Source organism: Barbus barbus, assembly GCF_936440315.1.
Source record: "Barbus barbus genome assembly, chromosome: 14".
Taxonomy (NCBI): domain Eukaryota; kingdom Metazoa; phylum Chordata; class Actinopteri; order Cypriniformes; family Cyprinidae; genus Barbus; species Barbus barbus.
Window position 1 is genome coordinate 29,646,929 of NC_136742.1, and position 72,089 is coordinate 29,719,017.

The 72,089-nt window shown below is 35.7% G+C and overlaps 2 protein-coding genes across 2 annotated transcripts; one reads left to right on the forward strand and one right to left on the reverse strand.

The window, feature by feature from the left end:
* Positions 1-254: 254 nt before the first annotated feature.
* LOC306880532 (sodium/potassium/calcium exchanger 4-like) lies at positions 255-44,043 on the forward strand (the record flags this gene model as incomplete). Its single annotated transcript, XM_079434095.1, has 17 exons — positions 255-850; positions 5,951-6,064; positions 28,524-28,600; positions 31,751-31,825; positions 32,026-32,110; positions 32,179-32,282; positions 33,856-33,930; positions 34,246-34,271; positions 34,353-34,406; positions 34,814-34,962; positions 37,825-37,994; positions 38,680-38,821; positions 40,615-40,781; positions 40,849-40,963; positions 42,213-42,325; positions 42,486-42,551; positions 43,900-44,043. The coding sequence occupies exons 1-17, from the start codon at positions 664-666 to the stop codon at positions 44,041-44,043; spliced, it is 1,863 nt and encodes a 620-aa protein (XP_079290221.1). The 5' UTR covers positions 255-663.
* A 16,985-nt stretch (positions 44,044-61,028) lies between these two features.
* LOC306880522 (transmembrane protein 121-like) lies at positions 61,029-61,979 on the reverse strand (the record flags this gene model as incomplete). The annotated part of the gene is made up of 1 exon (XM_079434083.1): positions 61,029-61,979. One exon carries the CDS (start codon positions 61,977-61,979, stop codon positions 61,029-61,031), a length of 951 nt encoding a protein of 316 aa, XP_079290209.1.
* Between the last annotated feature and the right edge of the window lie 10,110 nt (positions 61,980-72,089).

Genomic DNA, 72,089 nt, shown 5'->3' on the forward strand with positions numbered 1-72,089 from the left:
ACAACAACTAAATATTAAAATAACCAAACTTTTGAACGGTAGTGTTTGTAAATTTTCATACATATATTTTTAGGATTTATTTCACCTTCAAAGCTATTATATGTTTGGGTTTACGTTTATTTTCAAATCAGATTTGTATAATAATAATTTACTATATGCATATTCCTGCAGGTTTCCAGATGTGGAAAGTCAGCATTAGTGAAAGTGTGCATGCACATGATAACATGTCATCATCACTCATATGAGACGCTTTCACTCTCGCGGTAGGTGCGGGTGACGCGTCGCTTCATCCTGATCGCCGTGAAAGCACCGGATCGCGGATCGTCACGTGTCTCCGGTGGACATCAGAGGAGCGCAAAGTTCCCGACGTTCCAGATGGGAAGAGCGGGAACGCTTTCACAAGCAGAGGGACCGAAGGACATCACCTGAGACCGATGTTATTCACACGCGCGCGCTTCACGGCGCCGCAGGATGCGTGCATGCGGGAATTTAACCTTTCCAGCGTTGTTGCAATGCGGCGGGGAGGAATCTGATGAGAGCAGAGATCTGGGACGGTGAAGGCTGGGATTCTGCGCTTGCTGTATCTGGATCTAGACCTCTGATCGTGCTCTCTCTCTCTCCGGCTGCGCATCGCGCGTTTCGGCGCTTATTGAAGCCGCGACGATGACCACCGCGGGTCAGGAGCAGCATCAGCATCAGGACCGCGCCATGACTACGGTCTCCAAGAAATCCATCATCGCCAAGATGTTCAAAGTGCGCAAGAGGAGGGAGATGCTGTTGGCTCAGGTGTGTTTGGTCTGCAGCGTTCTGCTCGTGGCGTGGGGCATGTCGAGCATCCTGACCAGGACAGGTGAGTCCGCTTCTGGCTGTCAGTCAAAGCCCTCAGATGTCCCAGACACAGAGCGATCACTATCACGATGGGCAGGTAGCCTACAGGAGGAGGAGGAGGAGGGAATTTGACTTTGCAGCTGCCACAGACGTTAAAAGCAAGCAGAAATGGACAGCTGTCCAATAGTTCATGCAAATAAGACGCACGGAAACGCATCTGTATGGATACGGATCAATAATTTACCCTTGTCAATTCAGTGAGATTCATAAATGGGAATGATAGTATATTAGAAGTGTTAAGTGTCAAAAATAGCTTTTGATTGACAGTTTAGCCACCAAAACATTTTAGGAATTAGGAATTTCTATCCTAATAATGAAACTTTTAAATTCTATTTCAAATTGAGCTGTCAATGCAATTCTATATTTATTTGAAGAATGTTACTCTATATACATATTCCTTTTCCCCATTTTATTTGTCTCTCTTATATGCGTATTTTTCAGCATTGCTGACTGAATTTCTACCCTGGGATTCTTAAATTCACTTTTTAATATTAATTTTAAATTGAACGATTACAGCAATTCTATAGTTATCTTAAGAGTTTTAGTCAATAAACATATTCCTATTTTTTTGTTTATCCTTTACAGCATTACTAATTGAATTTCTGTCATAAATTAGTGCTATAAGATCAGTAACCTATAAGAATTAACTTTAAAAAACAGGGTTCTTCACAGATTATTTATTATTACTTAATCAAAAATATGAAAATATTTTATTATATTAATTATAAATATTATTGGTTACAATTAATAAATTAATAAAGATGGATATAATATTATTGTTAATATATTTTATTTTATTTAGAAATATTAATGCATTTCAGACTTTACTGACATTTTCTAAAATGATTCGATCCCATTATTTCCAAATTATGTTAGAAATCCACACGTACATAATTATGTAAGCATGTTTTTGGCATGACATTATACACAAATTATGAAAAATATGAAATGGACAGCTGTCCTTAAATAGAAGAATGAAATATAAAGATGTGCATCATTGTGTAAACAAGCAGACATTTGTGTATGTTTCGAGGTCAATGATCTACAGAAAATCAATTCTATGAGATTCATTATTGGCATTGTCTTGTTTGTGGTTTATATGAAATGAATCACAATTATAAATGTTTGCCCTGCACATTTCTGGATGTGTATGGATGTGTTATGAGTGATAGAGGCTGAGACACATATAGATACAGGTCGCTTCACGAGGGCTGTGTCTTCAAACCTAGTGAGCTGCCCATCTAGACTGCATGTGTGCACAGCGTATGTGTAGGTAGTCAGCTCACGAGGTTGTGTGTGTGTGTTAATGGCGATGCTCTGCCGCAGTGTGAGACGGAGACGGTATGTTGGGTCCGTTATGCACACATGGTCAGATCTTTATGCACTATTCTCTGGTGATTTGTCTTTTATGGTCAGGCATGTGTGTAAAGTGTGCCGTCTGATTCCTCTGGGGCAAATGAAAGTCATATTCCTCTGGTATCTGAAACATTGAGCTCAGATCGCGATCTGAACCAAACAGCACATGTATGTCACTGAACTGATCAAAAGCTCATGATGCTTTATGGGTTTAACCATCATGTCATGTATTATACATGCACACACAGAATAGAGTAGAATATAGAATATTTCCCCTATGACTTTAAAGGTTATAGTAGCTTTATTTTATATAGCCTTATAGCTTTTATTACTTTAATACTCATTTTCCTTAGGTATTTTATGTCCATGTTGTTGTTTCTTTAGAACAAAGAGGAAACAGTAAGAATTTACCATCTTATATTTGTTTATGACAGGCATTATATTTATATATATATATATATATGCAGAACCCTAGGAATATGTTATAGGAATATGTTTATTGACTAAAACTCGTCAACCCACGAAAGAGAGGGGCAGGGGCAGCAGAGCTCATTAGCATTTAAAGGAACATGCAACAGAACAGGTTGCTCTGAAAAGAACTGATTTTGACACGGTAAAAATTGTGTTTTTTTAAACTACCATTGAGAAAGACCCTAAATAATCATATCAACTTGTGGAAAATGGGCATCCGATAACCCCTTTAATAATAAATGTTCATCTTTGATTATTGCTGTTGCCTCTAGTAATTCTGTGTATGTTTTTTATATTTCCAGTCCATTTTAAGCCAGCAATATAATAATTTTTAAATAATAGATCACTCAAATAAAACAAACCAGCATGTTTGGTAAAAACGTTTAACCCAACCAGCTGAGTCAAAATAACCCAGCATGTGTTCTATCCAATATTTACCCAGTGCTGGGTTGCCAAATAACCCAAGAAAAAGTAATTTATTTGGGCGAATACAGAATAGTTTACAATATTACATACATTTAAACTCATTTAACAAGCATTATAGTCATAAAAAATGTAACATTTAAACATAGCATTTTCATTTAAGTGTATTCAGCCGTTCTCTGTAATCACTTTTTACCGAAATAGTGCCAGTCTTGCAAATCTGAACCAGAGAAGGGATGCAAACTTCAGCCCACAGCCTCACGTATCACTCGTAGCTGAGAGATGGCGTTACTGACTCCAAAATCTGGCCAAAAACAAAAAGTACTGAGATTAGAGAACATATTTTAACATCAAAGTCAATTGAACTCAGTATTACAACGAATAAAATCCATTTATGTTACGAGGCAAAAGGCGTTTCCAGTGCAAAACAATGACCGCAGCTGACTGACATCTCGTCCTTATGTTGTATTATGTAAAATAATACAATTTACAGCACAGTAAAGACTTTATAAATGAAATCAAATGTATACAAAGCTTTATTTCGTTGAAGAAGTGCACCAAATCAGCGACGGTGCTGAGAACCGCCCTCTCCTGTAGAGAGGACACAAAAAGCCCGTGCTCTGACTGTAACTCAGCAGCTGGGTTGTTTCGTAGGAGACAGGCTCAACCCAGCGGTTGGGTAAAAAAAAAAATAACCCAGCTTTAAAAATGACCCATCAGCTTTGTTACAGAAAAACTACCCAGCACCTGGGTAAAAAATATTAAAAACAACCCAATAAAATGACCCAACAGGCTGAACCCAGCATTTGGGTAAAAAAAAAATAACAAAATAACCCATTTAAATGACTTGAAACTGACTTAAAAAACAAGTTGAAATTCATATGTCACAAAAGAGTTGAAATTATTCAAATTATTTTGATGAAAACATAAGTTGCCATGACTTACTGATAATATAATTTTTACTGCACTGCATCACACAGCATGTTCTGAGCTGGTTTTACTCATGTTATTTGTTCACAGATGCACAAGTGTTCAGATTTCATGCAATATTTATTCATCTGAGTCTTTTATAGCAGCCTTCCAAATCTGGTTAAAAATTCATAGAATTTGTCCGAATGTGCATGCAAAACTCCTCGAATCTCTCAAGTCTGTAGAAATGCATCTTTTCTGCATGTCTATCATCACCAAGTCAAAAGTCTGATCTTTTAGACGAGCAGAAACAAGCGGCTCCATTTGAGGTGTCATTCACACCCAGAGCTCATCGAACACAAAGACATTAATTACAATAAAAACAAGGAGCTTAAAAGATTTTTCTGCACTGATAGCGTGCAGACAATAGTAAATCTGTTATCTCTGTCAGAAATGTCTGCTCATGACAGTAACTTAAAAGCATGTGTTTGTGTCAGACTCATTGCTTTTCTCATAATGGTTGAGGAAAGAAAGATCAAAGACAAAGGGAATACATTCAACCCTCCCTTTCTAATCAGGCAAATCTTCCTCCTCTTCTTCTGTAGCTCCAGGAGGAAAGAAATGCAAACTGTCACTCTCCTCTCTCCCTGTTTTTACACATTTTAAATGTTAATTACATTATTTTCCCCAGTTTTTCTTAATTAGAGACTTCGGCTTGTGACTAAAAGTATTTTCAGTTTGATCTCAGTCTAATGTCCTTTTATTTCCATGTTTGTTGTGAAGCGTCTCTGTCCTGGAGCTGCTCAGGTGCTCGTCAGAGTTAGGCCATTGGCTTTAACTGACACGCTGTGATTGAGGCAAATACCTGCTGTGAAGCAAATGCTGCTGGCCTTCAGAAAAAAATAAAAATAATAATTTGTGTTAAAACTGAGCACATTAAAGAATCAAGTTGTCTGCTTTATTGCTTTACCTTTTTTTATGCTAATGAGATTGAACTGCTCTAGGCTTGTATAGATGTTTGTACAAGTAGTTTGAGCGCTGAATTAATTAGTGTTTAATTGTATGCTGATGGTAGTAGAAATAATATTTAATGTTTATATTTATTTATGGTTAATATTTAAATATGACTAATATTTAACGGTAATAATACATGTACAAATATTCATTTTAATATATCAATTTAATATTTTATTAATTTTAAACATATAATTGAATAATTTACTCTACAATCTATTTATTAATCTTTTTAATATTTATTATTTTACTATTTATTTATGGTTTATATTAGCTCCATATTTAATGTTAATACATGTACAAGTATTAATTTTAAGACATTAATGTAATAGTTTAGTTACAATAATTTAATTTAATAAAATGTATTAATGCTTTATATTTAAAATACTATTAATTATATTTAATGTTAATATATGTACAAGTGCTTAAGGTATTAATTTAATCATTTAGTTGCAATAATTTAATTTAGCAATATTTGTATTTAATATGGTTAATATTTAATGTAAAGTGAAGGCCAAGTATAATATAAACAACTTTAAATGTTAGTGCATATAAATATATTTCATTTATAATATTTTTTACCACATTAAAATATCCTCAAAAAATATTGCAGTAGTTCCTAGACCAGTATTCAATATCATAATCATACATATTGTTGCATAACTTTGCAACCCCAAAATACAAGATAAAAGCCATTGTGCTTTTGAAAAATGGTAACGTTTATAATAACTTATCCTTGAGAAATATAGCCTAAAATGAGCTATTTAAAGGGATAGTTTACTCACAAATGATAATTCTGTCATCATATACTCACCATCATGATGTTCCAAACCCTGCATGACTCTCTTTTTTATTGTGTGATGATTCGACGAGTGTTTTGTTTTTGCAGGTCATGGTATGATTGTGGAGGAGTCTGATATGGAATCACATGATCACTGGGGTCGACGGCTGATGTCCTCCACAGCTGATAATGTGACGGAGCAGAAGAACTGCACAGAGCCAGGTGAGATGAGCATTTCCACACATGCCTTCACAGAGCAGCTCATGCTCTGTTCTGTTCATCTCTTCCAAAAACACCTGCAGCAGACAAATGATCCAGCGTGAGGTTTCGGCCATAAAAACACTTCAGCACAATGAAACTAGCACGATCAGACCATGATGTTCTCTGAGGTACCTTATAAATACCACAGTATCTTACTATGACAGTATATACATTGGAAATGAAAAGAATTTATCAAATTGCAATGATCAAGGAACACTAATCTCCTAAACAATGTAGTTTTAGAAGTTGCTAAATTCTTTAAAATAATATATATTACAACCCGAATTCCGGAAATATTGGGACATTTTTAAAAGGCTTTCAAATCACATGAGCCAATATTTTATTCACAATATAATATAGATAACATAACAAATGTTTAAACTGAGAAATTTTACAATTTTATTCACAAAATGAGCTCATTTCAAATTTGATGCCTGCTACAGGTCTCAAAATAGTTGGGACGGAGGCATTTTTACCATGGTGTAGCTTCTCCTCTTCTTTTCAAAACAGTTTGAAGACGTCTGGGCATCGAGGTTGTGAGTTTCTGGAGTCTTGGTGTTGGAATTTGGTGTCCCATTCTTGCCTGATATAGGTTTCAAGCTGCTAAAGAGTTTGTGGTCGTCTTTGACGTATTTTTTGTATAATGACGCACCAAATGTTCTCTGTAGGTGAAAGATATGGACTGCAGGCAGGCCAATTCAGCACCCGGACTCTTCTACTATGAAGCCATGCTGTTGTAATAGCTGCAGTTTGTGATTTTGCATTGTCCTGCTGAAATACAGGTCGTCTGGAGGGGAGCATATGTTGCTCTAAAACCTTTCAGCATTTATAGTGTCTTCCAAAACGTGCAAGCTGCCCATACCGTATGCACTTATGCACCCCATACCATCAGAGATGCTGGCTTTTGAACTGAACGCTGATAACACGCTGGAAGATCTCCCTCCTCTTTAGCCCGGAGGACAAGGAGTCTGTGATTTCCAACAAGAATGTCAAATTTGGACTCGTCTGACCATAGAACACTTTTCCACTTTGAAACACTCCATTTTAAATGAGCCTTGGCCTACAGGACACGACGGCGCTTCTGGACCATGTTCACATATGGCTTCCTTTTTGCACGATAGAGCTTTAGCAGATGGCACGGAGGAATGTGTTTACCGACAGTGGTTTCTGGAAGTATTCCTGGGCCCATTTAGTAATGTCAATGACAGAATCATGCCGATGAGTGATGCAGTGTCGTCTGAGGGCCTGAAGACCACGGGCATCCAACAAAGGTCTTCGGCCTTGTCCCTTACGCACAGATATTTCTCCAGTTTCTCTGAATCTTTTGATGATGTTATACACTGTAGATGATGAGATTTGAAAAGCCTTTGCAATTTGACGTTGAGGAACGTTGTTTTTAAAGTATTCCACAATCTTTTTACTCACTCTTTCACAGATTGGAGAGCCTCTGCCCATCTTTACTTCTGAGAGACTCTGCATCTCTAAGCCATCCCTTTTATAGCTAATCATGTTACAGACCTGATGTCAGTTAACTCAATTAGTTGTTAATTATGTTCTCCCAGTTGAATCTTTTCCAAATTTCTTGCTTTTTCAGCCCTTTGTTGCCCCTGTGCCAACTTTTTGGAGACCCGTAGCAGGCATCAAATTTGAAATGAGCTCATTTAGTGGATAAAAGTGTAAAATGTATCCGTTTAAAACTTTTTTTTAATGTTATCTATGTTCTGTTGTGAATAAAATAATGGCTCATATGATTTGAAAGTCTTTTAGCTTTAATTTTATTCAAATGTAAAAAACGTCCCAACATTTGGGTTGTAATAATATATAATATAAGATAAAAATTTAGTAAAAATAAATCTAATTTTACAGTGGTAAATTACAAAAGACTCACAGAATCATTTAATTTATTTACATTTATATTTTATATAATATAAAAATATGTAATAATGTTTTATTTTATATTATATAAATTTCATAATTTACCCCCCCACACACACATATACAATTTTTTTTATTTTATGAGATTAGTGTTCCTCATTTTATTTTTTTTATACATTTTATGTACATTTATATTTTATACAACATAGATATATTTATATTTTTATGAGATTAGCATTCCTTGATCGTTATAATTTCATAAATTTATTTATAAATTTTATTTTCATTCATTTTATAAAATATAAAATATTTGTATACATTATTATATTATATATTGTATCATTTGCATACAACACACACAAACACACATACAGTATATCATTGTAAAGAATTTAGCAAAAAAAAGGATTAGCATTTTTTTGTTCTTCTTCCCCGTTTTTCAGTGGTTTATATGTGCATTTCAAGTGTGGTGTCATGTGCTGATGGTCTGATGCAGTGGTTCTCAACCCGCGGCCCGTCACGAATCCAAATGTGGCCCACCATGCTGAATGTTATAGTCTATGTGCTGAACACAATTAAAAAATGACTTTCAGTTTTACAGTTCATTTTAGTTTTTACATTAATTTAAAAATGTACCAAACAAATATAAGCTATAAGGTTTTTATGTAAAATAATTTTGTTTCTCATATATTATTTTCAGACATGAGCAGATCTATGTACTCACGTAATTAATGTTACGCATTTAACGAACACTTACAAGCGCGCACTTTGGCAGAATTCAATTAAAATAGGCTTATCAGCAGTCATTAGTTCTGTAAAATTGAGCATCAGAACGGACAAATTTGTTAAGGGAGAAAACGAAATGTGGAAAATGCCAGCGAAGGAACGCATTCAAACAAGAAGTCGCAGCATCAGCAGTGAAGAGAGTGCTGGACTTTCGGCATCAACTTTCAGTTTGCCCCACCACTCACTTCAAGATGTTCAGAAACACCCATAAACTACTACGCAGCAATCATCCTTAATTACAGAAATGTGGCAAACCACCTCTGGAGAGAACCTCAGATTATTAAATTCGAAAATGCTTTCCATATTTGGATCAACACAGGCTACATTTGTGAACGCACACTTTCTGCAATGTCGCATGTCAAGTCACGCTTCCGTACGCGTCTTAAGCCGGGCTCACACTGTGCCATTTTTTAAAAAGTGCTTTAGGATTATACTTGTCAGACTGTACGAACATGATGATCATGTCACACTATCGGATCTCAGTTGTCATTAATGTCAGACTATACGACATTATACGACATACTACATTATCAACCCATACATGCCCACTGACTGCAAACTGCATTGCACACGGGACCGAAATGTTGGCTATCATGAAAAGTATATGAACGTGGCGATATTAGCGTATTTAAGAAGAATAGTGTATGTAGCTCTACACACCCACATGAAAACAGTGGCGCAACCGGTGTTTATATAGAAAAGGCAACATATATCAGATGGCTGATAGAATAATTCTCTAGCATTAATTCTGCTCAGCTTGTCTTGAAAAACAGAAACAGTTGACATTCATCGTAGGGGTAGTCACACTGCAGGACTGTGCGCCAAATCTTCTGACACTGCCAGAATTTCATGAAATTTGATCGCAACAGCCATTAATCGGCTGTCGGTGAACATGTCAAACCAGCGATCAACGACTACAGATTTTAGCCTAGGATTATAGGAATCTTTTAGGATTTTCAAAATTTGTCTCAGAATACCAAATCGTGGCCAAAATCGCAGTGTGAGCCGGGCTTAACAGAATGCAACTTACAATCGCAACTTCATTGTGCTGTTACTCCTTTCGAGCAGAATTTCACAAAATTGTTTTTATTAAATTGTCATTTATTAACGGTGAGTAGAATTATTTATTTATTTCAATAAATGTAATCGTTTAGATATCATAATATTATAGGCTATAAATAATATTATAAATCTGGTTGGTTTGTATTGATGACGTAATATGAAAATGACATGCGTGCGGCCCGTGAGACTTGCACTTGGACCATAGTGTGGCCCGGTGGAAAAAAAGGTTGAGAACCACTGATGTGTCAGTGCTGTTGGATTGAGCGTTTGAGGATTATATTTAGGATCTTTGAGACGCCACTAATGACCCACTAGGAATTATCGTGTGTTTTTGGTTAATCAGCAGATGGAAAACCTCACAGAAGTGCATTAAAGTGTGACTAAGAGCTTTGAGGAGATTTGAACTCCATGTCAGGCTGTTTTTTTTGTAACTCCAGTGAGATTTAAGTGAAGGTTTAATGTGACTTTGCTGTTCACTTGTGGAAGTTTTAATCAGCTTTGGTCCGGAGAGAAAGGCCTGCGTTTAGCTGACACTCGTGTTCTCTCCAGTGCACTCCGTCCCGGACTTACGGGTGCTATTCTGACTGCAGTTGTTCTCATTAAATTCTCTCGAACCCAAATTAAAAGTCTAATTTTAGCTGTGGATGTTCTGTTTATTCAGCTTTATACATTTCCAGTCTCAGTCAGAAATAATTTAAGAGAAAGAATCTCCACCGAGGTGTTTGATGTGGAACTGAAACACATTCAAAGGATGTTTGAAGACATTTGACCTGTGTTAGTAGTTTAAATGTGACATATTCTTTCATTTAAACATTTAATTTAGCATTACAACATACCCAGCTTAAAAATATGTTCTAAAAGCATTTTGCTATTCCCATAAAGTTATGAAAATGTTTCTTCTAAATGTTCACTGAATATTCAAAACTTCTATTTATTTTATTTATTGCAAACATTCCATTTTATAATTTTGAAAGCATTATGGGAATGTTACTTTTGAATGTATGTTCTGAAACAAGTAGTAACATTTAAAAAACATTACATGATGTCCATTTAAAATGTTACAGAAATAAAAGTTCCATGAATGTAAAAGTTACTTTTTTGTGCTAATCCACAGCTAACAAAAAAGCTCTAAGAACATTTGCTAACGATTCCTCACTTTATGAAAGCGCTATTTTTGAATGTTTTCTTTCAAAATATCAGTTTAAAAAAAAATTTAAATTCCTGGTCATACAAACAATAAAGGGCAAACATTATGGAATGCTGTTCTCTGGACGTTTTGAAACAAGAAGTAACAATTAAAAAACGTTAGATAAATATCCAACTAAAATGTTTCAGAAATAGAATGTTAAATAGATTTTGAGAACATCAGTAAAGACCAGATAACTCAAACATTCTAATAACATTACTGGAAGAACGTTTCTTCATAACATTAACCTTGCCAGAACATTCTGAGAACATTCCTTGTTAGCTGGGTGACCGTATCAGTGAATGTTTCATGTGAGACAGCGATGTTTTAGTGTGATTAGCATGTTGCTAAGATAACAACACGATGCATTAATAATCATAAAAAAGCAGCTCACTTGGTTTTGGATTAGAGCAAAAGTCACATTTTCTTCAAGACATACAGTTCATGTATGTGAGCTCCAGGTCAGCTCTTTTTATTATTTCAATTTGTGACTTTTCTGAGCGTTTGATCATCCAGCGAAGAGAAACGGGAGAAGCTGATGTCAGGTGAATCCCCTACACCCAGGATTTTCCTTTCAGTCAACATGACTGTTAATGTAAAAACTCTTATCTGCGAAACAGTACACCTCCACATCTGCAGCTCTCAGTTTTTCAATCCGAGTTTCCGCGTGCCAGTCGACAAGATTACACTCTGGGAATCTGGCAATCTCTGAAGATTACGCTTTACTCCTTCCTTCTCTTCTTCTCCAACATGTTGTGCAAACAGTGATGACATCCTGTCTGTCCCTTCTTCACCTTCACCTTCTTCTTTTATGTCGGCTATGACAATACAGCTTTAATATTTATTGGGTTTCTGTGGGTGGTCTTTGCCCGTGCTAAAATGCTAGCGTGTTGTTCTGGTTGCTTGCAAGTTTCTAGGGTGTCGTGAGCAGTGACTTTCAGGGGTCTTGACTATCATTTATAATGTCTGCTAAAATGTAAATATAATGGTTGTTTTCATGGTGTAATAAGTATATATAAAGATAAACCTTTTTTTGTGGCTGTCGCCATATTTATCTCCTAGACTACAGTTCTGTTTGTTAGCACCTTTTCAGAGACGGGTGAAAATAACGTATTTAACTAGCAGTCAAGCATTTATTATTACTGAAACATTTGAAAAGCTTGTAAAAACCAGATATCCATATTAAAATGTCTAATTTTAAAATATGCGTGTATGTACACACACACACACACACATAATATAAAAAATAAATAGACATAAAAAATCTATTTATTACATAATGTATTATTGTTATTATATATAACAGTAAAATATGTAATATTTAATCAAATTAATATATGATTATATATACTGAACAGATTTTTTAAATGATGGGTTTGCCATGATACACATTGATACTGGTTGCATAGTGATGCAACATTTTAAAAGGGGGAAATTAAATATGAAAGTTTATTATGTAAGAAGAAAGTGTGTGTGAAGTAATACACAACATATGAGCTGCATAATAAGTCTTTATTTGTCCTGTTTGCAGAAAGTCTGTGTATATTGGGTGTTCTGAAATGATGTAATTTCTCTGTGGGGGATGTTCGCTCTGGGTTACGTAAGTCTGGGCTCAGGATACTCGACACATTTAACAAGCTGCTTTTTGGCTAAAAAAGTTAGTTTGATAGAAAAAGAAAAGGCTGTTTTGGCTGAGGTAAGCAGTTGTGACATTGAGGACACTGTTCTAGTGCAGGTTAGTTGTGTTCAGATCCAGGACGTTTGGCAGTGCCGAAGCGGGACAGAGGTGGGTCGTGCGTTTCTGTTTTGAGTCTTCATGCGAGAAGCCATGAGTCAGCGTCACAAAATCTCCAGTCATCAGTCTGAGCTCAGCATCCACCAGCCGTGTGTCCTTTAACCCCCACAGATCGGACGTCCTGCCACAGCCACTTCAGCCTGAGCACAGATTATGTGCATTTATGTCTTATTTCTACTAGGGAAGGATCTGGAAGAGTCCATTAGTGAGTTTAGCTGATAAATTTGGGGATTAATTTAGAGACAAAACTTCTTGGAAGAGGCTTTTAGTGAGCTGACAGTGTTATATGTTGGCAATATCTCTAATTTATATTTATTTATATTTTATACTAATGTGTTCTTTTATAAATTTTTCTTGATCAACTTTCAAGTGTTTGAGGCAGTGGGTTTGACCATTTTATCATCATTTTTTATATATATTATTATTTTTAAAATGTTATGTATATTAATGTGTATTTTTAAGATTAAGATATTATTTATGTATGAAATATTACTATTTATTAAAAATATTATATTAATTATATTGCATATATTGTTATTTTATTACATATCTTAATATTAAATACCATTTTAAATGCAACCAAAGGTAAAATTTATTATAAAATATGCAGATTCACATTCAGTTATTCACAAGATTGGTTGTTTATTTTGTGTTTTAATGCATTATACGTTTTATTAGGTGCAATAATTTATAATTAGGCTAGATACATTAATAATTAGATACATTTTGTAATGTATTATAACTGTGGTTACAATTATTAAGGAGATCATAAAATGATGCATTTTAAGATGCATTACAAGGCATAATTAATGCATTAAAAAAAAAATATTTTTATAATCTATGTATTTTACGCAAAAGTGCTACCAGGGTCATAGTTTTCCTGTTCCATGTTTCTCAGTTAGTTTATAATCCTGTGTTTGAAGATTTGTACATTTGTAAACCCTGGATTAATATCATATTTGCATGTTTACTTGGTTAATAACTTGGATTAGACAACTACAGCACACTAACTGCTTTTCACGCAATTCACTATTTGCTGAGAGTTTGATTGACGAATCACAACGCTGAATCCGCAATTTTGTCCAACAAACAAACCAGACAGGAGTTGATTAGCATTGGTGGATTTGAGCTTGAAAAAGACAACTTTCTGCAGTTGAAACAACACACCTTCTGATGTTATTCATGTTTATTTGGTGCTGTAACTAGTAGTAAAGAAGACGAGATGATCGGTTCACATGCCGCTTGAACTGAGTCGCTACAGTGATCTATCAAAATTGTATTTATTGTTTGAATTCCTTAAAAAATTTGAAAGCTGAGCCTTGTTTCATTCTAAAAGTTACTTGATGTTATGTAAATCCTCTAATAATGAGCTTTGATTTAGCAAAGGCTTCACTGTTTCTCTCACTAATGTGACACTAATGTGAGTTTCTGTGAGTGTACTAAGCTCATGAATATTTAATGAGGCAATGTTGTTTAATTTATGATTGGTTACAACTAACACTGCATGGTTTCATACTGTAGATCTGGAGCTGAGCTTCATAACTCTTCATAACTGGTTAAAAGCTAAGCACCTTTCAAAATAACAGTTGTCAAACATTCCCGCTTAATCCATGATTAAGCATAATGTAAAAGGATTTTTTTTAGCTTTAGATTTGTGTCGTTCTGACTTTGGGCTGTAATTCTTGTATTATATGAATAATTTCTAGATTATCTGTGAATTAAGCTGAGTCATTCTCGTATGATGCCAAATCTTTCTCTCTCTCATCTGCTCCATTACTTCATTATTCAGTTCATTACACTCTTGAGCCGTTTGATTTCTCTGCACTGGCCTCTTCTGCTGATGACACTCAAAGTTCACACACACACACACACACACACACACACACACACACACACACACACACACACACACACACACACACACACACACACACACACACACTGTATCATCACATTCTGCTCTGCAGACAGTTTTGTATTAAACCTGAGCTTTGTTCTTCCTAGTTACCTATACAGCATATGGATTGTAAATGTATTTAAAACCTTACTACTGCTCTTTAGACTATCTAAAAGGACATCTGTTAATTTGTAAAGAGGTCTAATATCATTCAAGAAAATTTAAATGATGGATTATAATTATGAATATTTATGATGGATTAGAATTATGAATATTTATTAATAACTTTAAATATTTAAAAAAATATATATGTAAAATAATTAAAACTGACTTATTTTTAGATTGTCTATTAGGTGTAAAATCATTCAGGAAATAAAAAGTATAATTATAATTATGAATATATAATAACAGCAACAAACATTTATATTATTATTACTTTTATTTCTTAAAAAAATAAAATAAATATGAAATTCAGCATAAAAAACCTTCGCTAGCCAGACTTGTAGAGCAACAAATTAGAAAGAAAAAGGTTAGACTATTGCCCCTTCTGTACACACGCAGAACGTTTATCCTCACATAGGTAAAAAGTGTGCTCTTGTGCTCCAGTTGTTTTATAAGCACATTTGTTAAACATCCACCATTGTGAAATCAGTCTATTATCTGTTCAGATGCAGTTCCGTTGTCCCCGTAAGCCTTTTGATTTTGTAAAGAGCTTGTATCTGTCCACACGTGCGTCGGTAACAGATGTCCCATCTACTGATCTCTCTTACGCAACACGCAAATACATTTGAAAGATTACAGTATTAAAGGTTAATTTCATTATATTGTAACGTGACAACGTGCAATATTCATCCAACTCAACTTCAGTGGTTAAACTTCAGTGTGTGACTCATCTGTCGTAAATGATGCTTCAAATGATGATGATTTTCTAAGCGATCTATGGAAGCTGGTTTTCAAAAATTAAATATGGTAAGTGCGATTTTTTATCTTATAATTCTGACTTTTTTCTATACAAAGTCAGAATTGTGATATAAACAATTCCCAATTCTGAGGTGAAAAGTCTGAATTGGCTATTGTTCAGCGTTTCGTGTATTACAATCTGTAGGACACTTATCTTGTAAACTTGCAATTGTAAGAAAAAAGTCGGTATTTTGAGATAAAATGTTGCAGTTACCTTTTTTATTTCTTGTTCTGTGATGGAAACACAAAAATATGTTAGCTATAAACTCAGAATTCAGTGGAAAAAAAAGTCAGAGTTGTGAGAAATAACACAGAATTGTGATTTATAAACTCAGAATTGTGACATTAACACATCATTTATATAAGAATTGCAAAATAAAAACATAAAAAAAGAAAAAAAAGAATTGCAATTAAATAGATGCAGAATGCGACAAATGTAGAATTGCAAGAGACAATCTCAGAGTTGCGAGAAATAAACACAGAATTGTGAGAAATAAACAGAATTGCGAGATATAAACTCAGACCTGCTAAATAAAACTTGGAATTGTGATATATAAATGCAGAATACGACAAATGTAGAATTGCTAGACAAACTCAGAGTTCTGAGTAATAAACTCAGAATTGCGAAATAAAAACCTTTGCAATGTATAAATGCAGAATTGCGAGAGACAAACTTAGAATTGAGAAATAAACTCAGAGTTGTGAGAAATAAACTCAAAATTGCGAGAAATAATGCAGAATTGTGATATAAAAAATGCAGAATTGCAGGAAATAAACAGAATTGTGAGGTATAAACGATAAAGCAGAATTGCAACAAATAAACAGAATATTAGCATAGAATTGTGACATATAAATGCAGAATTTGCGATATAGAAACTCACAATCGCAAAATAAAAACTTGCGATATATAAATGCAGAATGCAACATATAAATGCAGCATTGTGAGACGCAAACTTAGAACTGAGAGAAATAATGCAGAATTGCGAGATATAAATTTAGAATTGTGAGATATAAACTCAGAAGGTCTGAATTGTGAAATGTAAACTTGGAATCGTGTGAAAGACGGTCAGAATTGTGAGATAGAGAGTCTCAATTATTTCTTATTCCGTGAGGGAAACAGGCTTCCATAGAAATCAGACTCATGACTTTCACTTACAAGCCCATGGATGAGTTACACAGCAAGGTTTGACACTGGTCACGGACACTGAAATGTCCCTAAACACTAATCATTGGAGGAAACCTTCAAGGTCATACTATTGATCATCCGTCCGTTCGTATTTGATGATTTGTTTAAGTGCATGTTCATCCTTCCTCACTGATAATCTTGACATCTTTGGCTCTCGTTCAGCGTACCGTGTATCACAATGTAGGATGCTTATCTTCACATTACTGGAGTCTGAAGCGATCTTCCCGGCCTACTCAGACGGGAGAGTCATGCTTAGCTAATTGCCTGCGATGATTGGTAGCTGGAGAAATGCGATGAGCCCAAACGTCTGTGAACGAGGGAGGAACGTTAACCACAACACAATGGAGCAGTGAGTCTCCACACTGACCTATTGTGATATAACTCATAATGAGCACAGATGAGTGTGTGTCTCAGGAGAGCATGACGTGTTCACACACACGACTGACGTTCTCACAAACACAAACATATTTAGGGAAACTGGATCAGTTCACATACTGCAACTATTGTACACAAAATATGCACTTCATGATTGATTATGGGAAATTGCATATATGCAAAGTTTAACTATTCTTGCATAAAATATGTATACTGTGCACAATGCACTAATTTCTGCTTTGCATGCTACTGTAACCCACAATGCAGTTTGTTAGCTTTAGCCACTGTGTCCAATGAAAAGAATGAACTAGAGGTGATAGTATTTTTAACATCATTTTCTTGAAATATTATTCAAGATTCAAGATTCAAGATTTTTATTCGTCACATACACAATTATACAGAGTATAACCAGCAGTGAAATGTAAGTCAGGTCCGCTCCATGGACAGTGCAATTGTACAGTATACAAATATTAAGAAAAAGAAAAGTAGAAAAAAAAAAAATAATAAAATAAAATAAAAGATAAAAACAATTGAAAAAAAAAAAATTGGTGCTGTCCAAGTGTGTGAGGGAAGAGTGGAGGACGTGAGAGATGGCATCGTCCGTAGATCTGTTTGGGCGATATAGGCAAACTGAAGAGGGTCCAAAGTATCAGGTATGGAGGAGCAAATGTGGTTCTTTACAGGTCTCTCAAAAACCTTCATGACTATAGAAGTGAGGGCAACTGGGCGATAGTCATTCAGGCAAGATGGTTTATTGTTCTTAGGCACAGGGATTATGACGGATTTTTTAAATGAGGTGGGAACCACGGAGGTAGCAAGGGACTCATTAAAGATAGAAGTGAACAAACCAGCGAGCTGATCGGTGCAGGACCTCAGAACACGGCCGGTTATCCCATCAGGTTTTCTGCTTTCTGCTTTCCTGACGTTCACTTTCTTTAGCGCCCTCCGAACCTCATACTCTGACACGGTATTATCTATGTATGGCCGCGTTTTAATGGTGCTTAAAAAAAAGAAATGAAATTATGAGAATGTAGTAGTAATATGTTGAGAATATGTCAAAATATATTAGGAATAAAGTCAAAGTTACGAAAACATCATATTGTTGGTAATTTTGATTTATTCTCAAAATATTAGTAATTTAATCTTGCAATGGTAACTGGACTCGCTGAATTAAATTTAGTGTAATTTAGACTCATGCACTTACCATTTTTCAGCACGATCAGAGTCGTGCTGTCCTTCTTGCAGCAGGGGTTGGAGCGAAGGCTGTCTCCCTCCACCCTTAAAGTCTGCAATTGCTGCCAACCACGACCCCGTAGAAGGGAAGTCGGTGGGGAGGCATGACTTTGTCATCGGGTTCCTTAGGGGGGCGAGAAGGCTAAATCCTCCACAGCCCCCCTCTTTGCCCTCTTGGGACCTGTCTCTAGTGCTCAGAGCACTACAGCAGGGCCCTTTCGAGCCTTTGCAGACAGTCGAGCTGGAGTTTCTTTCAATGAAGGCTCTGCTCCTGCTGGCATTGGCCTCCATCAAGAGGGTAGGGGACCTGCACTCATTTTCGGTCGATGATTCTGTGCCTAGAGTTTGGGCCGGCTGACTCCCAGGTAATCCTGAGGCCCCGGCCTGGCTATGTGCCCAAGGTTCCCACTACTCCCTTCAGGGACCAGGTTGTGAACCTGCAAGCACTGCCCTCGGAGGAGGCAGACCCAGCCCTAGCTTTGCTTTGTCCTGTCCGAGCATTGAGATTCTACGTGGACAGGACGCGAAGCTTCAGGACCTCAGACCAGCTCTTTGTCTTGTCACGGAAGCCGGCAGAAGGGAATGCCGTCTCCAAGCAGAGGATGGCCCACTGGATATTGTACGCCATCACCCTGGCTTATCAGGCACAGGGTGTGCCCTGCCTGTTCAGGTTGAGAGCCCACTCTACTAGAAGTGTTGCATCCTCCTGGGCGTTGGCTCGTGGCACCTCGCTGGCAGATATTTGTAGAGCTGCGGGCTGGGCGACCCCTATAGCTGGGCTATATTCTATAGCCTTTGTATGGAACCGGTCTCCTCCTTTGTTCTCACCTCAAAAGGGTAGAAGCACTGAGAGGCCCGGATTTCAGGTCGGCTTTCTAAAACTGCTCCAGAGAGTCCGTACTGTAGACCCTGTCGAGCTCCTCCGTCCCTCGGCAGCCAGATGTGGCGGAGCGTCCGGCGCCAGGCCCTCACTCGATGAATCCGTGAGAACCGGTAGAGGGCTGGGTTCCATATGTGAGACCTAATTGGATCCCATATGTGTAAAGTTCACGGTATAGCCTCAGAGCCCGTGTTTCCCCGGCAGACATTCTGCCATTATCCAAGAGGCTACAATCACCACTAATCTTCCATATGCACCAAAACGGTTGTTCATATGCGTAAGTGCCTTTGAACCTCCTTCGGGAAGGGTAGGCTTCCGCAGCGTTCCGGTTTCAAGTGAACTGGTACGTTTCCAAGTGTTATCCAGTCTTACTGAGTGGGTAGTGCCATAGCAACAGTAACTGGTCTTCTTGTGGTAAGCCCTGACCTGCGCCAAAAAGTAGGGGTGCAGGAGGCTTCCACAGGACACTGGAAGGGGCATTATCTGTGGCCCTTTTAGGGATCCCAATTCGTCGGTCACCGACGTGACTTGGAGTGACCGACTGATAGGGAACTTCTCGGTTACATATGTAACCCTCGTTCCCTGAAGGAGGGAATGGAGACGTCAAGTCCCGTCGCCACGCCTGATGTATCACCGATGAGCGGCCAGGTCACCGGCTTGGCTCCTCAGTGAAAACCTGAATATGCGCTGCACCTGCTGCCTACTTATACTCACACTGTGATCAGCAGCAGCTGGATGCAATAATCGCATGCCAATGTGCATTGGCTCATTTAGTTACACTCGAAGTGGATTGGTCTCTCTAAGCGAGATCCCAATTCGTCGGTCACCGACGTGACGTCTCCGTTCCCTCCTTCAGGGAACGAGGGTTACATACGTAACTGAGACGTTTTTATGCATTACATACAGCAGAAAATGTATTGAATAATATGGTAGTATGCTACCGTATGCTACCATAAAGCTGCTTTTATTTGTTTTAAATGGTAAACGTTCACTGGTTCAAGTGCACTTGGTGTCCTTTGTTTTATTGAAAATGCACCTGTAAAAACACAATACCTCGTTATGTAAAGCTGTTTCTGTTCATACTGTCTGGATTTCACTGTGATTATTGTTATTCTAATTACAAGTTTAATCACATTAACGTAATCACAGTATTCAGTTTCCATGAGCTCCGGTTTAACAGGACTGCTTTAATCACATTATAAAGTTGCATGTAAATCGTCAGTGTGAAAACAGACAGACAGATGATTTATTGAGCATTTAAGATGAAGCTCTAATCATTGCATCCCTTCGCTGTCCTTGATCATGTTTTCAGACAAGGAATATTGATGTGTTCCCTGCAAAACTAAGAGCGCACCTGATGAGCAGCCGCTTAATGAATCTATTGCCAGAAATTGAGCATTAAAGTCACCTTCACCTGTCCAGGAGTTTAATCTATATGCTGCTATTCTTAGAGGCGGCTGAGGAGAGACAGTGTTGACTCATGGTGAGGAACGGGCTGCTTTTGCATGTTCTGGAATTTATAATGACGTCCTGCTGCACAGGGATTATCTGAAAGTCAGCTGTGTTTGGAATAGCATGCTAGTACTTTTTGCAGTATGCGTGGTGTACACAGTATGTGAATGTTCTGTATGCATAGGATACCAGAATGACATACAATATTTGCTAGAATGTGCAGAAGAATACAATCAGGGCAAACTGTGAAAAATATTGTATTCCACAATGCAGTAGACTCAACTTGACCTTAAAACAATAACAACTGTGATTTATAATATATATATATATATATATATATTCATTCATTCATATTTTATTTTATTTTATTTTATTTTAACACATCTCAGTGTTATTCCTGTAGCTCATTAAATACATTACACTAACAACATCAAGGTCATGGGTTCAATTCCCAAGGAATGCATTAACTGACAAAACAAATACTTATAGCTTTGCCCAAATGCATAAATGTGCATGTAAATTATCAGCACCGAATAAGTGTACTGCATACTGTGCAGTATATACTGCATTTTTTGATAGCAATGCGATGCAATAGCGATGCAATAACATATGTACAGTTTACAAATATAAACATTTAACAGTCAAAAGATGTTTGGAAAACTATGTTTGTTCATTTGTCACTGAGAATGGTAGGTGCATTCCATTTGTGTTAAGATATATTACATAAAATGTGATTGAAAAATAATGAAAATGATAAGTGGACGGTGTCTGCTGAATTACACACGCAACATAGTGAGGTTGTTGCATTGTTTCTCATGCTATTTATAACAGCAGGCAGTGTACAGTATATGCTGTGCAGTAAGCAGTCCGCCACGAACATTCACACAGATTTTCTGTCTCCCACTTTAGTGCTGACAGCTCAGACTGAACGACTCGGTTCTGGAAGTTCAGTTGTTTTTCAGATATCAGTGATCTGTGTGGAAAACATTGGAGAACAAAGGATGTCAAGTGAACATGCAGCAGATGGACGACTCATGCAAACATGCTGTCAAAAGTGGCATTTCAAACCGCTCTAAACAACCTGAATGCTCAACTTTCCAGCACATTTTTCTATTCGATTCTGAGTTTAGTCATATTTGATGGTATTTATCCATCTCCAGTCCTTCTAGCTGTGAGCTAGAAATCTCTCTTCTGTTTACGCATCAGCAACTTATTCATGAATAAGTTATTCATTCCTCCTCTTCTGAGTTTGTTAGATAAAAGACGTGGACTAGATATGTTGTTTTGAACTGTGAAATTCTTTTTATAAAACTGTTTTCTGATTAAATGGATGCTGATTCTATAGTGTAACACACATTCTATGAATGCACAAAGTTCACTGCATGCTTTTCTCTTGTTTTGTGAAAATAGTGAAAATATCTAACCATTCTTAAAACAAGAAATTTAGACTTTTCAGAGAACATATCTTGAATTATATATATATACGTACATATAAATATTTTGTTATTCCTGTAGCTCATTAAATACTTTACACTAACAACATCAAGGTCATGGGTTCAATTCCCAAGGAATGTGAAATTCTTTTTATAAAACTGTTTTCTGATTAAATGGATGCTGATTCTATAGTGTAACACAGAGCATACAGTCTAAAATTAGGGAAAAAAAGACCTCCATGTAATCTACATCGTTGTAAGGTAGTCAGTTTAACATGAGGACGTTTCCCATATACCGTGAAACACATGCATCTAGTGTCACGAATCCTGGCCATGAACTTCCATTCGTTCAGAGGTCACCCGCTCACCACATGGACTCTTGCACTACACTACACTACAGGCACTTCACCATTGGACTACAGTTCCCATCATCCATTGCACTGATGACACACACAGCTGATTTCACTGATCACACAATCACACACGCTTTATAAGCCTTGGACTTCCTCTCTGTCATTGCCGAGTATTGTTTGCGTATATCCTAGCGATAGCTACTCTACGGATGCATTGAGCTAAGGGTTCCAAGGATAGGGCAAATAACAGAGGAGACAGCGGGCCACCCTGACGAGTACCTCGATGTATAAAGAATGGGTTAGAGCGAACAGCACCTGTGAGAACAGTGGCCTATCAAAGAAAGTGGCCGGTAACTAGAACAGGAAGTCGGATCTTTACCTTTTTTTAACAAGAGAGAAATAACAGCTATATTAATGGATGGGTGAAATTAGCCTTGAGTAACTGAAAAATGTATCATATCTAACATGAGAGGGCCTAAATCCGACCAAAAAGTAGTATACAATTTGATTGGAATGCCATCTATGCCTGGGGATTTCCCCTTGTTCATAGATCGAATTGCTGACTCCAGCTCCTGAAGAGAGATCGGTTCAGCCAGGTATTTTGAATCTGAATCTGACATCCTAGATAAATCAAGGTTGGACAGAAAAGATGCAAAAGAGTCAGGGTCACCATCAGCAGAAGAAGTATAGAGGTTAGAGTAAAAAGAGTGAAAGACGATATTAATGTCTTTTGGGTCTGTCATAATGAGCCCAGATTGGGATTTCACAGCTGAAATATTAGCAAACTTTTCATTGTTGCATAATCTTAGGTATAAAAGGTGGCTTGGTCTACTCCCTTGAAAATAATAATTCTGCCTGGATCTTTGAATCAGGAATTCTGCCCTGGATCTCAGTAATGAATTGAGTTCGGACCTAACCGCCATGATTTTACTGAGTGTGCTGTCTGAGAAACAACGCTGATTATCTCTAGTCAGATTCTGAAGCTGTGATTCCAGTTCAACTATCTTTTTGTGTCGGTTTTTCTGAAGGAAAGAGGCATATGAAATTGAGTTATTCCTTATAAATCCTTTAACTGCATTCCAAAGTGTTCGAGGATCATCCACTGGACCTTGGTTAATTTCAATAAACTCAGAAAATTTATTTCTGACTTGACGGCAAAAGTTTTCATCCTGTAACAATTTAGGGTTAAATCGCCATCTAGTGACACGAGATGGCCGAGGGATCAAAGATAATCTGCATAATTCTGATTCTGACAGAGATAAGGAACAGATATTGGCATCACGAACATCACGAAAGACTTAGCAGAAGGGTTTAATAAACGGCAACTGTCCACCAACGAGGATGAGGTTACACATTGCCGAAGTTTGTCAGAACACAAAGCTTGAGAGTGATTCCTTTGGTCCAGATCTATCTAGGATATGCAACATTACAGAATTCGTATCTGCACCCATCCAATTTTTGAAATCTGAAAACTTCAAGAGATAGGCTGACAAAACAAAGAAAAAATTAGGGTCAGGACTACAAGGGGCATAAACTGAGAGAAATACAATATTCATATTCTCCACTATTGTTTTTATGTGTGTTATTCTACCGTCTGTATCACAACCTTTCTCTAAAATAATAATATTTAAAGTCCTCCTCACCAATATTAGGACACTCTTGGTTTTAGTATCTGAAGATGAGTGAGATACCACTTCATAAAACTTATTATTACACCTGCGTATATCCACCTCTTTCAAATGGGATTCTTGAACTAACACTATATCAGTCTTTCTTCTTCGCAAAAAATCCAGAAAAACGTACAGGAGAATACAGGTGGTACGTTTGTGAGGGCCATTTAGGCCATTAATATTAGAGCTCAGAATATTAAGGTCAGTCATAGGTATCAAACAGAATTACTGCATAAGACAAAATACAAGTTTGAAAATGAAACCAGTTGAGTCTACCATTAAACCACCCCCACCCTCCCTGTTACCATTCAAAAAAACATAAACACATTCCCATGAACTATGGCAGATCAAACCAAGAACAAACCTTGATCTGCAAGCACCCCTTAATATGGTCCGTGACGTCAACAAAAACCTGCACATTACTGTAGCACCAACACTTGGCCCCATAGTCACATATTGACTAGGTAGTATTTCTATTTAAAAAAGGAAAAAAGAGAACAGAGATAAAGAATACAACTAAAACAACTAAAATATCATAATCAGTAAGCGATAATGTATGCACAATGAACTATGAATTAAGAAGAGAACATTAAAGTGAACAGTGAAAGACAGTCACCTAAACATTTAGAGCATCTCTTCTCTAATTAGACAGCAAATGACCAGCTGAAGTTCACTGAGAGTTGGTGGATGAATGGGATCTGAGAAAAACTATTGCTTCTTCTTGGGAATATAGCATTTTAGGTTCACCTTGATTCAGAATGACCTTCAGCGTTGCAGGATAAAGAAGAAAATTCTGCCAGCTTCTCTCATTTCCTTCCTAATTGGCGCAAATGCACTTCTTCTTTTTGCGGTGACCGGAAAAAAATCTGGAAAGAAAGACAGCGTTGCTCCGTTAGAAGTTTTCACCGGGGCATGAAGTCTGGCGGCCCGCAGAATGAGCTCCCTGTCCGTGTACCGCAGCAGTTTAAAGATGAAAACCCGTGGTTTAGAGCGATCTGAAGAGAGCCTTGTGTACACGTGATGCGCTCGCTCCACTTCAATCTCTTTGCCCGCCAGAGACAGGAGCCACGTCGGTAGCAATCTTTTCAAAAAGCCCATAGGATCGTCCTTTTCGGAACCTTCAGGCAATCCGACCAGATACCGATTGCTGCGCCTATTGTGATCCTGTAAATCCACAACCTGTTGCTCGAGTGCGGCAACGCACCTATCGTCATCTGCGACCACTTTCTTTTGTTCTCTCATCTCCCCCGTAAGAAGATCCAGTTTAGAGCATAGCAACTGAACAACTGACATGTGAGAAGCGAACTCGTTCCGCATCGCTGTCAACTCGTTCTCAGAATGTCCTCAAAGTGTGTAACAGTGTTCGCCATCTTGTCCATCATATCGCTCGCGGTCGGTGGCTTGGATTTCTTCTTAATCGGAGAAGCCAATGGAGACAACTCCTGCTGTTTACGACTGCATGCCATCAGGTAAAGCACCACCAATGAATAAAACTTAAAACAAACAAATCAGCAAAAAGAGGCCAAACGTACGGAGCTCTACTCAAGTGCGACTAGGTTCATGTACACGTCACGTGACTCCCCCCAATGAAACGTTTTTATATGAATTGTCATCTTCTCCTAAGTGTAATCTCTGTTCCCAAGGAGTTTTAGGCACGTTTCTGCATTTTTTTTGGGAGTACCCCTCTCTCTCTCGCCTTTTTTGGACTCAGCTCTCACAGGACCTATCATATTTGTTGGGTATTGAGATATGTTTGACTCCGCGCCATTTTTTCATGAATGACTTTAGGGACTTCACCTTGTCCGTCCAACAAAGATCTTGACTGTTAGCTGCTCTCACAGCAGCAAAACAATTGCTGGAATCCTCCTCACACAATGGACAGACGAACCTGGACGGTGTATTTGTTGGACATTATCTCAGTGGAACTCTCTACTTCTCGTATACATGGATCTAACGTGAAAACTGTAAATTCATGGCTTTCAGCTTTTAATGTTGTGTCTTCTTTTCTAAAATCTTTGTAAAAATTATTGTATTGTTATTTGTTTATCTATTAATATGTGTTTATTATTAATGTTATTTATTTATTTTTTAAGTCTACCAAAGGGTGGGATGGCTTGGGGTGGGTTTTAAATTTGTACAACTGATTTTTGTTTTGTACTACTGTTCCACAAAATAAACAAAAACAAAAAAAAAACTAATTGTGACTTTATCTCAGATGTTTTTTCTCAAAAAATGTGAAATAAACTGTCACAAATCCTTTTTTTCGTCACAAAATAAAAAAGGTAATTGACTTTATTTCACAAAGTGTATTTCCTACAATTGTGTTTATATTTCTCAGTTATTAAAAAAAGTCAGAATTCTGTTACGTTAGTGCTCCCAAGAGGTAAACAAGACACGGCAGGCAGATATATCCAAAACAATAAACTTTACTCACGACGATTCAGGCTGGTGTAACACATATAATAGCTAGGAGAACACAGGCTTTAAAGGCTGAACGTAATCAAGGAAGAACAGAAACAGGTGTGGAGCTAATTAACTAATAATCATGGGATAAACTAGGACGGTAGACAGAGACATAACTAAACAAAAACAGATCAGAATCGTGACAAATTGCAAGAAATAAATGCAGAGTTATGAGATAAAAAAAAAAAAAAAATATTACAATGACCTTTTTTATCCTGTGGCAGAAACAACACAGTTTTGTTACATTTATAAGATTTCTTATTTTGTAATATATTATGCAAATGAGCTTTTCTTTTATTACGGGATGATTATAGATGTAGTATAGTAGCAGTAGTAGTACAGTATAGATGTATGTATAATAGATGATTATACCAATTGTAAATCAATACATTTTATTGTTTATTGTTCTAATGCATTACACTTCATGTGCTTTACTTTGATATCAGATATATAAAAAAAAAATTACAGTGGTTTTGAACAGACATCTGGCTCATCCTGTCATGTTTTATAGTTATCGATTTCATAAAGTAAAATAACTGAAAATACAGAATCTAATATTCATGTTGCAAGATATTTACACAGATGCATCAGAAGCAGATCAGTTTGTGTGATTTGTTCTGTTTTCTCAGTTTATCCGTCAGTCTGTTGTAGCTTCTTCTGCCATTTGTGTTGGTTTGTTCCTCGCATATTACTTTTCATTTCTCAAGCTGTTATGTGCTGGTTTACACTCTAGCTTTCTGTTTTGGAACGATTGTGATGATTATGAAGATTCTATAACCAGAATATGTAATTTGGCTGTTTTGTTTTTTTTAAGTTTCTGTTATGTATTCAGATCATTAAAGGCCTCAAATTTGATGTGATCTCCGACATGAGAAAACGTTATCAGACTGGCTTTAAACAGTTCTGCTTGCGGACGGTGTGTGTGTCTGAGTGTTTGTGATCAGCAAGGACTATTTTATGCTTCTAAGGACATTGTGCTGGTCTTAGAATCAGACTGTAATCGGTTCTCTCCAAGATAAAGGTCAAAGAGTTTGTTAAGCAAACACCCATGAAACTGCATAGGAATGCCCTAGCAACCGCAAAGCAACATTCTAAAAACATTTCAGAACATCTTAGCAACCACATGGCAACATCTTTAATGCAAACTCAGAATGTTGTTTCACTTAAATAAAAAAAAAATTAAATAAATACATTTAAAAAAATAAAAAAAAATAAAAATGTCTTACAATGTATTTTTTTCTTGTTTTCCATTGTAAATGTCTAAACATTCTTAAATCAAGATACATTTACTTAGGAAGCAAAATGACTAAGATATTAACTCTCGTTTTCTGAAAAATGTGTCAATATAAGTCAGTGGGTTCATAAAATGAATCTTAATTCAAAGAGAATACAAGATAATTTTTCTGACCCCATTAGTAGATATTTTTCTTGTTTTAGGCATAAACCTTTTTCAGAAAACAAGATTTGATGCCTTATCATTTTGCTTCTCAAGTAAATGTATCTTGATTTAATAATTAATAGATATAATATAATAGATATAGAAACATTTACATTTATCTCATTTTAAGAAAAAAACACTACATTTTGATACATTTTTCAGAAAAGAAGGCTTAATATCTAAAAAGTCATTTTGTTTCTCAAGTAAATGTATCTTGATTTAAGACTGTTTAGATATTTGTAATGGGAAACAAGACAAAAAAAAACTAAGTAGATTTCATAATTTTTTTATTATTATAATTTTTTTTTTTTTGCAGCTTTTAATCCAAAACAGTTGAAAATGCATGACTGTAAATGTGTGCTTGTGTTTTTTACAGCCATCCGTGAATTTCCCAATGATATTTTCACCAACGCTGAGCGGAAGAGCGGTGCTGTACTGCTGCATATTATGGCGGTAAGAAAGTCCATTTATCTCTCTCTCTTTCCTTAGATTAGCAAAGTACATTTAGAAAATTGCATCACTGCAAGTTTGAAAGAAATTTGATCTGGGTTATTTTTGCACAGAAGTTTGGTAAAGGTATAAAGGAGTGAATTTGGTCTCAGTAATGATGCACATTCACTCCTGCTGCCCGGCGTGATTTACTCTCTTTTCTGTTTTCAGTGTGGGTTAATCCACTGCTAATATGACCAGATTTAACTCCATCAGCCATGAGCAGCACAATTAAAATCTGCCTGTGGTTATGTAACGCCGCCGCTCTAATGCTCTAATGTTTGCATCATGCACAGCTCAGGCCTGAATTATGCATTCACACAAACAATCACGACGTGCCATGTGTGGGATTTCTGTCCTTTGGTGCCCCCTGTGGCTGGAAATGATCATGGAAATATCTGTCTGGAATGATGATCTACAATGTAAGCTGTTTGTTACAGTAAAGTAATTATTCGTGAAGGGAATTGATGCTTTTTATGTTCTGTAAAATGTTTATGCAAAACCTGCAAATCACCTAATGGATATTAGTACGTTTGCTGTTTTATGTTTTTATTTTGGCTTATTAGTTTTTATAGACACTGGTAATTTTTTGGGTTAATTTTGCTTCCATAACATGTCTTTCTTCAGACTAGTGGAAAGAAAATATCCAAAAAACACATTTAAGTGTTAGTTTATTAAACTGTATCTAGTTGCATGTGTAGATTTAAATTAATAATGCATATTTTTAAAGGCTGTTTTCTCAAAATGAGCCAGAAATCTTTATTTACACCAAACTTTTATTTTTATCTATATTGAACAACTGAAGTTGTTGTTTTTTTTTCCCAGAGGGATTTGTGTATATATTATTCATCTGATTTATGTAACGTCTTATGCCTAATAATATGGTGAAAATGATTTTTTTGGACTATTTTCTGATTTAGTGACCAATAAAAAGACAAACCCAAAATCAATCCCCCCAATAAATACCAATAACTCTAATTTGTAAACAAAATGAAACCAGAGTTTTGAACCTGACTTTATCTAATATTCAGATTTCTGTTCTGTATGAAAATTAGTGCATATTTAATTATATAATAAACATTTGCATATTTAAACGTAACATTTAAACTTGTAATGCAAAACAACAAATCTAAAGTACTGTGTTTAATCAAGTAGTGAAAGTATTGTCATATTTATAAAATCAAATATAGATATAAAATATAAACCAAATTCACCTTTAGTGTCTTAAACAGGACTTTTCTTGCTCAGATTTTCCAAAAATGTCTATTGTCAGATTTTATTCCTGATTTTGAAAAATATATGTATCTAAATATCACTTATATTATTATTATTTATAATATATTTATATTAATATGTATAATTTATAATGATACATACATTTAAATAATATCTACATTTAATTTCTATTATTCTATTATTTTCCATTTGTCAGTAATTAGAGGTTAAAACAGCCTGTTTGATTACAAGGATGGAAAATCTTCGGCTGTTTTATGTGCACATCACCTTTCTAAGTAAACAAACGTGCCTCATGTTATGATGCCATCATCATCCTCATCGCTGAAGGTCATCATAGTGTCTGCTTGCATTTGCTTTGGCTTCAAATTGTGGATAAACAGGAGCTCATTAAGCTAGATGAGGAAAGGCTTTGCAGTGAATGCAGAGGTTTGGATCAGTCAGGCCTGGAGAGCAAGGACACATTGTGCATGCAGAGGAGGAGAGACGGCGTTCTGGAGCTGACAGCCATGATAAACGGCAGGTGAACACGGCCAGCGGGCTTCTGGAAGCTCTCATTTCTCAGGGGTTTTTTGAGGTTTTTTCACGTTTCTCCACAAAGTCTAGGAGACGTGAATAGAGCCACACTGGGTCAATAGTTGACATACAGTGAGGTCATTTGGTTCATGCATCGCAGGCTTGCACATAATTACAGTTTTGTGGTGGAAACAATCAGCAGTACTGAAGGGGGCAATAGAGTTTCCTTTAAATGTGTGTGTGTGTTGTTTTAAGTAGATATACAGCAGGATTATTATCTTTAACTCAAACCAAAAACCATTAAAAAATGTACATTACTTGAAATAAAATAAATATAGCTAAAAAAATAAATAAACTAAACTTAACTGAACTAAAGTACTAAGAACTAAAATTGTATATAACAGAAACTAACAAAATTAACAAACACAATATTACTGAAACTTTAAAATTAAAAACAAAAATCTAATTTAAATAACTATAATAGAATATTTCAGTCCTACTAAAATAAGTGCTATACACATCAGTGTTATTTTAGTATTTCTATACTAAATAAATATGTTAATAAAAGTTATCTGCAGACTTTTAGAGTACTTAATAATATTTTAATAATATAATTAGCTTTTATTTTTATGTTTTCAGTTTTTATTTTAATTTTAGCAATGTTATGCTTTTAATTTAAATTCTTGTTTCTTTTTATCTATAGTTTTATATAACAGTTCTAGGTTTAGTCATTTAGTTCTTAAACTTATTTCAGTTAGTTACCAAGGCAACATTTCTCATTTTTGTTGTAAAATTTTATTTAACATTTTAAGTTTTTCTACCTTTTTCAAATTTAAGCCATGTTTTTGCCACATCATTTGATGTTGTTTCAGCTTTAATTCAGTTGACAAAAAATATTTTCAGTAGTTGGTTTTAGTTAACAACAGCAACAGCACTGATAAACATTGTAAGTTTAACCTTGCTGTGCCATATGCACTTAAACTGCAATCAGCGGTACTTCCTGTGAGTAAATATTATTAAAAAATAAAAACATTCATACTTCTGTACTGTCATAGCTATTTTGGGCCTAAAATTACAGAGCAAAACATGAATGTGGATAGTATTGATCATTTGGTCCAGGAGTATTTGATGATACATTTTTGGGTTCATATTGAAATCTCTGACTTTTGATCGCAGACGATGGTATACTGGCTCAGTTTTAGACACTTTTGAGATCTTGAGTTTTTTTTTGTTGTTGCTGCATCGGAGAAGCAGGAGACTTAATTAAAAGTCTCCATGTGCGTCCCAGTGTACCTCATTGGTATTTAGGAGAAATAAGTGAGTTTGGAATTGAGGTTTCTACAGTCTTCTGTGGTCTTCTTACAGGCCCTCTACATGTTCCTGGCCCTGGCGATCGTGTGCGACGACTACTTCGTGATGTCTCTTGAGAAAATCTGTGAGGTAGGATTGTTCAGAAGTGAATTCTCAGTTGATCTGAGTAATACCGCGGTACAATGAGAGCAGCAGCATCTGCATTATTCTTCCTCTGACCCACTTTGAGGCTTTCAGAAGCTCATAAAACATAGTGCTCCAGATTTGGGCGGTGTTTGTGCCAGAGGCTTTGTTGGATGTGAATCGTCTGCTGTTGTTGTGTTGTGCAGAAGCTGAATCTGAGCGAGGATGTGGCTGGAGCCACGTTCATGGCGGCGGGGAGCTCAGCGCCCGAACTCTTCGCCTCTGTCATAGGTAAAGTCACACAATAGTTGTTCCTGCTCTTTTTGTGCAGCACTTTTGCTCATTGTGTCTGTTTTCAGGTGTCTTCATCACTCATGGTGATGTCGGAGTCGGAACGATCGTGGGCTCTGCCGTCTTTAATGTCCTCTGCATCATCGGAGTTTGTGGGATCTTTGCTGGACAGGTGAGTTTGTGCATCTTCTCCAACAGAAGCCTTAAAGGGACAGTTCACCTAAACATAAAAAAATTGCTGTTAGTTTACTCAACCTCAGTCTATCAAGGATATAGGTGACTTTTTTTCTTCAGTAGAACAGTGAAGAAGATTTTGAGCTGAAACTGTGGTCCTTGGTGATTCATAAAATGCAAGTCAATGGCTACCGTCACTTTTTTAGAGTCAAAAAAGCATATCAGGCAAGACTAAATGAATCCCCTTGGCTCCTGACGATGCATTGAGGTCTTATGAAGCAAAACGATCAGTCTGTGCAAGAAACTGAACATTATTTACAACATTATCACCTGCAATCCAGAGCCTCAGACAAATGGTCCAGAGTGATGTCCGGGTCACAAATGAATCTTTCTTTTGAACCGATTCTCTTTGGTGAACTGGTTGAACAGTTCACTAAATCGGACTGAACCGTCTGAAACAGTTTGCGGCTTGAGCAGCACAGATCTACACGTTACTAGTCTCTCCGGGTTTAAACGAGCAAAAATATCACTTATAATACATATACTTTACGTCATTGAATGTTTACATAAGTTGGTGAATCAGTTCATTGAAACAAACTGTCTGAAAGAACCAGCTCGTGGAAAAGAATCAGACTTCCAAGGGAGCAATATTTTATTGATGCATCTATAGAAAATCATATATATAATGGTGCATTAAAGAAACCAGCCCCAAAACACTGATATGAAAAATCTGTAATGAGACATCAAGAAATGTATGTCCAAAGAACCTCAAAAACACCTTAATTCTTGAAAAAATGGTTCTTTATTGACATCGATGTTTCCATAAAGACTCTTTAACGTCCATGGAATTTTTGCGGTACACAAAAGTTTCTTCAGATTATTAAAATATTCTTCACACTAAGAGACTTTACCTTCCAACTGTCAGTCCTGTGTCTTGTTTCCCCCTCCTCTCGTGCCCATATTTGGCCTTCCTGTTTCTGTCCTCATTTGTCATCATTAGTTCATTTGTCTCCAGCCCTGTTGAATTGCCCCGCACCTGTTTCTGTTCTTCCCTGTTGATTTCCTAGTGTTTATAAGCCCTGTGTTTCCCTGCCCCTGTGTCCGGTATTGGACGTCATTTATGTTCGTCTCTCCCCAAGCGCCTCGTCTATCTGTTGGCTCCACAATAAAGGAATATTTGGAATCTCCTGTTCTCCTCGTCCCGTGTTTCTTGAGAGGGTTCTGACACCAACTTAACCTTGACCCGTTTTTATTTCAAAATTTATTGCATTTTTTATTCTTTAACTTATCGTTTTCTTGGGTTTAATTATTTGTTTGTTCATTATTTACTCATTTGATGAGAAAAGGATTTTACACAAAATGCAGTTCAAAATAAATTCATTTTTATTTCTGAGATAACAACTAGAGGCCTCTGCCTGAATTATATTTGCACATAATGAGGTTGAAGTTATTGTTTTATTCTGTTTCACGTTTTTGCTTTGTTTTCTCTTTGTAAACCATAGGTCATATTCAGTGTACAGTGTATCTTCATGAGTTATGTATTTAACAGTAGTCTGTGTTCTTGTCTGTAGGTGGTCTTTCTGACTCGGTGGGCTGTTTTCCGTGACTCTTTCTTCTACATATTGTCTGTAATTGCTCTAATCGTGGTGAGTCTCAAATGAATATCTGCTCTGTTATAAAGCAACAACTGATATTTCATATTGACACACTACAGCAAAAGATAGAAATAACAGACTTAAAACCATTTTTTAGCTGTTCTAAAAATTCTAATAATAATAATAATTATTAGTGTCCTAATAATTTTGGCCACCACTGTATGTGTGTGTATATATATATATATATATATATATATATATACAGTATATAATAATGAATATTACAATTTATTTAGCTTAATTTTTTTCTCAATTAAAATTATATTAACTGATTATCTTTTTATTTGTCTTGTCACATGACATCAGTTCATCTATGACGAAAAGATTGTGTGGTGAGTCTGTTTTCGTTTTCCTCTCTTGTCTGATTTTTTGTAAGTTTCCATCTGACGTGTGGTTTTGATCATGTGTTTCAGGTGGGAGAGTCTGGTGCTGGTGCTCATGTATGCTGTATATATCCTCATCATGAAGTGAGTTTATACACACACACTAAAGACATTTATAATGTGACTATTGCAAATAAATGCTGTTCTTTTGAACTTTCTATTTATCAAAGAATCCTGAAAATAAAATGCATTAAAGTTTTTTTCAAAAATACAATGGTTTTTTAACATTGATAATAATCAGAAATGTTTCTTGAGTAAATCAGTATATTAGAATGATTTCTGAAGATCATGTGACACTAAAGACTGGAGTAATAATGCTGGAAAGTCAGATTTACATCACCGGAATAAATTACATTTTATAGAAAAGTATGATTTTAAATGATATTTTACAGTATTACTGTATTTATTATCAAATAATTGCAGCCTTGGAGAGCTGGAGAGATTCAAATTCTCTAGAAGATAATTTGTCATTTTGTTTTTGTCTGTATTAGATTTAACACAAGCATGCAGAAGTTTTTCACTAGACAAGGAGACAAGAACGTTGCCAATGGAAACGCGGCCGCCGGCAGTGAACTGGAGGACGGTAAAGACAGTTTAGACTGTAACTGGGACGATCTGTCAGTGCCGCTGTTGGGTCCAGGTAAGACTAAACAGACAGGCTTTAAAAAAATACAGGTGTAACACAAGTCATAATTCCATACCCATGTCACCCTCAGTATGAGGTCACCTGTCCTCAGATTTTGAACAAATATTGTAGAAAACGTCATGCAAGAAGTGACTTTGCCAGAAATGTAATAGGTTTAACTCTCTTTGTTGCTCAAAAGTCAAAGTTACCGAAGAAAGCACACTAGTCGGCAAGCCTATCAATTCCCCCGCAATGACATAATTCCTTTATAAGAGCCACTTTTACAACAGTTTGAATATCATCTTTCAATTTTTTATCATTTGTAGAAAGGACAATATCATAATGTGTTGCAATTTCAATCAATTGATCTTTTGTTAACAGATTTAAAACTTGCGGATTTTCAATAAATTCACTTATTTCGATTGTCATATTTAATAATTATACAGTCTAAACAGCGATTTCAATCAATGATTCTATACAAAACTCTTTCAAATCCAAATCCTTACCTTCACAGCTGTCAAACACGGAAAAACATTCCCTGAAGATTAAGTTTCACAGCCTAACTATACATAAACCTAACCAAGTAGACCCTAATCTTCAAGCATACAGTAGTGGGTTTTATGCACCAAATACCGTAAACTGAGAAGAACCACCAATTAAATCGGGATTCTCTCAAACCTCGGCGTGCTCCCGAGACTCAGCTCTAACCACCGATCTGCTCAAAAAAAACGAACTAAAAAAACAATTTGACATACCCCTTAATCCTACCAGCGAAACCAATCCCAGGGCTTTCCAAAAATTCCATACAGCTGTGATGAAAGGACACTTTTTAAACAACCAAAAATGCACTCGTTTCTTCTATAAATTTGAACAAAAACTTCCCAATCCTGTTACATTTATGCATTTAACAGATGCTTTTATCCAAAGCGACTTACATTGCATTCAAGTTACAGTTTTTACATTTTATCAGCTCTTGCTTTCCCTGGGAATCGAACCCATGACCTTGGCGTTGCTAGCGCCACGCTCTACTATTTGAGCTACAGGAAAGCCTACCAAGTTACCAGGACTAACTATTACAAAAATATTACAATCTCCACAAAATAAATCCTAATTAATACAAATCCAAAACAATGCAAAAAGTTAACTAATCCCCAAAAATATTTTTAAACAAAAACAAAAGTCAAATTTACAAGTTTAAGACGAGTCCCCATTTGTTGCAACCACAAAAGGGTCATTACAAATAAGGAGAAGACGAGTGTATTTGCATTAAAAAACATTTCAATTTATTTAACCGTCAGACCTAAAATGGATCATTATTGAACCCGTCTCGATCCAGAGAGACAGGGCACAAAAAAACGGAAAACCGACACAGCACTCCCGATCCGTCGAGCAAAGAGATGTTTTATAGCAGGCATCCTAAAATCAGGCCCACTCCTGCAGAGTTTAGCTCCAACCCTGATCAAACTCACCTACCTGTGATTCTCTAATAATCTTGAAGACTCTGATTAGCAGCTCAGGTGTGTTTGATCAGGGTTAGAGCTAAACTCTGCAGCAGATTGGCCCTCCAGGGAAAGATTTGAGGAACCCTGTTTTATAGAGAAGGACCCACCTGCGCCCCGGTGTTCCCAATCACGCAGCAATCAGCCGAACACCTGCAGAGACACAGATGCATATCCACACACCCAAACAAGAAACAACCGAAAGTGGCATCACAGTGTCTTTATGGATATGCCTATAATATGAGAAATGTTATTCATACATACTGTGACTTGAATGATGTTTTCACTTATTGAATTACATTGTTTATATAAATGACATGAAATTATATTATTATTATTAGTTGCATGTCACATCATGTCACTTTATTATTATTATTATATAATTATGAAGCTCATAATGAAGAAATAAATGCTTTATCAAAAAGCAGAAATTATTATTATTATTTTAATTTGGCAAAATATCTTGGCATAATCTTTTAGGTTATTAAAAAAAACATTAAAAACAATTCAGAAATACTGTGGGACTTGAATAATGTTTTCAGTTACTGAATTATAATATTTTTAATATATTACATAAACATAAAAGGAATTTTTTTTAAAACAATTGTCAAAATCCTGTATCTTGGCATAATCTTTTAAGTTATTAAAAACATACAGTGACATTATTGAATTAATAAAGAAAATATGCATATTTAAAAATTTGGCATAATCTTGTACTGTTTATACTAAGTTCTTTTCATAGGCATTTTTACCCGTAAGGGTTTTATTCTTGAAAATATCAGATTATTTTTCATTTGAGGGTTAGTTCAAGTTATTATTCAGGCAACATGAAAACAAAGATGACATTGAGTTTGGTGTGTTTGTTTTGAACTAGATTTATAAAATATATTCCTTGGTCATCTTGATCTTCTCATTTATTGCACATGCTCTGAACAGCACGACTGGTTTAGTTTTATTTTGTCTTTATGAGAGAAACATCCTCCTGGTTCTGTATTAAAGCAGATCCAGTGTGTGAGAAACCTTGTTTTCCAGCTCTTGAGATCTCAGCACTTTTGCCTCTTCCTGCTTCGGTCCATCTGTGATTGAGAGGTAACGTCACTGCCTCATCCATCACTTCTGTCTCTTTCCTCATTCCTCATCTGCCTGTTTCTGGCCTCGGTATCTTCATGTTTAACTCTGCCTGCCTGTTTAGTCTTACTAAACCTTTCTGCTTTTACTGCACACTCTTTCTATGATGCTTCTCTGAAAATGCAGCTAAATAATTTGAGATAGAGGAGTAAATGTCTCATATAAAACATGCTATTTTAGAATATCAAGAAAGAAACCAGTCTGTGTGCTCTTTGTGTATTTCATGGATATTTATTTTGTCTTTCTCAAGTCAAGTCCAGTAAGGTTTACCATCGAGGTTCGGTGGTCATGGTTGATGAAATCATCAACGCCAGTCCTCCAAATTACCGTTTCCCAGAAGCCGGTCTCCGTGTGATGGTCACAAACCACTTCGGACCCAAGACTCGTCTGCGCATGGCCAGCCGTCTCATTATAACAGAGGTACGGCAGAGCAGACACACTGTGAAACAGCAAAATAATAATAATAAATCAAATTCTAAATTTCAATAAATTTACATTTTCTAATAGAATATTCAACATTATTTAAAAACAATATGCATGTATATTTGCAGGATGTATAAAGACATGAAAGGATGAATCTCAAGAAATTCCCTGCAAAATAAATCATTAGAATACTGTCTTGTATTATTATTATTATTATCATCACAATGAAAATATACATAAATAAAATAATAAAAATAAAGTCAAATTTTAGGGTCTGTTTTTTTTTTGTTTATGAAAGACGTCTCTTCTGCTCACCAAGGCTCTTTTTATTTGATCAAAAATACAGTAAAAACTGTAATATTGTGATATATTATTAAAATTCCAAATAACTGGTTTCTATGTGAATGTATGTTAAAATGTAATTAATTGCTGTGATCAAAGCTGAATTTTCAGCACCATTACTCCAGTCTTCAGTGTCACATGACATTAATCAAAATTAAAATGATTTTTTATACTGCACATTATAATTTGTTATCCCTGAATGATATTTAATTCAATTTATTGTTATTTAATTTTTTCACAAATAAGTACAAACAAATCATCCATTTATCATCAGCTTATCAGTATCAACCAGGCTTTTTATATTGGTGCACTTCTAGAAAAGCGTGTTTGTTGTGTGTAGCGTCAGAGGTTGGTCCAGTCGGCTAACGGTGTGGAGACGGCTGTGGTGGACGGCAAACCAGACATCGAGAATGGAAACGTGCCAGAAGACAAAACCACTGAAGAGAAAGAGAGTGAACTCACCTCACCGTTCAGATTACCAGGTGAGTAAAAAAGAGTTACTGTTACTTTTCAGAAGACATTATTTGTGCCAAAATCACCAAATGTATTCAGAAACGAAATGGATGTCAAAGAAATGAAAAAGCACCTCAGAAAGAGCAAATATGGGCTTCGTAAGCCCAAGTACATCGTAGACCCATTGCCACCAATGGAGCATTGATCAACTTAGGCTTACAGATACGATGCTTGAGCTTTTTAACCCTTGTGCTGTGCTGAAAATGACCTAATGCGGTGTTCACAGTCAAAAATGACCCACATTATAAAAATTGTTAATTAAATCTGCCATTATGCTATATAATCACCAAATCTTGGATTCCATCTTTTTGTCAACTTGTTGTCTTTCAGTTCTCACATGTTTAGTATTTTTTTTTTTTTTTGGAACTGATTGATCATAGGCCTCATTGAAGCTTGCACACATCAGTTTTTGAGTGAAAAAAAGCATCATTTGTGGATTATTTTTGCTTAAAAACTGAGATCAGTGAAACTTCAGATCAGTGAAAGATCAGTCAGTTCCAAGAAGAAATACAAAAACTGTGCTAATTGAAAGCAAACAAGGTGATAAAAAAGATTAAATCCAAAATTTTGTAAAAATGTAGCACAGTGATGAATTTACATGCAATGTTTGCTCCGGAACACCACAAGTGTAATAAAGTGGGGGGAAAATCCTAAAAAGTACAGAAATTTATATGATTTATATAATCACCAAATCTTGAATTCACTCTTTTTGTCAAGTTTCTTTAAATTAGCATAGGTTTTGTGGTTCTTTCTGGAAGTGATTGATCATAGGCCTCACTGATGTTAGCCTTCGCACATCAGTTTTTGAGCTAAAAAAAGCATCATTTGTGGGATCAAAACTGAGATCAGTGAAACTTATGATCAGTCAGTTCCAAGAAGAAATACAAAACCTGTGCTAATTGAAAGAAAACGAGTTGTGTCGAAGAAAGTCCTAACAAAAAAAAAAAAAAAGAAAAAAATAATAATTTATACTTTTATTCTGTATTATCATATATCTAGATGCAGTCATTTATCACAGGTTTTTTTTTCTTCTTCTTTTTGGAAGTGGTTGATTGTAGCTTATGCAGTTCCTGAGTGAAAAAAGCATCATTTGTGGATAATTTTGGTATTTTTCACACAAAAACTGAGATCAGAGAGGCCTACGCTCAATCCAAAAATGAATACAAAACCTGTGCTATTTGAAAGAAAACAAGTTGATAAAAAAGTTAAATCCAATATGTGGTAATGTAGTATAATGACAGATTTACAAGCAATTTTTGTAGGTGGGTCAAGTGTAACAAAGTACAAAAAATATCCAAATTTATGCTATGTTATTAACCTATCTTGAATTCAATCTTTTTGTCAACTTTTAATTCCCCCGGGTTTTGTATTTCTTTTTGGTACTGTTTGATTGAGGCCTGAGGCTTGATCTGAGCTCATGCACCTCAGTTTTCTAGTGACAAAAAGAGTCATTTGAGGATCATTTTGGCAATTATCACTCAAAAACTGAGTGGGAAAAAGATTGAATCCAATATGTGGTAATAATGTAGTATAATGAGAAATTTACCAGCAATTTTTGTAGGCGGATAATTTTTGCCCCCGGAACACCAAGTGTAAAAAAAAAAAAAGGCTGTTATACCTGTTATAGGAAAAAGAAAATCCTATGCCAGTTAATATAACAGGAACCCAACATGAGGGTTAAAGGAACAGTATCTAAGCAAGAGCAGAAAATGAGTTTATAGCACTGCAGTGTGGCTTTAAAACAGTACGTTGTGTGTTTCAGACGGCTGTATGAATATAACTAAATGGCTGATCTCTTGGCCGTTGTTGTTGATCCTGTTCTTCACCATCCCAAACTGTGCCAAGTCTCGCTGGGAGAAATACTTCATGCTCTCCTTCATCCTCTCCACCGTCTGGATCGCCGTCTTTTCCTACTTCATGGTGTGGATGGTAGGTGTCACACGACTCTGTGTCTCTCTCTGGTTGGTCTGTCCTGAAGCTTTCCTCTGTCTTGTAGGTGACAGTCATCGGATACACGCTCGGCATTCCCGACGTCATCATGGGCATCACGTTTCTGGCGGCGGGCACGAGCGTCCCGGACTGCATCGCCAGCCTCATCGTGGCTCGTCAAGGTAAATCGATCGCGCCCTTCTGATCAATAAACCTGGGGCAGGATGAATTTAACATGAAATACAGGCTCTTCTACCTTCACGTATCTGATCAAAGCGCTACAGCACACACAATGTGATTTCCTGTTCCTGTGTCACTATCAATCACTTTACCTCAGACATGGACTGCATCTCAATGCCGCCTGCCCTATGCAGAATACAAGATTAGTACATAGTATAGATTTTAGGACGAGTTTGTAATTCTCAAAATATTCTGTTTTGACTTTTCCAGCCATAGAAAAATATTGAGGCTCATAATTCACTGAAGTTAAAATTGATGTGATTAAGATTAAGTGTGTGATTTCTGGCATGAAATGTAATTTTTATAGTCCATGTTTTTGAGCCAGTGTTTTAGGATTCTCAAACAAAAGGAACAATATTTTAATAGTGATGACGTAATATTTAAATAATAATAATAATAACATTATTATTATTATTATTGTATTTTTTATCTGACTAAATCTTATGTTGTTTTATAAAATAATGCTTTATTTAAACACTTCTTGTGGCTGCTTTTCTGCTGTTTCCTTTATGTCTTTATGTAATTTCTGGCACCGAATTTCATTTTTATAGTTAAATGCAGTGTTTTTCTAGCAGGAAGCATTTTTATTTTATAATGTTTTATTATTATTATTATTATTATTATTATATTTTTGAGTAAATAATTTGTTTTGTAAAACTGTTATAATTTGTAAAATTGTTATAATTAATTAATAATTAAATAATAATAATTATTATTGTTATTATTATTATTGAATTATTAATTTGAGTAAATAATTTGTTTTGTAAAATGAAAACAACAGTTATTGGTGCTTTAAAAATAAAATAAAATTAAATAATAATAATAACAACAATAATAATTATTATTTAATTATTAATTAATTATAACAATTATTTTAATAATATAAATATTTTTAAATTATATTTTGGTAAATCTACATCCACTGTTTCTTTATAGTTTTGCATTGCTATTCTTTTTGTCAACACTTTTTTCACCACTTTTCTTATTGTTTTGCTTTCCTTATTATGTTGCGTATTACTTTTTGCTTTAATTTCACCACCGATAAATGTATTTAATAAGTTCCGTTTTCCATTGCTCCTCTTTGATTATATCATGACAAGCCACATCACACTTGTTTTGCATCGCTTTAGGAGAAATGACCTGTGAATAGGCATTGCTTGTTCAGTGTGAAAGCGGGTCTCGTTTCTGCAGGTCTGGGAGACATGGCCGTGTCCAACACCATCGGCAGTAACGTCTTTGACATTCTGGTGGGGCTCGGCGTTCCCTGGGCGCTGCAGACCATGGCAGTCGATTATGGATCAGTTGTAAGCACATCCAGCAGCTCGTTCTGTTTGAACTCCTCTCAAACCAGGAGCTTCTTTTGAACACATGAGCGCTGAAACACGAGGTCTCTGTTTATTGTAATTGTTTAATGGCACAGTGGCATTGTGGGAGCTGATGATGCTGTTTCCTCCCTCCGTGCAGGTGATGATAAACAGTCGGGGACTGGTTTACTCCGTGGTGCTGCTGCTGGGATCTGTCGCGCTCACCGTGAGTAAATCAGCAGGTTCTCCTGAGACAAACCGTGACTCAATCAGGATCAGATGCAAGCTGTAGATTTTTCTGTGAATTCTGCTGAAAAGTTATTAACTTTTGAATGACAGGTGTGATGATTTGGAGGAAATCTGGATGCACAGATATCATGTGGGTCTGTTCATAGTTAAATCATTTCCCTGTTAATTCTGGTATCACAGTTTTGATCATTAAACTAAATACTTATCCTTAACTAGAATTTTTGACGATTGTGTAAGTGTGGAGAATATTATACAATTATTAAAAAAAATAAATAAATAAATCAAAGAATAATAATACATAAATCAGTTCATATATATTGTAAATGTTAGAAAATAAGTAATTTTTAATGTTAATACATAGGGATTGTATTTTTGGTTTTTATTGTATGTGCTGAATGTATGTTAAATAATCAAATTGTTAGTTATTTTAAATAAATCATAAAATAATAAAACATCAGTTACTAAAAATGTATCAATTTAAACTAATATTCAATTTAGCACTTGATAATATAATGACAATAAAATTAAAAATTAGAAAGTTATTTCTAATGTTAGGAAGTGATTGACTATTGCTTAAATTGAATATTGAATTTTTAGTCGCTGAATATTTTGATCATTAAATGGATGATTCTTTTAAATAAATCAAATAAAGAACATCAGTTTAGAAGAAAATGAACAAATGAAATGTTGTTATAAGTGAGTGATTATTGCTTAAACTGAATATTGCATTTTCATTTTTATTTGATGAAAATGTTTTGATAATCAAATTGTAGATTCTTTTAAATGCATTTAAAAATCGATTAATAAAAAATAAAATGAAACTGTTGAATGGGAAATGAGTTATATAATAAGTTATTTATAATGTTTTTATGAAGTGACAACTGCTTAAACTGAAAATTGTAGTTTTTTTTTATTAGCAGAATATGTTTTAGAAATCGCAAACTTTGTGTATGTCTAGACATATCATAACTGATAGCTGTTGCATGTATGTCTCATTGTGTTTCTCCTATGACCTATCGTTTCTCAGTCACCTCGTTAATGAACTCATCTGTTCCTTTGTTTGCTTTGTGTACTTAAGCCTTCAATTCTCCCTCAGTATCTGTTGGTTCTCGTTTATGTTAAGTGTGTTACTTCTGTGTTTATTCCAAGACATTGTTATTAATCTTTCTCCGAGTTGTATTCCTCGTCTTTGTGTGTTTCTATACCACACAACCGTGACAATAGCCCAGTTCATTTATTAATTTATAGACGTCTTAATGTATCAATTTTACAAATGTACTGAATTGCACAAACGTAAGCAACATTTCATGTTTTTTTCACTGCAGATTCTTGGGATTCATCTGAACGGGTGGAAGCTGGACTTTAAGCTGGGCGTCTATGTGCTGGTGCTATACGCCATCTTCCTCTGCTTCTCCATCATGATCGAATACAACGTCTTCACCTTCGTCAACCTGCCCATGTGTCAGTAAGACTAGACTCCGTATCCCATAATGCACGGTCCTGATGTCACAAGCTCCGTTCTTGCACTCCAGAACCATCATCACCTCAGACTGGATGAGTGCTAGTCTTCATTAGCACCAAGGCTTTATTCAAGCTCCTCTCGTTCGACTCGTCTCACTGTGGACGGACAGATATTCCACTTCAGCTAATTTTCCTGATTTTGACCCCAGAAAGAGGAACTTCTCCTTGGCAGCTCTTCTCTTCTAGCCGAGATCTTTAATATCTCAGAATGCATGGCAAATACGGAGCGTATGGACACCTGGATAAGCATTCGTTCTTTTCTACATGCCTACACTGATCTGTTTCCTTTTCTTGTCTAACCACTGAATCTCTTCATGCTCACACAACTGTGAATTCTTTTGCAGCATATTGCTTTTTTGGCTTAGAAATAAGCTAAATATTTTGAAATGCAAGAGAAACTACCATTTTCTGTTAGTATTGTGTCCTAACCAGGTACGATCGTCCATGCAAATCAATGGAATCTCATTGGTCTAAAATATCTGCATATGAATCAGCAACAGTGTTGCAGCAGGCTGTGATTGTCGCAGCGTCGACTCTTTCAATGCAGATGGACTAATTGTCATTGGAAGCGTGCCGTGCCTGATTAGGACACATGCATGGTTATTCTGCGTAAAACATTTTCATTATCAGTATTTTTGATCTTGTTTTTTTTTTTGGTGTAATATCTAAACATCCTTAAAACAAGAAAAACTGACTTGGAAATATTAAGACATTGAGTTCTTAAAAGTTTGCAAAGAATATGTGACCCTGGAGCACAAAAGCAGTCTTAAGTCGCTGGGGTATTAAGTAAAGATCATGTTCTATGAAGATATTTTGTAAATTTGCTGCTGTAAATATATCAAAACTTAATTTTTGATTAGTAATATGCATTGCTAAGAACTTCATTTGAACAACTTTAAAGGCGATTTTCTCAATATTTAGATTTTTTGCACCCTCAGATTCCAGATTTTCAAATAGTTGTATCTCAGTCCTATCCTAACAAACCATACATCAATAAGCATAAACTTGAATATTTATGTAAAAATATATTTATTGAATATTTATATATCATGTAAAATATTAAAAATATTTAGAAATGCAAGAGAAATAAAAGTATTGCTCATCATCCATTGTTATTTTAATAAGACTAAAAAAAATTATATTTCAAATTCAAATACTTTAAGATATTAAGAGTTTTTGAAGTCTGTATCTTTTAATTTTTTTATATTCTTACGTTATTGGCCAATCGTTTTAAGCATAAACCTGACTTAATTAGATTTATGCTGAAAAAAAGGAAGAAAAATATTTAAAAATACAAGTGAAATTAAAGTATTGCACATCATCTATTACTGTATTGTAAAAAAAATATATATATTGCAAAGGAAGCTCAGAACAACTTGAAGATGTTAAGACTTTGAGTTATAAAGAGTTTTCAAATATATATACAGTGGTGTGAAAAAGTGTTGGCCCCCTTCCTGATGTTTTATTTTTTTGCATGTTTGTCACACTTTAATGTTTCAGATCATCAAACAAATTTAAATCTTAATCAAAGATAACACAACATGCAGTTTTTAAATTAAAAACTGCATTAAAACATAACTGTGGTTTATCACACCTGAGTTCAGTTTCTCTAGCCACACTCAGGCCTGATTACACACCTGTCCGCAATCAAGAAATCACTTAAATAGACCTGCCTGACAAAGTGAAGTAGACCAAAAGATCCTCAAAAGCTACACATCATGTTGAGATTCAAAGAAATTCAGGAACAAATGAGAAAGAAAGTGATTGAGATCTATCAGTCTGTAAAAGGTTATAAAGCCATTTCTAAAGCTTTGGGACTCCAGCGAACCACAGTGAGAGCCATTACCCACAAATGGAGAAAACATGGAACAGTGGTGAACCTTCCCAGGAGTGGCCGGCCGACCAAAATTACCCCAAGAGCGCAGCGACGACTCATCCAAGAAAACAATTTGTTGTGGGGTCACAAAAGACCCCACAACAACATCTAAAGAACTGCAGGCCTCACTTGCCTCAGTTAAGGTTCATGACTCCACCATAAGAAAGAGACTGGGCAAAAATGGCCTGCATGGCAGAGTTCCAAGACGAAAACCGCTGCTGAGCAAAAAGAACATAAAGCTCGTCTCAGTTTTGCCAGAAAACATCTGGCGTAAAAGTAACACAGCATTTCAGAAAAAAGAACATCATACCAACTGTAAAATATGGTGGTGGTAGTGTGATGGTCTGGGGCTGTTTTGCTGCTTCAGGACCTGGAAGACTTGCTGAGATAAATGAACCATGAATTCAGCTGTCTACCAAAAAATCCTGAAGGACAATGTCCGGCCATCTGTTCGTGACCTCAAGCTGAAGCGAACTTGGGTTCTGCAGCAGGACAGTGATCCAAAACACACCAGCAAATCCACCTCTGAATGGCTGAAGAAAAACAAAATGAAGACTTTGGAGTGGCCTAGTCAAAGTCCTGACCTGAATCCTATTGAGATGCTGTGGCATGAGCTTAAAAAAGGCGGTTCATGCTCGAAAACCCTCCAATGTGGCTGAATTACAACAATTCTGCCAAGATGAGTGGGCCAAAATTCCTCCACAGCGCTGTAACAGACTCATTGCAAGTTATGGCAAACGCTTGATTGCAACCAGTTATTAGGTTTAGGGGGCAAGCACTTTTTCACACAGGGCCATGTGGGTTTGGATTTTGTTTTCCCTTCATAATAAAAAACTTCATTCAAAAACTGCATGTTGTGTTTACTTGTGTTATCTCTGATTAATATTTAAATTTGTTTGATCTGAAACATTAAAGTGTGACAAATATGCAAAAAAATAAAAAAATCAGGAAGGGGGCCAACACTTTTTCACACCACTGTATATATATATCTTCAATTAATTTTTAATGTTCAAATTGTTAAAATCACAAATCTGACTAAATTAAGTTAAATTTACTCTTAAAAAAGGAAGTGAAATATTTAAAAATGCAAGAGCAATTAAAGTAGTGCATGTCATCCATTGCTACTGTAATAAGAGTAAAAAATAAATTGAGGTTCAAATTTAAATACTTGACGATATTAAGACTTTGCATTGTAAGAAAAACCAACTTCAAATTTTGTTTTAATGATATTTATATATTTTAGAAAAACAGACATAAATACTGATAATGAACAATTTTGTTTTGCATATAAATTGTAGAATTTGTATATTTTTAATCACAAAAAGCAATGTTCCTGTTTCATGATTTTAGGAGGTTTTGCCGTAGCCTCTTTGAGGGCTCTGTGAATATAAACTTGCCTGTGAAGAGATTTAATCATATTTATTTATAGAGGAGCATCTGCGATGTGGTTTCTTGTGGTTTTGGTCTGGTCTTATGCTCTTGAGGGGCTCTTTCATTGTGAAATGTAGAAATTAGCACTTTAAAGTGAGCGAGCGGTTGGGTCTCAATCAGAAGTGCTTCCTTCTGGCAGACGTGTGTGTTTGTGTGTGTGTGTGTGTGTGTGCACAACAGGGGAAGATCTTCAGACAGTCCCTCATCTGACCAATCCACACACTGCAAAAAAATCTGGTTCTTCCTCTGTATTTCTGTCTTGTTTTCCAGTACAAATTTCTAAAAATTCTTAAATCAAAATACATTGTCTTTGTTTCTGGAAAAAAACCCCACTACAAAACTAAATCCATTTGATTTAACTGCATTTTGATCGATATTTTAAAAAACAAGACTTAAGAAGCAGAATGATGAATGTTCTCTGAAACAATTATTCAAAATTATGTGAGTTTAAGCTTAAAAAAGGAAAAAAAAAAATTCCTGTGTTGTCAGAGAAATAAACTTAGTTCAAAGAAAACTATTTTTCTGACCCCATTGGCAGATTTTTTTTCTAAAGCTTAAACTCACTCACTTTTGATAATTTTTAAAAATAAAGTGATTTTTTTGCTTAATACAAGAAAACATCTAGAAAATATATATATTTTCAGAAAACAAGATTAAGGTAGGCCTGTCAAGTTTTCTTTATAAAAAAAAAAAAAAAATGTATCAAAATTAAGTCGGAAATCTTATTTTTGACCCAATTGGCAGATATTACCACTTGTTTTTAATTAATTTATATATTAAGTCTTGTTTTCTGAAAAATCTAAATTAAGTGAGTTTAAGGTTAAAACAAGAATAATATTTTTTTTGACCCTGTTGACAGGTATTTTTCTTGTTTTAAGGAAAAACTCACATTTTTCTTGAAACAAGACTTAAGTCATTTTGCTTCTCAAATAAATGATTTGAGATTGATTTAAGAATGTATTTATACTAGAAAACGAGCCAAAAACACAAAGGAAGGTCTTTTTTTGCAGTGTGAGCACAGCCACCATCAGCACACGCCTGCGACTGCAGTGCATTGTGGGACGTTCCACCGTGGTGATCTCTGGACCGTCGTCTCCATGGCAACCACGGCCCTTGCCCGTTTCCGACCCAGCAGCTACAAAACCAAACCTCCACGGAGACGTTTTCCCATCACGCGGATCCAAACGTGACTCAAAGATTGTGGAAATCCGCAGCTGTTTTTTTGATGGGGGAATGGGGTTAATGCAATATAAGCACAGCACAGAGTCCGGACATCATTTTTTTTAAGAATGTTGGAAGTGAAATAGCAATAGGACGTGGACTTGCAGTGGACACTATGCAGGGAGGATGTGGCTGTGCTCTCCAGGGCATTAACTTCCTCCTCACAGGGCGCTTCCAGACTCAAACACAAGACTAATGAGCCGCCTTGAACTTCTGAGTGGAAGACGAGCTTCAGTGAGACGTGATGGAGACGGTGAAGGGGTTTATTTTTTGGCTTAAGCATGTCTTGCGCATCCTCCAAACTCAACTTCATCCAGAGACAGTTACCGTAGTTCCTCTTGACTTTTCGCACAGACACTTCATGTATATGCATTTCTGACTGATACAGGAACATTTAAAGAACAAAACCAATCAAAGATGAATATTCTCTAGTGCCATTTTGTAATAAAAAATGGGGTTAAATCTTACAAAAAACATGTCCATGGTATATTTCACCCCAAATCAAAAGCTGAAGTTGTATTTTGCACACAAAGTCTGTTTTTGTGCCATTCAAAATTGTTTATTGTGACACTGATTTAAAGAGAATTAAGCACATTTCCCCTTCAAACTCTCAATGTTTTCCCCATTTTGATTTATTTTATAATTACAATGTATTGAAGCCTGTTTCCACCTATGAATATTTGTTACTTTTTGTTTCCACCCAAGAATAATTGTGATTTTTATCTCAAAATGCTGACCTTTTTCCTCAGAATTTTTAGTTTACATCTTGCAATTAAGTTTTTTTTTTTAGGGTAAAAACATTTAAAAAATATAAAAATCAAATAAAAATCAAGACTTTTTCCTCACAATTATTACTTTTTTCCTCATAATTCTGAGTTCAAATCTTGCAATTCTGACTTTTTGTCTTCTGAATTCTGATTATTCAGTTTTTTAAATAAAAAAGTAAAAAAAATAAAAAAGGTAGTTGCGACTTTTTATCTCACAATTTAAATATATGTCGCAATTCTTACTTTCTGGAGATGTGCATGGAAAAAAGTCTGAATTGTCAAATATAGTGTCAATTTTTTTTTTTATATATAAATAACATATGTTTGTTGCATTACATAAAATGAATTCATGGGAAATGAGTATAATTGTCATGAAAATAATGTTGCCATGCAAAAACTCTTGGTTCTTAATAACGGACTTCATTTTCTTTATGCAAAGTATAATATCTTTATTTACTTTAATTTTGGGGTGAATTTTAACCTGGACATTTTCTAGACAGGTTTTGAAAGATTTACCCTGTAATACACATGTTGATAATGCAGACTTTTACAGCTGTTGGAAGTAATTTGTTCTTTAGATAATTTGTACACCGTATGCTTTGATCACTGATGGTCAGCTCTTCATTTGAGACTTGATTTGAGATTTTGTTAACCACACACACTTTGTCTAACAACACAATGATCACATATCTGTTTATGAAGTCACTTTTTTAAAAAGTAAAATTCAGATGGCATAATTGTTGTACCTCTACATATTGTGGATTATATGGTAACTTACAAAATAAGCGCGCACACACACACACACACACACACACACACACACACACATTCAATACGTGTATGAACTGCGACTCCATGCACTGTGACCTCAACGTGATGTGGGATTCATGTCAATAATAAATGTTGATCAAAATATAAATATATCTATATTTCATGTAAAGTTAGTTACTATGAACCATAACTAAATACATCTGTAACACGTATATGAATGTATTGTCATGCTTTAATGGACATATCCAACCAATGCATTTTACTGTAAAGCAATAACATGAGAAAAAAAATAATTATATATATATATATATATATATATATGAAAACAATGATTCCTGTACATTTGTCATATGAAACTTTGAGAAAGGAATGTTTAAAATATGTCACAAATTAAATGCCATTCATACCCGTTTCATAGTTTTTGTGGCCTGCTCCGTGTTTTCAATTATTTGTGTGTAATGTGACGTGAATGAGTAAAGCAGTACACACAAAAATAAACATTTGCTGAAAATGTGCTCACTCTCCGGTCATTCAAGATGTAGAAGAGTTTGTTTCTTCATCAGAACAGATTTGGAGAAATGTAGCATTACATCACTTGCTCAGCAATGGATGCTCTGCAGTGAATGGGTGCCGTCAGTATGAGAGTCCAAACAGCTGATAAAAACATCACAATAATCCGCAAGTAATCCACATCAGTTAATGTCTTGTGAAGCGAAAAAAGCTGCATAAGAAACAAATCCATTACAACACCTCTTCTGGCCAAAATAATCCACAATAACACTTCCTCCAGTGAAAAAGTCCATCCGTTGTCTCACATAAATTTTCTTTTTTTGTTTTCAACTGTTTTAGCTTGTAAACGGTGCTTGATCTGTGCATATTTTTGGGGAAGATCTGTGCATATATTGATCTGTGCATATATTGGGGAAGTCGTGGCCTAATGGTTAGAGAGTCGGACTCGTAATGCAAAGGTTGTGGGTTCGAGTCTCGGGCCGGCAGGGATTGTAGGTGGGGGGAGTGAATGTCCAGCGCTCTCTCCACCCTCAATACCACGACTGAGGTGCCCTTGAGCAAGGCACCGAACCCCCAACTGCTCCCCGGGCGCCAAGTATGGGTCACCATACTTGGCAGTATGTCACTTCACTTCATATTTCTCTCCTGATTGAGACAAGACGACTCATTGAAGAAATCAGTATTATGGTTAGAGGACTTGTATTTTAGCTAGAGGCAATGGTTTGGAGTTAAATTGCCTTGATAGATTTGTTTCTTACAAACATGCAGCTTTTGTCTTCATAAAATGTTAAATGATGGACTGGAGTGGTGTGGATTACTTGTGGACTGATGTTTTTAGTCTCTCCTGACAGCACCCATTCACCGCAGAGGATCCATTGGTGAGCAAGTTATGGAATGATACATTTCTCCAAATTTGATGAAGAAACAAACCTAGCCTACGTCTTGGATATCTGGAGAATGAGGGCATTTTCTGCAAATTTCCATTTTGGGGTGAACTAATTCTTTAAAAATTAGTAATTGTTACAGTAGTAGACTGGACACAGAGGGTTAGTGCACAATGCAGGATGTTTATTGATAAACAGAGGTAATAAGGCAGATGAAGGGGAGTTGAGACTTGATACTTGACTCAGATGCAGAAAGGATATACTGAGAGATGTAATATCTTGCCAGGAACTTGTGGAAGCAGCACACACCCCAGGATGACGGAGAAGACAAAGGACAATGACGGATGGAGGTAGACAGACGATGGGGACACAGGGAACCAACGATGGAGGCAAGTGGCTTTGGGAGGCAAGTCACATCAAAGCACTATGAGAGTCCACTTTATGTAAGGGAGATCCAACAACTGACTGGAATGGAGTGTGTGTTTAAGTAGTGCTGGGGTGATTAGGTGCTGATGAGGTGCAGGTGGCTTGAATTACTAATCAGGTGATTCCAGGTGAGGGCGTGTGTTGTGATTAGAGAGGGACAGACAGACTCGTAACGATAATAATGCACTTTGTTTCATAAACTCATTTTTAAAAAGTAGTAGTCTATTTTCTGTTACAAACGAGAACAACTCGTTAGTTAGTGGACTCGGGTGTTACGGTAACTGACAATTTTTAAAGGCCCCAGTTTGTAATTAAAGAAACGATTGTTTGTCTGCGTTATAAGCGTGTCTTGTGATATATTTTTGGAGTGACTACATTGAAGAAGTGTAGGCTATGTTATTAATGTGAGAATGTGATTGTGTGGGAAAGGGGTGTAAAAAGACAAAAGGGGGCTTGTTTCTTATTAATATTTAAAATTTCTCTTTTAAAAATGCCATATGGACTCTTTTTTTTCTGGGGTTTTCAGAAGTGGAAGTTGTTGTGGGTAAGCTTATGGTGAATGGAAACTACAACAAACATATTTTTTGACCCCATTTGACCCAATAGCAAAATAAACATGCACAATAGCATTTACATGACTTTTATGTGTTCGTATGTACAGGTCATTGGTGTTTTTGGCTCAAGGTCTGCATTTAAAGTCACACCAGAGGTGTTCAGCTGGCTTTCTGCAGACCAGTCAGGTTCTTCCACACTGACTCAATCAATCATGTCTTTTTGAACCGTGCCTTATACACAGAGACACTGTCATGTTAGAATAGAAAAGGGTCCTGTCCTATAAAATTAGAAGCACACAATTCCCTAGAATATCATTATACGCTTAAACATTAAGATTTGTATTCATGGAAATTACTCAAACCTGTTTATTAGAATGGGGTGACCCAATACTTTTGGCACTATAGTGTATATTCTCCCTTGTATTCCTCACATGTTTATCCTTGTTTCTACGGCTTACCGTAAGCCTTATGTTAATGCATTGAAATGAGTTACCCAATAACAGGCTAACAGGGCACGGAAGCCCAAAAAGAAAACAAATCCATCTTCTCCATCACATTTCAAATGATGGGATTCATTGACCAGCAGGTGGCAGACTAACATCACTGTTTGATCTACAGAGTTTCAAATCACTGGACATGAAGCATTATAAAATATTTGCATTCTTAAGTCGCACTTAAGTGTCTCAGTGCTTCTACATTAGATACAAAAAACCTAAACCAAGTGACATTTGCTTTAAAGAACGATCTCAAGCACAGTTTGCAACAAAAACAGCTGACAAAAATTAAACAGCATTTGAGCACCGATGAGACTTGCCTTTTGATCATTTAATATCTATTGCAACAACACCTGGACATTTGAAAGTGTGACTTTAAGCGCACAAATATGTTTTTTGGGTCACTTTATGTGCATTAATTATATGTGTGACAAAGAATAAATGCATTAGAATCAATTCTTATGCGGACTGCTCTTGTAAAAGCCTTTGACTAAACTGTTAAAAAAAATCTCCTGAGTGAGCCTCATCATCATCATCATCTGTGCTTTTAAAACTGAATGCTATTTGATTTAATGCAGTATTTGTATGTGAGAGATAAACCATCTGCTAGAGCTAAACTCCCTCATTTTTCAGGTAAAACCTCTTATTAAGGGAGTAATTGAGCAGCTGTCAGTGTTGGAGCATTTGCTCCATAATTACAGCAGTTTGACTGGTAAAGCTGCGATTCTGCTCTACCAGTCAAGCGGATATAACATCCTGCTGGGTTACTAACTCTGTCAGGTCTTTTACAACATTATACTGCCTCTAGCTGAATGACTGTCATTTTCATAACTGCATATCATTTTTCATCTATGGCCACTTTATTTATTTATATAGATGCATAAAAATAACACTGGAGCAGACTAGTAATTATTTATTTATTTATTTATGTACATACAGATCAGTAAACATTTTACATAAATTGTCCATTTTGGTTTTGTTTAGTTATTTACATACATATCACATTCAAGCACACTTGTGTTTGTTTGTTACTGTTAAAATGCCTTTTAATGTGTATTATCATTGTTATTACCCTCGACCAAGACTTTAAACGGTAACACTTTATTTTGATAGTCCACTTTAGACATTACAGTAAATAACTTTGCATCTACATGTCAACTAGCAGTCATTAGAGTATTAGTAGACTGTCTGCTTAATATCTTCTAACACTTTATTTTGATGGGTCCACAACATATGAGATGCTTTGCAATTATATGTCAACTTATTCTACTAACCCTAAACCTAACCTAAGTCTACTCTGAGAGTTCGTAGACATGTAGTTGCAAATTAATGAGAATTAGTTGACTTGTAGTTACAAAGTTACTTATAGTGAGTAGAATGTCTAAAGTGGACTATCAAAATAAAGTGTGACCCTTTAAATGTTAAGCTTCACAACAAGTTTTGATCCAAGATAATTAAAACCATGTGACCAATAATGGCATCAGAACTTCGAATCTGCAGAAGTTCAAATGAGTGACCAACTTTATGATAGAAAAATAATTTGACAGCGTAATGAGAGTGTTTAACACACACACACACACACACACTCACACACACACGTTGGTTTTTGTGGTTTATGGGGACTCTCCATAGGCGTAATGGTTTTTATACTGAACAAACTGTGTGTGCTATTGCCCTACACCAACCCTACACCTAAACTTAGCCCTCACAGGAGACTTTGTGCATTTTTAGATTTTCAAAAAAACACCATTTAGTATGTTTTTTAAGCCTTTTGAATTACGGGGACATAGGCAGTGTCCTCATAAACCACCTTCATATTGTAATACCTCTGTCATACCCATGTCATTATACAAATTTGTGTCCTCATAAACCACATAAACATGCACACGCCCACACACTCACACGCACACACACTCACACGCACACGCACGCACACACACTCACACGCACACACACACACGCACACACACACACACGCGCACACACGCACACGCACGCACACGCACACGCACACACACACACACGCACACACACACACACACACACACACACACACACATACACACGCACACGCACGCACACGCACACACACACGCACACGCACACACACACACACACACACACACACGTACACACACACACACACACACACAGATTTTTCTTATTTTATTTCAAGTGATGAAGTATTCTGAAAGTTTGACAGTAATAAGTGTTGAGTAATACTGTGAGTTTAACCCTATATGGTTTAAATATTTGGAAATGAAAAACAGTTGAAAACATTCATTAGAAAAGTAATCAAATCTAATCAGTTACATTCTCTAATAAAGAAATGGAAATAGTCACACTACTCATTATATTTTAAATGGGGTAACTTGTAATCTGTAACCTACCGCATTTCCAAAGTAACCTTCCCAACACTGGTGCTTATCTAGTCACCAATCTTTCTCAGTTAGATTTCCTTTCATTTGTAAAGGCTTTGTTAAAAGAAAAAAATAAAACAAGGTAACTTCTGCATTGCAAAATAAGGTATATTCCGCAGAGTTAATGTCTTTCATATGTAGGTTATACTGTAAAGGCATGTTTATGTCTGTATAGGCTAATAACCTGCAGATCGTACTTGATGTGCAATGTCAATTTTTTGTTCCACAAACTTAACATATCATTGAAATGAACCATTTTAAACAAAAGCTACAAAGAATGCACGATGCACGTAGACAATTTTTCTTCATTAACACAATCTAATTAAACTTCTGTCCTTCTAGCAAGAAATAGCGACACTCAGTTGAGCTTTCCAAACAAAACCTGCCAGCACACAAGACACATTTCAATTCAATTATCGTTTGAACGTACCTGTCATGGTAGACTTCCCAAATGAACCATTTGCAATTCTGGATTAGTTCCATGAGTTGCCTTGAAATACTAAAAATGGCAGAATTGCCTACCACAAAATTGCTTAACCTTTGACTGCTGAAGTTAACAAATCATGATGGCGGATCCTGGGCGCTCTAATGGAAGCCTGTGGATGTTTGGTATGATGGAGTTCATGAGCATTAGTGTTGGAGGACACCCAAGTCACACATTTACCGGTGAGTGTGTGATTGCAGGAAGCTGAACCTCCATTATAAATCTGTCTGAGTGTTATTAATGCAAATTGCTTTTTTGATATTGTGCTGCATCATTGTATTGAAATCCATAGTGTACACAAAACCGAGAAATGTTGTCAGTAACCTGGAAGCCTGAACAATCAGAGTTCCCGCACCTTTTAACAAATGAATTTCAGGGACTTTTCCAGTCATTCAAGATTTAAAAATAAATATTTTAAATAAAAATAATATGTATTTACAAGTATTTGTTACTTTTATCATATAAAAAGATATAATAATAGAAACGTCCTTTTTAATAATGATTTTTTTTTAGAGATTATGCATAGCTATATTCATATGATTAAATATGCTTGGAAATCACAAATTTAAAAATGTCATTTATAATTACTGGATTATAGGATTAAAAATCATATAGTTTGCAATCAACTTTTATATCATGATTTTAAAATCATTGTATGCATATCAGGGTTATTATAATTAATTGAAACTTAAATGAAAACTACAAATTAAAATATAAAAAGTTAAAATAAAAGTATTTTAGTTTAAGTACTGCAATAACTAAAAAAGTTCTGAAAATACAAACTATTTAAACATTTAAAAAACGCATAAAATGACAAAAACAACAAGATGACTAAAACTTCAACAAAATTTAAAATGAAAACAGGAAAAATAAAAAAAATAATAATTAAAAATATTAACTATAATAGTATATGATGATACTAAAATTACACTATATATATATATATATATTTGTATATATACTATATTACACTATACACACACACACACACACACACACACACACACACACACACACACATATATATATATATATATACCAAATTTTGCCATAAGTTAAACGTATGAAGGTTCTGCAATATATAAATATATTGTGGAAACTTAAATTCCTGTAGAGCTGCTTTGCAGGGATTTGTATCGTAAAAAGCGCTATACAAATAAACTTTAATTGAATTGAATTGAATATATATTCATATGATTTAATTAACTACATGCTTGGAAATCACAATTTTAAAACTGAATTACTGTGTTTTTTTCTAGTCATTCAATTTTAATTTAAATATATAAATATATATTTACTATAGGAATGTCTATAGAAATTAATTTTTTAGTCATGACTTTTAAAATTTTTATGCATCTCAGGGTTATTATACTTAATTCAAGCTAAAATTAAAACTACAATTTAAAATAAAAAATATACGTTTTTTAGTTTATGTACTAAAATAGCTAAAACTATTTACAAAAAAATAAATACTAAAACTTTAACAAAATCTAAAATGAAAATGAATTCAAAATAATTAAAAAAATATATAAAAATACACTAAAATAACACTGATGCATACTGTATATTCAAATGATTTAATTAAATAAATCATAATTTTAAACTTTTCTGATATTTTCAGGTTTCCTTTGCCAGAAGTAACCTATGCAATACAGCACTTGCTTTTATAAAGAGTTTAATCTATTAAAACACATGATTGACACATAGTATAATTTTTCAATCCTGCGCTGTGATGCTTGAGGCTCTTTTGAAAGTGCAACCAGTTATATTTGCAATGAAAAGATGATGAAATGCAATGCGAACATACTTATCATGCATTGAGAATACTTTTTTCTAATGCATTATATTTACAGGCCTCAAGTCAAGTGTTAGCATCTTTCTCTCTTTGTCATTTTTTGAGCACTAAACACACATTTGAAGGCTTGTGACCCTTTGACTGGTTTTAGAGCGAGGCTGAATCTTTAATGCTGTAAAGCAAATGTAAGAATGCCTGAGGGGCGGCTGACATCTGAACAGGGTTTATTGATGCATTTCGAATGAAAGATGATGTTCCTCCATCTCTTTGCTCTTCACTGTGAATGATAACAAGTGTGTGTCTCAGTATTGTGCACAAAAGTTATATTTTTATAAAACCACATACTTAATATTTGCACACTCACATATATTTGTCTAATTACTCTTTACAATTTACAGTATGCGATTAAATATTGTGGTAAACACCCAAACTACTGAATTATAGATCATAGTGTAATGCTGTATTCGCACCATAGGCTGTTTTGAGCTGAAGGTTAAGACTGAATCTTAAATATTTATTGAGAAAATTTTTTTTTTGCACAGTAATATATGTACTCAGATGTAGCCGCTGCATCCCCGTCTCACACAAATACACATGCAAATGTTGTTAGATAAATGCTATATTGTATTCTAGCATTGGAATATTTTTCCCATTAGATTCCGACACCCAATAATAAAAATAGATTTTGTTGTTGATGTTGTTGTTGAAAAAAAAAAACAATTATAATTTGGGGGGAGGGGGGAAGGGTAAATTGCCATATTGAAATTGGTCAAAAAATAATTTTGCTTAAGTATCAATTTCTCTTTAAATTAAATTACATTTATTTAATGAATGTATATATGCAACACTGTAAAAATGCAAAGCTGTAAAAACAAAGGTGTAAATTAAAATGATTGGCATACAAATATTTTTGCAAGAAAACATTCTTTATACTTTGAAATTTTATGATTAATGTTACTTTTCTTTTTTGTAAATATTCCAATTTTGGTGTTCGCATCATATTAAATTTACAAAAGTTATTTACATATTAAATGCAAGTAAAGTGTCTGCTTTAATGTTTCAAATAACTTTTGTGTAAAATGTCAAAATATGGGTCAAATAATATTCCATCATCATATACAGCATAATAAATATAAAAATAAAAATATTTTAAAATATATAAAATAAGTGATCATACAAATTGGTCTTGTTCCAAATACTTTTTGTTAAATTAATTATTGTTACACTGAATTACATTTTAGAGGGTAAATCATGTAAATCATGGTGATAAATGTATGATAGTCATTATTTCTTGCTTAGAAAAAAAAATAAAACAGGAGCTATGTACGGAGAAAAGAAATTAAAGCTGTATTATTAAACTTTTATTGTTTTGATGTTTGAAAAACACTTTTTGCCTTTGATCCTCATTTTTCATGTTAAATAGTTGATCTGTGAACTAAGATGCAGCAAATAAAAATGTAAGTGTGGCACAAATGTGTTTTAGAGTATTTATGCAATTTTTCCGCCTTTAAGTTTTCAGTGTTGCACATCTTGACCACCTTAAAATTATAATTACAATTACAGTCATTCTCATGTGCACATGTGTTTAATGCTGAATGACTATTATGATTTTGGGGCGTATGTCTTCTGTTAGTGCATGAAAATCTCTCTCTGGTACGATTTAGAAAAACATGCGATCGGGGCTGTGTTTTTTTTTTCTAAATAGTATTAAAGTAAATGGTATGTTGCCATTTGAAACATTGTACCGTAGAGAGAAATTCATGCTGTCAGATGGTGGGTGGACGCTAAAGTAGAGAAATTCTCAAAAAACACAATACGCAGCGGAGTGAGTCAACATCAACCGAGACCACCCACCATATGCAGGTGGCAATAAATTAATGTTGCTGAAATAGAATACATCAGGTTGCTACATATGCTGAATAAATCAGACGTGGATGGTAAATGGTTTTCACATTTGCACCGCGTACAGAGGAAAGGCTGTTTAATTCCGCAGTGTCCAGGCCTTAGTGTTTTAGGAATCAGTTTCACACTGTGTGGCTTTAGAAAGATGAGTCCCTGCTGATGGGGGTCACGCGTAATTTATTTCATTTTCCCAGATGCCATTTACCCTTCCATCCGCTTCCGAAGACACGGTGTGTTTACTCAAACATTAGAAGAGCTGATTTAAACAAGGCCTGAGATAGAAATGCTGTGATCCTCTGTTCATGTGGAGAAAATGTGTTGGGTGGTCAGCTGGCACAGGGGTTGCCAGGTCTGCGTAACAAAACTAGCCCGTTGGCCAATCAAAAATAGCCCAGTGACCATATACGAAATATCAAAACCACTATATTGTAGTGATCATAAACACAGCTCAAAGGCTCCTTACCAGTGGCCGTCCTTAAAAAAACTTAACATCTACCACAGTTTTATCATTTGTAGAATATAAAATATTTCATTTCAAATATAATTTATGCATTATGTCAAACCATTAATTTGCGAGGGAAAAATTCCACGGGAATGCAGATTTGGCAACCTTGGCACTAGCAATTATTTTAGCATAAAAACACTTTGCAGATGAGAAAAAACATTTTTTTTTTTCAAATTTTTTATTAAATACAACTGAATCCTCAAACAAAAATGTAAAAAAGCAAGTACACGAGTGGTATATATATAATAATTATAATAACAATGATAGCAATAATAATCCATATACCAACCAAGTGGTAGTGCATTCACTGACTTTTTCCTAAACAATTCCATAAACGTCATCGCACACAAATTTCTTGCTTTTTCCTCTTATTCTCATTTCTTTAAATGTCAACACATCATAAAGCACAAGCGCAAACACATACTGCAGGCATGTAGGACTACTCCCCAACATTTGGTCACGAACATCAACCTGACCTAACTAGTTCCCTCAACGATAAATTAATTGCACTCTTTCTCCATTCCCCCATTGATTACTTGCGAGAGAGGCAAATATCTGATGCACCTCAACAACAGGAAGTCACACACAAAAAAAGTGCATGGAAACATGAGTTTGGTCTCTCAAACAAGTATTATGCACCACAGTCATTTTGCTACTGTACAGAAAGAAAACAGCGCTTGGTTCTTCAATGCCAACTGTGGTGAACGAATTATAAAACACTGAATGTTTTTCTTTGAACAACACAGCTCATATTTGGCTGATTTACCTCAGTCCATAACAGGACTGAGCACCTCATAATGTTGGACCAAAGTACCCCAAAACAGTTCATCAGTTCATATCTGATGGTTCGAATGTTCCTTGTTGGCTCCAAAACCTCTATTTTGGTTCCTTGGTCATGTATCCATTATCTCCCGTGCTGGAGTGGGTTCATGTGGGAGGCTCGTAGCATTCGGAAGAGCTTGTCCGTGTCCCACCGAGTTCTGCTGGACTTCCATGGGTATTCCGGTTGCGTTCTCTCGATTCGGGAATTCTCGCGACTGTTTCCGGTACTCGAGAAAGGTGCACACCTTGGTCGCGATGGCCACCACGTTCTTACCAACAAAGATGGTGGAAACCCGGCTGTCCTGGAAGAGCACCATGTTGACGCCACGTATGAGGATGGTGACGATGTTGATGGTGACCAGACTGAGAAGAGGATAGAGCATCATCTTCTGAGGGGAAACGTGGTCACCCTGCACGCTGATCTCGCTCAGGGACACGCAGGGAAGAATCAGAAGCAAAATGTAGCAGTAGAAGAACATCAACCCTTCCGCCCAAATAGGCAAACCCGTCCGCTGCGGCTCCCAAAGATTTGCCTGCATATCCAGCAGGTCCAGCAAGTCCAAAGCCACCCAGAAGAGCCGACCCCTCATGTCCTCCTTCCTCCGAAAGGTACGGACATATTCCATGCTGTCCAGAGCCACCAGAACTAGGTAGAGGCCTGGCACACAAATGGACAGCAATAAAGTCAAAGCCTTCCGGGCGACAGTCTCCAGACTCTTGCGATCAGCCTTACAGTTCTGGAAGACAAAGTAAAGCTTGATCTCCAGCACGAAGATATAGAGGAACCAAAGGATCATGGCGTATCCTCGTCGAGCCGTCCGCACTTCTGCTCCGACCCAAACCGCCACATACCGGAGGACAATGAGAAAGCAGACATCCCCAACAAGGACAATGATGCAGACACCGATCTTTCGTGGCCCCTGATTCTGCTCCACCAGGTAGGCATCCATGAAAGCCATGCTGGTCATGATAACAAAGGTGGTAAGACACACATGCCGCTTGTCCGGTGGTGGCAACACCATGCTGAGGGGCACCACCGCATGCACTTACTCACAGCAATGTCATCCACTCTGTTGCACTTGGGTTCGAAGTACTCTTGAAGTTGCAGGTCGAGCTTTGGAGGACTGATTGGAGCGGTTGTTTTTCAACCCTTTGAAGGCATTTGCATGTCCAGTATTTCGTAACTTGACCCAGGAACAAAGTAAAACGAAACTACTCTAATGAAAGGTCAATTGCTCCCAACTGAAAGTTTGATTCACATTGCTTTGCTAGGGTTGTATTAATTGTAAACCTGAAGGAATAGTGTTAAATGGTACAAAGGGCCACAAAATGTATACAGTATACAATACTTTGCAATGGAAATGCAACTCTTGAACACCAAAGAGACCTAGTTTCATGATCTTGGTCTCTGCAAATGATTCTTCTCTGATTTATTGTAAATCTGAAGAAGCAGTGCTAAATTATATAAAGCTCCAAAAAAGGTCCAGAACAGGATTACATTTCAATGGAAATGCAACTCTTGAAAAATAAAGAGACCTGATTTACTGTCTTGGTTTTGGCAGATGATAATTCTCAGGTTAATTGTAAATCTGAAGAAATAGCATAAAATGATACAAAGTTCCAAAAAAGGTCTAAAGCAGAATTACTTTTCAATAGAAATCAAACTTTTGAAAACCAAAGAGACCTGTTTCACAGTCTTGGCCAGACTTTATTAATCAGCAGGGTCAAGCGTTGCTGGTTGGAGGTGCAGCTTTTTAACTTTTTTAATTTTGAAGGCATTTGCATTTCCAATGTTTCGTAAACTTGAACCAATAACAAAGTAAAAAGAATTTATCCTACCAAAGAGCCAATTGCTTCTGACTGACAGTTTAATTCACATTGTATTGCAAGAGTCGTATTGACTGTAAATCTGAATAGTCTTAAATGATACAAAGAGCCAAAAAGGTCAAGAGCAGGGTTACTTTGCAATGGAAATACAACTCTTAAAGGACCGAAGGGACTTGGCTTCACAATCTTGGTCTTGGCAGATTATTCTTCCCCAGCGCACTAAATGGAAGAGAAATCTGGCCATTAATCAGCGAGGTTGTATTGATCCTGTTAGACCGCACGCCTGCTCGACCTCAGCATTCTTGATGAGATGCCATAACTTTCCTCTTTCACCGTCATGTGAGGAGATATGGGCTTTTCCGGAAGCTTTGCATGCATTTGCTGGATTGTGGGTCAGAGTTCTCCAGGCTAAGTATGGTTGCGGTCTGTTATTTATCTTGTAACAAGAAGGTAACTTTGAGAAAATCGAGCATAGGAACTGAACGTTCAGACTGTAGATAATCAGCAATTACCGAGCAACATTTGTTTGTGTCTGCCAATGTGGAATTGCTCAGCAGTGGAAGATTGACTCTTGAGGGCTGGAGGTCTCCATCCATCCGGACATGGGGTCAGTGGCTCCAGGGGCTCCACATCTGTCTATGGCTCCCCCAGGGGGAATCTCTTTTACTGGGCTTCAGTTTCATCCTCGCCTGCTCTTCTGACACGATCTGGAAAGAGAGGAAAGAAAAGGAGCTGTCAGCACAAAGTGGATAATAAATCACGGCTCACCGCTTGGAGCCAACGGCATATCCGTTCCTGCCATTGTGTCAGCATCATTTAAAGACATGTGATAACAACATTGGGGAAATACAGTTACACGGCCACTTATTCATTTGCACTTTTTAATAATACAGGGGATGCTCACAAAACTGCACAATCCTGTGCAATAAACCAAGACAATGTTCCAGCATTGATTTAAACTTCACATGCAGGAGAGTGGAAGCCAAGCAGTGCAAAAATGACGACTTCTTCTGTTTTTGGTCTTGTTTTCCATTACAAATTTCTCAACATTTTAAAATCAGGATACTTTAGAAGGAACATGCTATTTTACGCTTAAAATGTGAAAAAATGTAGGCGGAGTAAGAAAACAAATCTTGTATATAAGTTCATTTTTCTTACTCCTCTGACAAATACTGATAGATATACTTTTTGGGGGCTTTTTTTGTAGATGTTTTAAGCATTAATTTATTCTTATATTTTAGTTTTTTTGTTTCTTAAGTAACTGTATATTTATTAAGGAATGCTTTGTACTGGAAAGACAAAAACACTGAGATTTTGCAGAGAACTGTGAGAGAAAAAGCGAAAAAGAGAAAAACTGAGGATCCACACAAACCTTTTTTAGTTTTTGATGTTAGAATGATACAAATGTTATAATTCTGACTTTTATTTAACGTCATAAGGGCACATCTTTTTTATGAAATGTCCATGAAATGTCTTTGCTCTTTGATATTTATTTAATCACAGATAAATGAATGTGAATAGCAGTTCAGATCATTTGATCTGAAGAATTGGATTAGAAGTGTTGTGTTCATATCACGATCTGATATGTGATTCCAAACGCTGGTATTTCGGCAGAAGTGAACATGGTTTGAGACATAGTTTGAAACTCTAGAGGAGATTACATGGGTACTTTTTCCTGAGGACCAGAAGACTTCAGCAAAAAATGACTCTCAATTTGCATTTGGTCTCAATTTAGTCTAAATTCTGTCACAATCCAGCTATTATCGGATCACATTTTCTTTTCTACAGGATTATTGAGCTTGAAAGTTGGAAAAGATGAGATTCAATTACTGTTGAAAGAAATATTTAAGGAACACACTTTTGTAGTGATTCACAAGGCAACAAATTAACACAAAGTCAAAAAAAAATTTTTTGTTTGTTTTTTTTACTCTAAGAAAAATATGTTCTTTTTAAAGTCTAATGTTTTAACAAATTTAAGTATGGCCTGTCTGGCCAAGAATGATGAAATATCGAATCATGCGTTTGATGGATTCATGCAGGTCAATAAACTTCCATCATTAATAATTCAAGCTGAGAGACTGTGGAACAGTGTTTGGAGATCCATTTAGACCGACCTGTTTAATATTCACACACCGAGCCGCTGGCGTTTGTCTGATAGCCAAGGTCGCAAGAGTGCTAATCAACACACTGGGCTGACATTTCACTAAAATTAAGCACAAATAATGAAAACTCGATACAAAACACAGCTCAATAGCATCCGCTTGTCGCATCCCAAATTAAAGAAGCAAGTAGTAATAAAGTAGTAATTTGAGTGTGTTTTTAATGCCGACCATCAAGAGATGAGTTAAGCTCTCTGTCATGTCCAACACAATCTTATTAGCATTTGGCAAAGTACACAGATAGCAGACATAGATCTCATTTCTATGCCTGTCAGCTCAGAACGGGGGCAGATTTAAATCAATGTAATAGTCTACAGAATGATAGATACTTCACTCTGATTCAGCCTAATAAAACATGAATATGCTACTTAAATAAGAAAACTTTTTTTTTTCTGTGTCTGCTTTGTTATTCTGGAAAAATATTAATTAAAACAATTTTTTTTAAACCAATTTCCCAAATAATTACATGCAAAACCCAGTGATATTAGTATGCATATACTGTCATTTACAATACTATTTAGATATGTAAACATACAATTTTACAGTAAAATGTTTAATTTGCAAATTTAAATCACATTATTTGGAATGAGAACAAGTATTTAACCATTGTGCTGTGCTTAAAATCCTTTACCTAATTTGGTATTCCTTGTGATTTCTTGTAAAAATCACCAAATCTTGGATTTAATATTTTTGTCAACAATTGTTTTCCTTCAATTCCCACAATTCTTCACTGATTTGGCAACGTACACTCAAAAACTCAATCAATCAGGCATATGATAAAAAAAGAAATACAAAACCTCTGCTAACTGAAATAAAAATTTGCTAAAAAGACTGAATCCAATATTTAGTAACAATATAACTAGCCTATATCGCGAGGCAGCTTCTAGACAGCTTGTGACAGATAAAAAAACTTAAAAGTTATTATTTGTAATAATCTTTGATATCTCAGTTGATGTCTAGGAGAAGATGTTTTCTTCTAAGAAAGACCCCAGTTGTCTGACATACATCATCTAGTTTCAGAAGAGATGGAAAATCGATGAAGATATTGCTACAGATTTTCCAAGGCACCAAAGCTTGCAATTAAAAGCAAGAGATCTCAATATAAATTCAAACATTTCTCATCAAACAATATGCTTCTTTGCATATTAATTCTATATCTTTATAAAATAACTGTATTTCGACATTTGACTCATTGTTTTATTTCCCCAAAGGAATTTTAAGAGAAACATCTGTGATAAAGTTGATGCCAAAACCCTTGCAGATGGATGAAACAAACCAACCGACAGCAAACCAGACAAATGTTCCAACTGTTCAAACTTGGCCATGAGAAAACTTAATGTCCCTTCAATGTAACTTCCCTCACAGTGAAGACAAGATTATATTGAGCACAGCTGTTCTCAGACAAAATCCCATATCTTTATCGCTGCCTGAATTAAAACAATGAATTATGAAATACATCCTCTTTCAAGGCCCTAATGCATAATGAAAAATCTGCAATATTCATAAAGACAAGTAATTTAAAAATGCACTTTGTCAGTTGTCCTTTTCTATATCAAGTGCTGCAAAATGACTCAAACTCTGATTAACTGCCAGATCTGATGCTCTCAGAGACTAGAAGTATGCCGATAAAACCTAATAAGTAAAATAAAATAAAAACGTATTTTTGTTCATAAAATCTTATAGGACCAGTCAATGATTTATCATGCAAAATTGAATCTAAGAGTAAATTAGTCATTTAGCAGAAAACTTTGTGTTTTAATAAAGAAAATCTTTTAACAGATCAAACTAACAGTGCTCACTAACAAACAACGATGTGTTTCCATACAGTTGTCAAAAGATAAAGAGCTGGTTGAAATCACCAGTGCCAATTAATTTCAGAATGCACTGCACAGGTTTTATCAGTCCATCAGTAAACAAAATCATGTGTACAAGCTTCTGAAGAAGAACCAGCTGCATTTGCCAAAGTTAGCGGGGTTCATGGCATCAAATATTTGGAAGATATCCAGGAGTTTTACTGGAGGCACTTGGTATCAAGTAAACAAGATATTCATGAGCAGAACTGAATATTAGAGATAACGGGGCCAGCAGTGTGTGAAATGCTGAGCGAGTTCATGGAAATACATGGACCCCACCGGTGCAAAATACATGTTGGTGAGAGAAACTGACGTGGTTTATTGCTTTTTAAGTGAAAGTATGAAAAATAAGCACAGTTTACATTGACTTCGCTATTCTTAAGGAAGTCATGCTAAAATTTAGACTGAAAGAGCCACAAGCTTTTGACTTATTTTTATCACTTATACAAAGTGTGAGGAATTTCTAGCTGTTTGAAAGTTTTAGTATGTCTGATAATAGCTGATCCCAGCAATGTACAGTGCCATGAATAAATTATGGATTGCTGTATTACTGCTGCTGTGATTAGGCTACTTATATGCTATTTTTAAGCAAGCTTGTTTTTGCCTCATAAAATAAGTCAATAAAAATGTAATTGCACCTTAATCTCATAATTCTGACATTTCTTGTTCTGAGTTTATATCTCACAATTCTGAAATAATGCTGAAATAGGCTAATACTGAGATACTTTTATAACTCACAGTTCTGACGAAAAGGCCTTTCATATATTTTTGTATTGTGAATTAGTATTTAGGTTCAGAGCGCACCTTTTCTTTACAAACTCTAGTTCTCATGACGTCACGCAAAAGCGTGCGCCGTGTTTGGTAAATTCATCTTTTCATCCGTCGTAATAATTTGTAAGATATAACATAATATCTGAACATTAAAAGAGTATTATAGATATTCAGTGGATTTTAACGTCTTTATGGTAAAATTTGACATTTTATTAGCTTTCTAACTTAGGCTACACTGCATGTCAATAGCCATTTTGTGCACCCGCTCGTTCGCGTTTGTAAAGCGCGCGTGTGAAAAACCTCTCAATTAACGACCTGATTAAAAAGTTCATACTCGTAATAAATACGCCAAACCCTGGAGCTTAGAGTGAACTTTTGGTTTATGAGGATGTGATGCTGGAGAGATTTCCTGACTATTTTGTGGTATGGAGAAAATTGAAGATGCAGAAAACACCCGCTTGATTCACGTGACACTTGTTTCCACTTTTAAGGTAATAATTTTATTATAATATGTACGTGACAGTGCTGTGTTGCTCAAAAGTTTATAAAAATAACTTTAGGTGTAGGCTATGCAAAAACACGATTATAATTTGATTGTTCGTTGAGCAGACTGATCAAACAAAATATGACAATATGGCCTTTGGTTTCAGTAGAAGTGATTTTTATTTACATTGAATATCCAAAGTAACATACAACATAATTTTCAAAAAAAATCTGTATTTAAAGGATCTCTCTCTCTCTCTGAATATCTATGAAGTTGTACATTTATATTAACAAGAAACCACAAAGTTCAACAACATAACTCTATTGAAAAGTTAAAAGCTAAAACTCATAAAAAAGCAAATGTAACGAAATATGTTACAACATGCCCCAATATAGAATATCTATGCCTCGAGATCACAGTTCAGAATTTGAGTTTAAGCTCTCTATTAAGTTGACATGATTTGGATTTATTGAGTTTGCTTGTTTAATTATAATATAAATGTATTAGTGTGCATGAAAGCTCATATCTATCAACCAATACTGTATAGTCCACTTTGCTCTCAGACATAAGAGTGTTTAGTTGCCTTAGACTAGGCATCCATATGTAGCAGAGGCCAGCGGGTAAGTGCTGTGCAGGTTAAACCTCACTCCCCGACCTCAAGTGACGCTCTAGCGACTGAAACTAGAGGCCCTTTAGCCTCCTTGTTAGAGCGCCTGCCTCCCATACTGGAGACCGTGGTTCGAATCCTGCTCGGAGCGGGTGTTGTTTCTTGCTTTCTAAATGGCCATTTTTGGCTGAAATAAACTGCAATGTGGACCATATTTTATGTCCACAATAAAGCATCTAACAGCCAGAGAAGTTTGAGTCCGTCCAGCTTAGTGAATCATCTGGCACTGATGCCAATGTTTAGACATCACTGCAGTCACCACCACCATATTTAACACTAATGAAGTCCACAGCATGCGTCTGTGTCTCAGCAGCTTACTGTATGTGAACGGTTTGTCAAGGAAGTACACTATGCTGTTTCCATTACATGAACATGGCTTCCAGATGCTACGCTGGCACTTCTGTTGGCATAGCAGATGTCCCCTGACATCCCTTTATAATTGTAAAAGCTGACTTTTCATGCTGACAGAACACGGTTTGCGTGACATGCAAGATGTCTGTTTTACAAGCTGTCATGAAAAGCAAACACCCTAATATGGACTTTCTGGAGCATTACAGCATAATGAAGTGAAAAGACATTTCTGAAGTGTTAAATATTCATCGGAAAAACACTCTTCTGTGGCCCGTGAGGACGTCCTAGCCTTGCGTTTAGCGCTCGTGTGTCTGTTTGCTCTCAGCTAAATATATGACTTGTGATTTTTCTTAAGCCAACTGTGCCAGCTGTTTACCCGAGGGCCGGTTGTTTCACTCCCCCTGCAGAAATAATTTTAAATGTATATTAATTCAAAGGCATTAGCAAGGTCATGAAAATGTTGGCACACTAGGGTGCTCGCATTTAGTCCTGTGTAATTATTCATGGCTTATTCTTATTCAATCACTTTAAGGACACTAGACGAGTCCAAGACATGAAATTATATGCTGGGCATCCATACTGAGCTCTTATTAAAATCATGCAAAATCTCTTCTCAACACTAACCTGAAGTCATTTCAAAGATAATTCGCCCAGACCGGTTGAGGGTTGAAGGCAAGTGTCCCTTATTATTACTTATTCTTGGTGGTTTGATTAAACCTAAAACCCAGTTAATTGTAAACCAATAAGTAACCACCACAGTGGCAAAAGAGTACTTGCATGATGTATGTTTGTTGGCCAAAACCTGTAAATGAGTTTTAGTACTTCTTTAGTTTTAGTACTTCTGCTTCTATCATTGCAAAGTCAATGGATTTTTAGTTAAATGCCTGAAATAAGATCTGTGGTTAGCATAAGCTCAAGATATTTTCAAGTTTTATTCTACAACATAAAATACCCCCTTGTGATTTTATTAAAGCTTTTACTTGTTTTGAAAAAAGAGGTTGTTAACAAGTGGCTTAATGGGACTACAGAGGTGGTCAAGGATGTTAAACATCAACAGACTGAACAGAAAATGCATGTACTAACTAGTTGCTTTCACAGCCTCATTACCTGTGTTTCCATCCACCTATTTTTATGCATTAAAAAAATGCTAGATGGAAGTGCTAAAATATGCAAAAATTCTAAAAATGCACATAAAAAGCTTATGTGCTCAGTTGCGTCAGGTAATTATTTTGTAATGTCTTTATGCATAAAATATGATGGAAACACATTTACTGAATAAATGTCTTGATTCGCATCAAAAAAGTCACGTGACTTTGCCTCAACAGATCATTTGATTACTGAGCTAACATGCACACCAATCTCATCGCACACTTTTAACAAGTCTATTATCAAAACGATTTGGTATAATCACCATAACTGTCTCACACAACTGTATTCCCAAACATCAGTCATCCAATAACATTCAACACAATTTTGTCTGGTGCAAGTCATTTATTATGTAGGATGAAAAGAGCCACAGGCTTGGTTGCAGCAACTTTACATTTCAGTATTGATACTTTGTGCCAGTTTCCCAGGTAATTTTGTTCTTTTTGAAATGTTTTATGCAATATTTTAAGTTCGCGAGTAAGTTAAATTCACAAAGTTGGATGGAAACATAGCTGTTGTGTTTATAATTGCACTCTTGCAAACTCAATTTTTTTTTTTTATGTTAAAATTTTTTTAAATTAAATTTTTGGAAGCTTAATGATGACATTGAATGCATGTGACCACAGCTTAGTTCGTTTATAGCCTATTTTAGCTTTTTACTTCTGCTGATTGCATTTAGGCTTTAAAAATCATGATGAACAAAACATGTAGGGAGTGCACAAAAAACACCACTTACATTTCCTTTAAAGCAATTTTACTGTAAACATCTCTTTGGCCATTATGGAAGAGTTTGGGGATTTAGCATAATTAATAGCATAAATAATCCTTGAAAAAACAACTTTAAAAAATGACTACAGGCAAAAGAAAGATATGAGTGCTTAATCAAATACATATTAACATGAAGCCAAATCAGAATGCTTAACGTTTACATTTATTCATTAAGCGGCCGCTTTTATCCAAAGTGACTTATAAATGAGGCATTATACAACAAGAGCGATTCATCCTAGCGGGACAGAAACATGAGAGGAGCCACAATAAAAACTTCCAGCGCAAGCTGTATGACATATACAAGAGAGTTGGACAATTTATGTTTGAAATCAGAGTTTTTCTTTTGACTGTAGTTCAGTCTGCAGCTCTTTCTGGTCAAGACCCGCCCACTTAGACTGGAAGGGACTGTGACTGACATGTGAAGCAACCAATCACATTTGACTGGTTAAGTTTCGGGCCTGATAAATGTAACGTCAATCATTTGTGCAAAACTTTCATTTTCTGGTGGCACGTATATCTTGCGTGATTTCATTTCACACAAATGTCTATTGATTTGTTCTAAACAGCATTTCTGTTAAAAACGTCAATCCGAATGTGTTCTTTATGCACAAAGAAGGATAAAAGGGATCAAAGCTTGTATGTATGAATAACTCATCCTTCAAAATGAAGAGAATAAGAGTGATTCCTCCCTCCTGTCACTCAAAACTACTGAGAAAAACAAGCGTGGCAAGAGTTCAGAGAGTTACGGGCAGAAGAACATCAAACGCTCACAAACATCATGTCTTAGATTAGTAATTAATTAATGAACATCCAGTTTATTCTGCTTCTCTGTTATAAAATGTAATGAACAGTAAAAGTTAGTCAATAAACTTTACTGTGATAATGATTGAATTTTGTTGAAGTGCATCTCCAGAAACCATTCATTCATTTATTTATTTATCATTTTTTCTCTCTCTATTTTTTATCATTTCTATGTTTTTTAATGTGTGTGTGTATATGAGTAAGTTTGTTTATATATTTTATTTGTATGCATTTATGTATATTTGAGTGCATTTTGCCTCTCTGAGTGAAAAATACATTTATTTTTTTTATGTATTTATTTATTT